Raw genomic sequence first — 72,089 nt, forward strand, 5'->3', positions numbered from 1 at the left:
TATGGGAGAATCCGAGGGAGGCGTTCAGGCCTCAGGTTATGGCTATCCAGAGTATCCGATGGGAGGTATGTCGGAGTACTCGAGTTTTGTGCCATATCCTCCTTATATGCCTTATATGCCTTATCCTTACTATCCACCATATCCGATGTATCCATCTTCCCCTACCCATCCAAGTGCAGCACACCTAGAGCCAAATGACCCAGTACCACCACCAGAACCAGTAGCTCCTATTGTTGACAGACATGAACCTAGCTCATCTGGAGGTAAAGTCCAAATGACGGAATACTTGAAATTGGATGCTCCTAAATACAACACGGGAGATGATCCATTTGATTACCTCAGAGCAGTTAGGATGATCACCGGTGAATTGGGAGCAGATGATAAGAGAGCCATTGAGATGGCAGGTTTCACAATAAAATGCAAGAAGGCCAGAGAATGGTTTAAGAATTATGTGGAGCCGAGAATGGACAGTATGTCATGGGGAGAGTTCGCCAATGAGTTTGCAGGGTGGGCTTTTCCTGACAGTTCGAGGGAGATGAAAGTAATTGAATTTGAACAATTGAGACAGACAGATGAGATGAGTGTTGATGAATTCACAGATAAGTTCCTGGATTTGCTTCAGTATGTGGGTCAAGCCTATGATACTGATCAGAAGAAGGCAAGGAGATATACTATGAGATTGCATCCCAGGTATGCTTCCTTGATTCTTCCAGCCGAAAAGGAGAGTTTCCATACGATAGTAGACGCAGCCAGGAAAATGGAAGCTAGTGCCAATATTCAGAAACAGTCACAGGCACAGGCTTCGGGTGCTAAGGCCCCCAGTTCAGGTTCTACAGGCAGTAAGAGATGGGATAGAGCGAGAGGAACAAAGAGTAAGTTCTGGAATAAAGTCAAGTCAGGTCTGGGAATAGGTAGTGGCTCAAGCTCTGGCACAGCTCCAGTCTGCAGACGATGCGAAAAACCACATGGAGGAGTTTGTCGGTTGGGATCTACAGCTTGTTTTCGATGTGGACAGGAAGGGCATATTGCTCGGGATTGTCCGCAGATGACTTTTGCACCATCCCAGCAGATGAGTTCAGGCAGTGTGGTACAGCCAGTTGTACGGCCAGTAGCTCCAGTCATGCCTCAGACTAGTGGCAGAGGTAGAGGGAGAGGGGTAGCCTCTACTTCAGCAGCAGGTTCCCGAGGTGGAAATCCGGTAGCCCCAGCACGGATTTTCACAGTGACACAGGAGGAGGCTAACACGTCGAACACAGTGGTGTCAGGTAATCTCATCATTGGGTGTTCAGATGTGTATGCTTTGATGGACCCTGGTGCTTCTCATTCCTTTATTGCTTCGAGAGCCATAGAGAGGTTGGGTTTGATCAGTTCTGAGTTAGAGTATCCTCTCTGGGTCAGTGGACCTAGATGTGACCCATCAGTGGCAGTGTCAGTCTGTCGTTTCAGTCCAGTGTTTATCGAGGGTAGATGCCTTCCAGCTGACCTTGTGGTTCTAGATTTGACAGATTTTGATGTCATTCTAGGGATGGATTGGCTATCTGCATATAGTGCTACGTTGGACTGTCGAGAGAAGTTAATGAGTCTCAGAGACCAGGATGGGTCAGAGTGTGTCTTCAGAGGAGACAGGAGAGGTACACCCAGAGGTATAATTTCAGCCCTTCAGGCTCGTCGTTTGCTTAGGAGGGGTTGTCAGGGGTTTCTAGCTCATGTGAGAGAGCTAGACAGTCAGGTTAGGGAACCAGCCACAGTACCAGTAGTCCGAGAGTTTCTCGATGTGTTCCCAGACGATTTGCCAGGACTACCACCTGATAGGGAGATAGGGTTTGAAATTGAATTACTGCCAGGTACTAGACCTATTTCTATTCCTCCCCACAGGATGGCACCAGCTGAGTTAACAGAGTTGAAAGAACAGTTGCAGGACTTGGTAGATAAGGGTTTCATCCGCCCTAGTACCTCACCTTGGGGTGCTCCAGTACTCTTTGTCAGAAATAAGGATGGATCCCTTAGACTTTGTATCGACTACAGACAGTTGAACAAGGTCACTATCAAGAATAGGTATCCCTTACCTCGGATTGATGATCTATTTGACCAGCTAGCTGGAGCAGGTTGTTTCTCGAAAATAGATCTGAGATCTGGGTATCATCAGTTGAGAGTCAGAGAGGCAGAAGTGCCTAAGACAGCTTTTCGGACCAGATTTGGGCATTATGAGTTCTTAGTGATGCCGTTCGGGTTGACTAACGCCCCTGCAGCATTTATGGATCTCATGAACAGGGTATTCAGTGAGTTTCTGGATCACTTTGTCATTGTGTTTATCGATGATATCTTAGTGTATTCCAGAGATGCAGAGAAGCATGCCCAGCATCTGAGGATCGTTTTGCAGACACTGAGAGAGCATGGTTTATATGCCAAGTTCTCGAAGTGTGAGTTTTGGTTACGGAGCATTGCCTTCTTGGGACATGTAGTATCAACAGAGGGTATTGAGGTAGACCCCAAGAAGATAGAGGCTGTAGCTAACTGGCCCAGACCCATGACAGTGACTGAGATTAAAAGCTTTCTGGGACTGGCAGGTTACTACAGGAGGTTCGTTCAGAACTTCTCAAAGATAGCAGCTCCTATGACCAAATTGACTCAGAAGAACCAGAAGTTTATCTGGTCAGACCAGTGTGAAGAGAGCTTTGAGGAGCTCAAGAGGAGATTGACAACAGCACCAGTGTTAGCTCTGCCTGTCAGTAATGAAAAGTTCACAGTGTTCTGTGATGCATCTCGAGTGGGATTGGGTTGTGTATTGATGCAGAGTGATAGAGTAATAGCTTATGCTTCTAGACAGTTGAAGAAGCACGAGTTGAATTACCCTACCCATGACCTAGAGATGGCAGCAGTTATCTTTGCACTTAAGATGTGGCGGCATTACCTCTACGGGGTTAAATGCGAGATCTTCACTGATCACAAGAGTTTACAGTACATCTTAAGTCAGAGAGAGCTGAATTTGCGGCAGAGAAGATGGGTCGAATTGCTCAGTGATTATGATTGTAAGATCCAGTATCATCCGGGTAAGGCGAATGTTGTCGCAGACGCCCTAAGCCGGAAGTCACTAGGCAGTTTATCCCATATAGCAGCAGAGCGGAGACCGGTTGTGATGGAGCTTTATAAGCTCTTTGACGAGGGATTACAGCTAGAGTTGTCTGGTACAGGTGCGTTGATAGCACAGATGAGAGTGACACCTGTGTTTCTGGAGCAGATAGCTCAGAGACAGCACGAGGACCCTGAATTGATGAAAATTGCCAGAACTGTTCAGTCAGGCAACAATGCAGAGTTTAGATTTGACAGCAAAGGGATCCTTCGCTATGGGAGTCGACTTTGTGTACCAGATAGGGGCAGTGTAAAGGAAGACATTATGAGGGAAGCTCATAATGCGAAGTATAGTGTTCACCCAGGAGCCACCAAGATGTATCAGGATTTGAAAAGGGTTTATTGGTGGCCAGCCATAAAGAAAGAAGTGGCGCAGTTCGTGACAGCCTGTGAGGTTTGTCAGAGGGTGAAATTAGAGCATCAGAAACCAGCCGGAATGCTTAACCCATTACCGATTCCAGAGTGGAAATGGGAGAACATAGCCATGGATTTTGTAGTGGGTTTACCAGTAGTGTCCAACAGGATAGACTCGATATGGGTGATTGTGGACAGACTCACGAAATCTGCTCATTTTCTTCCAGTACGGAGTAACTATTCTGTGGATAAGTTAGCACAGGTCTATCTGGATGAGATAGTGAGATTACATGGAGTTCCAGTGTCTATAGTTTCAGACAGAGGACCTCAGTTTACCTCCCGTTTTTGGCGGAGTCTGCAAAGTGCTATGGGCACAAGATTGGATTTTAGTACTGCTTTCCACCCACAGACTGATGGACAGTCAGAAAGGACCATCCAGACCATAGAGGATATGCTTCGCCTATGTGTGTTAGACTTTGGCGGTTCTTGGAGGCAGCATCTACCTTTGGTGGAGTTTGCCTACAATAACAGTCATCATGCTAGCATTGGGATGGCTCCTTATGAAGCTTTGTATGGGAGGAAGTGCAGATCCCCTGTTTGCTGGGAAGAGGTAGGAGAGAAGGCTCTTGCAGGGCCAGAGTTAGTAGACATTACCAGTAGAATGGTGCCCATGATTAGAGAAAGAATTAGAATAGCTCAGAGTAGACAGAAAAGTTATGCAGACGTTCGCAGAAAGCAGTTAGAGTTTCAGGAGGGTAATTGGGTATTGCTGAAAGTGTCTCCAATGAAAGGAGTGGTTCGGTTTGGAAAGAAAGGTAAATTGGCTCCACGGTACATTGGACCCTTTGAGGTGTTGCAGAGGATCGAAAATGTGTCGTATAAGCTGGATTTACCTGCTTCTATGGAGAGAATTCACCCGGTATTTCATGTTTCTATGCTACGACAGTTTGTGTCAGATCCGAATCAGGTTCTGAGTGAGCCTGAGGTGGAGGTTCATACGGATCTCACCTATATAGAGCAGCCAGTGCGGATTCTGGACACGCAGATCAGACAGCTAAGGAACAAGGAGATTCCGATGGTGAAAGTGTTGTGGAACCACCATAACCTAGAAGAGTGCACGTGGGAGACGCGGGAGTCTATGCTCCAGCAGTATCCATATTTGTTTTGAGGTTAGTTTTCTCCATTTCATGTGTTCATTGTGTGTTTTAGGAACATCCGAGGACGAATGTTCTTAAGGAGGGGAGAATGTAATACCCGGCTAGAATCCGGCACCGGAATTCCTATTGTCTGGTGGAATCCGGGGTGTTGGGATTCTATATAAGGGTAGGAGTTATGTTTTCTCAGTATTATGAGGTGTTTTCTGGTTTTACAGTTCTTTAGTTTTGAGTTTTGAGTTGAAATGAACCAAGGCAGAGGAGCCAAGTTCGGCCGCCGAAGATAAGTTCGGCCGCCGAAAGTGCCCAATGTTCGGCTTCCGAAGGTAAAGTTCGGCCCCCGAACGATTGCATGGTCTTGCATGTGATTGGGCAGCCGACGATGAGTTGGCCAGCTAGCTGAGTCATGGCTTGTGACAGATGTTGGCCTCAGATTCTTGCCATGGAATGGCCACGTCTCTTATGACTCATCTGTACATGTTTTTGGTTGTTCTTACAGCAGTTTGAGGTGCTTGCAAAGGTGTTGAGAGTTGAGAGAAACAAAAGTTACACTTTTGAGATGTTGAGAGTTTGAAGAGAGGTTGATCTGTTTTTCCTTTGTTCAGTGTGCGTATCTTCCTGTTTCCAGAGGTAAGGGCAGTTTTAGACCCTGTTTATATGTTTTTCTGAAGGGTTAAAGGAAGGAGAAGCATGCTTAGGTTATTCATGGTAGTTTTTGATGATTTATGTATGGATACATGTTTATGTGTTATGTTTGATTTGTTGTTTGGGGTTATTAGATAGTTTTGGACCCCTGTGATCATATACTTATGTATATGTGTGTTGAGGAATTGGTATATGCATGTTTGGAGTTATTGAAGGGAAGGAGGAGATGGTTTGCCGTTGAAACTGAGTTCTGGATGAACTCAGGTTCGGCAGCCGAAGGTTCATTCGGCCGCCGAACCTCTTGCATGGTGGCTCAGGCTGCCATAGCTTGCCCCCGCGAGTTGTGCATGTTCGGCTCTGTTTGGGGGATTCGGCCGCCGAAGGTTAGAGACTTTCGTCTCTGGAGTGCCTTGTGGCCTCCGAAACTTGCCCCCAAAAGGGTTCGGCCGCCGAACATAGAGATTCGGCCGCCGAAGGTGCTTGAGTTTCGTCTCTGGAAAGGACTTTCGGCCGCCGAACCTGCCGCCGAAAGTGTTCTGTCCAGCTTTCCTTTTCTTGCTTTGCATGACTATTAGAGAGAGTTTTAGGGGATTCTTGGGGAGTTTAAATAGAGTTATTTCTACGCTTGATTGGTCCCTCATATGAGTCCATCTGTATAGGTACAGACCAGAGGAACCAGAGAGAGCAGCAGTGAGTACTGCTCCAGAAATTCAGAACCTGCAGAGTCAGTCAGTCCAGTTAGCCAGAGGTGAGTGGAACTAAACGTATGACTTTTAATTGAACTACAAACTGCTTTTAGCATATCTCATGCATCATGATTATGCCATAGGTTGATTGCATTAGTATACACGAATATGTTGCATTGCATTGTTATTTGGTGATGTGAGTGAATGCTGAATGATCCAATAGTCTCAAACAGGAAGTCCAGGAGCCTTTGACTACGCCCTGGCAGGTATAGTGAAGTCCAAGAGCCTTTGACTACGCCCTGGCAATGGTAAGTACAATGGTGTTATATACACATATACATATATGACAGGAAGTCCAGGAGCCTTTGACTACGCCCTGGCACAGAGTTACTGGGACTATGTGGTGACAGGTTTACTCTTGATGTGGCTTGTTTGTGATATGGTGCATTCCATGAGATCATATTTTACTGAGATGTTTTACTGTTCTACTCACTGGGCTATAGAGCTCATCCCACTCCCTTAACCCCAGTTTTGCAGGTTCAGTGTACAGTGTACAGGGACAGTCCAGCAGAGTACAGGAAGAGTAAAGAGATCTGTAATAGCTTAGAGTGGACATGTAATATTACAGAGATGTAATAGTTGTTGCTAGACCTAGTGATGTATGTTTTGTACATGATCTGTATATGTATATATGTTTTCCTGTATGTGAAAACCAGGCTTAACAGGTATGAATTAACCCATCTAGAGCAAGCTCTAGTCAGGGATACAGAGTACAGAGTACATGAGTACAGAGTACAGAGATAGTGCATGCACAGGTTGAGCCTTGGTTCAGAAAAGAGTTTTATTTTCACATAAAATGTATGATCATGTATGAGGTTTACAGGTACACAGAGAGTATAGCAGGCTTGCTACGGGTTCTGGCGGCCTTAAGCCGACCTGAATCCTAGCGCCGGTGACGGTCCTTTTTGGGGTCGTTACAGTATCAATTTTTGCTACTGGAGAGAACGTTTCAGAATAGTCAACTCCATAAGTCTGAGTATATCCTTTTGCTACAAGTCTAGCTTTATATCTGTCCACCGTTCCGTCTGACTTATACTTTATGGTAAACACCCATTTGCATCCCACTGGTCGTTTTCCCTTGGGTAGCCAGCATTTTTCCCAGGTCTTGTTTTTCTCCAGGGCATCCATCTCGGTCTCCATCGCCTCAACCCATCTTTTGTCCTTTTGGGCCTCTGTGGCATCATTTGGTATCCATTCTGAGCAAATGTTTTTCTGTAGGTTGACCAACTGAGGTGATAGTCTTTCTCCTCTGGTAACATTTGCCACAGGGTATCTGGACCTGGCTGCCTCGAATTCTGGATCATATCTCCTGGGTGGAATTCCTCTATTATTCCGAGGGGGTAGGACATATTGGCCTGTTTCAGAAACCTCAAGGGAAATGGGTTCAGTAGTAAGGTTATTAGAACCAGGGGAAAGTTCAGATTCACATACCTCAGTTGTGTGTTCCTCAGGATATTCTACGGTGTCAGGTTCTGGTTGTGACGTTGAGACCGAGGACTGTACTAGATGGTCAGTGTCTCCCAGTTCTGGTGTAGACTCAGGAAGAGAAGAATGATCAAGTTATGGCCCCTCCTGACTAAGCCAATTTGGCAGTGGTGGTGATTGTGCCGTTGTCTCCCCCTCACTGCTAGTTGGCGAAGGAAAAAAATATTCCTCTTCCAGAAAAGTGCAGTCCATGGTAGTGAAGAGTCGTTTAGAGATTGGGTCAAAACACCGATAGCCCTTTTTATGGACACCATAACCAAAGAAAACACACTTAAGAGCACATGGATCAAGTTTAGTGCGGTGTGTTTTAGGAATGTGAACATAAACTGTACAGCCAAAGATTTTAGGTGGAAGGTTGAGAAGGGAAGGGATGGTGTGATGAGAGGACAAGGTATGCAAGGGAGATTGGAAATTAAGGACGCGAGACGGAAGTCGATTGATGAGGTAAATAGATGTGGCAACTGCTTCAGACCAAAACTTAGGAGGAACTTGGGCTTCAAACATTAGGGCTCGGGCAGTCTCAAGGATATGTCGATTTTTCCTTTCAGCAACCCCATTTTGCTGTGGTGTATAAGGACAAGCAGTTTGGTGAAAGATCCCATTATCCCGGAAAAAGGTTTGAAGATGGTTATTGACAAATTCCCCCCATTGTCAGATCGGAGGACTTGAATGGTCTTGTGAAATTGGGTTTTAATCATGCGGAAAAAATCACAGAATTTCTCAGCCACTTCACTTTTTTGTCTTAACAGGTAAACCCAAGTAACACGATTGCAATCATCAATAAAAGTCACAAAGTATCTATAATCAGGGGAGACAGTTTCCGGGGCAGGCCCCCATACATCAGAGTGTATTATTGAGAAGGGAGTATCAGATTTATTTGTGGATATATGATAAGTACTCTTATGACTCTTAGCAAGCACGCATGAAGAACAAACTGGAATGTCAATGGATTTAAACTCAGGAAACAAAGTACGAAGATAATCACTTGAGGGATGGCCGTAGCGCCGGTGCCATAGCCATAACTGTCGGGTTGAGGACCCTTGAGCTAAATGAGCTGACCCAGTACTTGAGATCTCCTCCATATAGTACAGTCCATCTTTCTCAGTACCACGGCCCAGTACCGTGCCCGTATGAATATCCTGCAAAACACAAAAATGAGGATACATGAGTACTCTGCAATTTAACTGTTTGGTGATCTGACTGACAGAGAGTAATTTGCAAGATAAGGAAGGTACATAGAGGCTGTTGGAGACATTTAAAGTGGGGGTTATAGAAACGGTACCACCACCGATGACCGGAAAAGAGCCACCGGTAGCGTTTAGAATATTGGATTTTGAGGGTGGGGCTGACACAACAAAATCTGAAGAATCATTAGTCATAGTGTCTGTGGCTCCTGAATCAAATATCCACCCACTAGTATTTTGTACCTTGTTAAAATTAAAACAAGCAGAGGCACATTTAGATTTATTTAAAGAGACAGGGGTAGAAAGGTCATTTGCCCTCCTTTCTAACCCTAAAATACCTCCTTTCCGATCATAAGGGACACCCGTGCCTCCTCCTTTCGCGGCTCCTTGTAGTGCCGTGATAAACATCTCCATCATCTTTGCTGAATTAAGAGTGAATTGGTTCACTGATTTCTGATTTCCATCTTGGCTATTCTGAATTAACTGGAATAGTTTTTGTGACAGGTCTGCTATTGGATCAATTATTGCCTGGGATTGGTCAACCGGGCTGGGGAGGTCGGCCATTGTTGTTTCGGTGAGAGAAAGAAGTTGGGAAGGGTATCTGGTAAAGGATTATTGCAGGATGGCTATATTTTTAGACCGAAACCTGCTCTGATACCATCTTGAGATTATAGGAAGAAAACTGTTTTTATTTTCTTATCTCTTGTGTAGTAAGTTACAGAGTTTATATAGTACATGATATGAACAATTAGACCTTTGATTGAGCCCTCAATTATGTCCTAGAATCGTGCTATGCTAAATATGGTAAGATTTGATCACTGACTGATTTACAATCATGACAGGGGATTCTTTCCAACAACTGATTGATTTACAATCATGGCAGAGAATTCTTTCCAACAAGAATAACATTTTAGCAAAAAAAAATTCACGACACTTGTACTAGAAATGCCGATCTTTTTAGAATTATAGTTGGCAATTGACAAGAGATTAACCTTACAATTGTCTCTCATTAACATAGAGTATCTCTCAAGGTATTTGATTGTCAATTTGTCTCAATCAGTTAAGTTCCATAAGGGTTGTAAAACTTGAACCACATATATCTGATGATTTATTTCTTTTCTGTAATGGTGATGTGGTTCTATGAGTTTTCTTGCCGAAGCATTACATCACTTTGAAGTCTAAGTTGCAGGTCAATGAGAGGAAAAGTATAGTTTTCTTTACAAATGTCAGTGCTGTCGCAAAGGGTCAAATTCTATTGCCAGAAATTCATTGATAGAATCACAGCTAACATTAGTTGCTAGGCAATTAGGCACTCGGCTTATAAACCTAAAAATGAGAGAGGATTAGGGGTTAAAGATTTGGAAGCTTGGAATAAGGTTGTTGTAGAGAAGTTGATTTGGGAGCTTGTCTCTTCTAAGACTTCGTTATAGGCTACATTGGGTTAGTAGAAATAAATTCAAACGGCTGAGTTTTTTACTAAACCCCTAGACTCTGGTTGGGCTTGAAGATGTATTGTTAAGCTGAGGAATACCTTTTGGCAATATTTTACCTATAGATTGGGTAGAAGTGATTGTTTTTTTTGGTTTGATCCTCAGGTGGAGGTGTTAGCGTGCATGATAAGTACACTTCTCTTAATTTATGGACTCTAAAAATGCTAGTTGGAAGAAAGGAACCTGGAGACTATCTGATCCCAGTGATTCACTTACTGAAGCTACTTGAGAAGAGGTGAAGTATTATTTGGTTAGAGAGAAACGAGATTGTTTTTGCTATTAAGCTTTAGACTTATGGGTTTTTATTTTGGTATGGACTGGGATAGGTGGTCTAGTTGCCGATTTCCTGCTTGCTTACTAGGTTGGCCATTGGCTAACTGCTGGCTGTTGTTGTATTTGATGTTTTTAGCAAGTGGTATGCTTGAAGCTGCTTGTTTGCTGCTGGTTCTTTCCTGGTTGATTCCTCTTGGTTTGTTGGTTCTTTTGTGAGTCTGAAAAGTTGCTTGGGTGTGACTGAGTATGCAACTGATGTTCTCTTCTAATTGTGTCTGGGAGGTTGTGAGGGTGGTGCTGGGTTGGGTTGCTTGCTGCTGTAGTGAAGGTGCTTGTTGGCTGCTATTGATCTGCAGCTTCTGCAGTTCGCTAGTTGCTTTTAAAGTGCGGCTTTGTGGCTGCTAGAATGCAGCAGTATTTAGGTTATGTTCTATTTTTTTGTGGAATGTTGGTTTAATTAATTCTTATTTGCCTAGACGTAAATAACAAATATCGCAATCCCTGTATTTCCGAAAATGTTTTCCACATTCATCGACATTTAAAAAGCTTAGAAAAATTAATCAACATAAAAATTAAAAAAAAAAAAAAAAAAACTCTTTAGGTCAATGAGAGGTCATTTTTTTGAAAAATGACTTTTTCAAAAGAAGAGTTTATTTTCTGGATTTTGAAAATCTTATTAACACAATTACATATGAAAAATAAGTTATTTTCTTAAAGAATATTACATTTATAATTTATTTTTTGAAAATAAATTGCGCCTAAAAGAAACCAGAGAATTGAGTAAAATCAAGCACGTTTGCTGACTTTCCAATTCTCAAATTCTGCAAAACTTATGATGAAAGAGCTGGCACTACGGTGACCACCACCACCAAATTCCTGCAAATATGCCACACAACACATTTTAGCAGTTTCAACAACTACTGCTAAATTAGCTTATCAGAGGAAGAAGCAGGAAAAAAAGAAAGCGAAAAAAGCATTTAGTAAACCAAACTAAATCAAACCAAATTTTCAGTGACCTAATAGAACTAAACTATAAATTATCAAAAATAATTTTATTTATATATATATATAATTGAGTAGAATTTTGGTTGGTTTAATTAATCTTCAAAAGGAACTGAACTGAGAACTGAATTTGGAGAGTGGGTTTAGTTCGGTTCTCAAGTATAACTCAGTAATGCACATCCCATACCTGTGAGATGGGTATTGTGTCTTCACTAGGCAAGCTCCTTAAGCTGACTTTCAACAGCTGGTCATTTTCAAGCTCTGGAACTCTATACACAACAGCTCCAATTGCCCTATGATCATACAAATAAAATAAAATGCATTGTCTTTGAATGCAGAAAATTCAAAAATGACATTGAAATAACAACGAAATCAATAGCAAGAATAACTCAAAAGAGACCAAAGACAAGAAAAGCCAAGTAACAGAATTCCATATTTACACTAAATTAAATTTGTTGTGCTCTGTGAAGGGATCAGAAAGAGCTAAGCACAATAGAACAGAGACAAACAATCTGCAGGCTAATTCATGTGCCATAAATTAATTTTTAATTAGCTTTGGGCTAAATTTTGATTTTTTTTTTTTTTCGTTAATCCTATTTTATCAATTAAAGTTGAGCAAACAAAGAAGAGCTGAGACTGAATTATGAATGCGCAAATGTGAGAAAATGGAGAATTAAAGTTGAGCAAACAAAGAAGAGCTGAGACTGAATTATGAACGCGCAAATGTGAGAAAATGGAGATCTAATATAAAAACGCTCACAATTTTCAGCACAGCAACCAATAGGAATATCTCAGCAAGCCAATTCAAGCACAGGTTTTGTCATTTCTAGTTACTTTCCAATTTCAATTTCAGCATTTGTTTTTCCATTTCCAACAGTGCCTTTGAATTTCCTAGCCTTCTAAGTGCTCAATTTAATTTTAGTTCATCCATTTACTTTCCAGTACATAGAAGTTTTATTTTTCAATTCACATGATATCAATTCAATGAAGCTCTAAATGGCGAAACTGCATCCATTTAGCGAGTTCCATCGTTGTTTAATATAGAAGTTGGTGTAGACTGCACACCCAATTAAGTACGCCAAGCATTTGGCACACATGTTAATTTTCACGCTAACCAGCCTAATTGTTTTTAAAGCAAACACAAACCAAACCAAATTTATAAGAAACAAACCAAACTGAACTGAATTGCATCAGTTCGGTTCAATTTTTTTGTTCCAGCAGAAACAGAAAACATCAATTTGATAAATACCGTTGACTTATTTGCTGATTCTAATTGATTCTAGGGATATGATTTGATTTGATAATGATCCTTAATTATCTCTATAATTATTATTTGATTATTTGTTTCCTGTATAAATATAACTCTTTGTGTATAAATAGTCATATAGGCCAACTGTAAATATTAAGAGTGAAATACAAAAATTCTCTAAATTTTTCCAAAATTATTTATGATATCAGAATTTTTTCCTGATTTTAGGGTTCCAATTCAATTTTTTCCTTTTTAGAGTTTCAAAACCCTAGATCTACCTTTTTTTGGTATTAACCCATCTAGGAGTCTTTCCTCCTCTCATCGCCGGCACCAGAACTGTCGTCGGCCGATTGCTCAGCTCTGACGCCAGAAAAGCCCGCGCATGAGGCTCACATGCCTCCCCTTCCTGGTGCGTGACCCATCGCGTCCTAGCGCATGACCAATTGCCTGACGTTGCTTCGCCGCTCCGATCACTCCAGCGACGATTCCGACCATCTTTCCGGCCTTCCCGTGCCACTACCCGGTTTTTTTGTGAATCGATTGGCTCTCTTGTATGTACAACCTTGGTACCTCTTATTCTTTCACCGTTCATAAATCTTTACCATGGCAAAAGGTACAAGGGTTTCAATTCCTAATTCTGATTACTCATCCTCCGGTGCCACATCTAACTTTGTAAAGTCAGGTAATGCTTCCTCTTTTAATAATGTTCAATGGATTATCGATTCAGGTGCGAATAGACACATGACAAGCTCTTTTAAAGGCTTTCTCAATTATTTTCCTTCTCTAACCAAATATAGTATCAGAATTGATGATGGCTCTTTTACTCCCATATCCGGAACAGATTCTGTTATTTGTACATCCAACTTTTTATTTGTCAATGCTATCACCAATACCCTTAATTGTAAAATTGAATTTTTTTTTCTGATCATTGTGTTATTCAGGATGTGCGGGAAAGAGGATTAGCAATGGTAGGCTATATGATGGCTTTTATATATTAGAGGGTGATCCAGGTTCTTCAATATCTCAAGCCTGTTTTGAAAAAAATAAGGATGTCAATCAAGAAATAATACGGTTAGAGCATCCATCATTTTTTGCTTTAGAAAAATTTTATCCTAATTTGTTTGTTAGAACTCAGTTTGACTCTCTATTTTGTCATGCTTGTGAGTATACTAAACACGCTAGAACATCCTATCTTTTGAGTCATAATAAAAGTCAAATTTCTTTTGCGACTATTCATTCTGATATTTGGGAGCTTACTCAAACTGTTTCCTTATCTGGTAATCGATGGTTTATCACCTTTATTGATTGTTGCACTTGAATGATTTGGGTTTATTTGATTAAAGCTAAAATGTTTATATGACTAGAAGTCAAAAGGCAACAGCTTAATAGAGGTCTAGGGGTTTTAGCATATCTTTCCAAAATGTTTCAGGGCTTTTATATGCGTACAAACATTTCTTTATTCCTAAAGTTTCATCAATTAATGGCAGCAAACTTTTTACTGGAGGCACAGCTTGAAATCTCTTGACTGTTAAATAATCAAAAGAGGAAAACATTCAAGAGAACAGGAAAAGGAAACAGAGATAGAGCACATATATAGGAAAAATTTCAATAATAAATATCGCTAACCTCAGGTTTTGATCACTGCTTTTGGTAGCCAACTGGTGTCCCAATTCACTCCTCAACTCTGATATGGAATCTGCATTAACAGCCTAAAATAAAGAAAACAAGGAAATTTCTTTTCATGTTCTTTTCCATTTTAAGCACTATCGAAATGAAAGTTACAGTAAAAAATAGCAAACATGAGATATTACTAAGAAACTCAAAAACCAGACAACATGCTTATGGTTATCATTTCAAATACAAGAACATGTAAATCTCAAACAAGACAGAACTGAACAGGGCTTAACAAATGCTGGACAGATCATGAAAGTCAACTTCATGATACCATGTTCTTCAAAGATACTTGTACAGATAATTAATATAAAGATTCACTGAAAAAGAAAAACAAAGGGACAAGAAAAGAAAGAATACATGTACAGTACCAAGCAATGTCCAAAAGCTCCACCCCCGAGTGCAATTTCATATGACTGATCAAGGGTGTCATTTATTAACTTTTGCTTGATGGATAAGCTCATCATCCCTTGAGTAATGATATGCTCCAGATCCAAAGAAAGTAACTGCAAAAGTTAATTAAATTATGTACTGATTTACATTTCAGGAACAATCCATATAGATAATGGCATGAGCATACAACACCTACCCACCGACACACATACAACACCATTATGTTCACTGAGAAACAGAATAATAAGACCTTTTTCCACCTCAGCTGAAACAAAGTTTAGTGAGTATGTGGAACAGAAATGATTGAGACATGTAACAAATGATTTTGTTTATGTACATCCACACATCTTTCCACATCCCATAATAAAGAGAATATTCAATTACTTTTAGTCTAAATGATAATCATAATAGCATATTTTAGAGAGATGTTTCATAATTGTTAAAATTCTTTTTAACAAAAAGAGGGGGAAAAAATGAAGGTAACCCATTACCCACTAACCCAAAGTCAAACTCCAATATGTTATAATATAGGAAAAAGAAGGAATTTGAGGTGAATTTGATTTTTATTTTCCTCAAAATAGAAAGAATGGTCCTATCTAGTTGATTTTTGGCCATAATTATAATACTATTCAAACTTCAATGCTTGTTTTAATAAAAATTAAAAATTGAAGTGAATAAATGGTAGCAGCACTGGATTTCTAAGTAATTGGCCCAAAATTTGGAAGAACAAGCAAGCGTTAAAACGGCAGAGCTTAGAGATAAGGTGAGTTTGAAATTGGATAAAGGAAATGAAATGCAAAGTGAGAGGTTGTTGATTTAGAAGTGAGAGGTTGTTGATTTAGTTGTGAGAGAACCATAATTTGAAACTCCAACAACTGGACCAAATAAGCATTTGTTTACATATTTCAAATAGGCAACCAGTAGCGGTCAGGAGACAAGACAGTTATCAGGAACTATTTAAATATTTCAACTTCATCCTTCATAAACTTAGTTAGTTACAAACTAAACCTTTCTTCATAGCCAAATTGCTTAATAATTTGACAATAGTAAGAAACAAAGATTGAATTAAAACATGGTTACAATCACATGTAACAGAAATAAAGCCGTCATGGCAGTAATGTAATACTTGCTATCCAATTTATTTTGTAAAAATTAGAAGTGCATTAAATGACTTAAATAAATAAAACTAAGAAATGCAACTAACTATTATGCATATATACATCAGAAAAACTCATTGGCTTTGTGATTTGTATTCATCCTTATCAGTCAATTTCAGTAACTAATTACAAGATGGAGATTAAAGATCTCACCTCATTAAAAAGCCATAAAGGTAGCATAAACAGAATTTTTTAGTAAAAAAATTGCAAAAGCAACAGCGGCAAATACCAACTTGACTCATCTCTTTAAAAGTGCAAAAAGAGTTGAACAAGCCTAATTCCAGAAGAAATGCTAGCAAAAATTTCTCATACAATTTCTATTTAAACACTTCCTTTACTATTGGTTTAAACTTTACTTCATGCAATTGGAAACTCATTCTATAGGTTGAGTAGAGCTTACTATCAACATTTACTCTTTCTATTCTTTTTTTTATTTTAATTAGGTAGTGTGAGAATTGATGAAACAAAAATAATTTGACAAACAAAAATTTTATTCAATGAAAAACCTTAAAAGAGTTAAAAATAAAAAAATATACTTAGAATTAGCAATTTAAAAATGGATACTTTCCTTAACATGTAGGATCGGTCTTCGGTAATATAGGATAAGATTTGAACCAATAATAAAGAAAGTGTTTAAATGGTGCATAAAAAAGTGTTAGTAACATTTTGTTGGGATTTAGGTTGAAGAAAGCCAAAAAGCACATAAATTCATGAGTTAAGGACTGTGTTTTCAAAATTGCAGATATCCTTATGAGGATCAGATATGTTTCCAGAAAATCTGGAAGGTGGTCCTTCTTATGACAATCACCTTCAACTTAAGCAAAAAGTAAAGTTGTGCAAGTAGTAAATTTATCATTATTTATTTATATCAACAATTCAAATTTATCATTTTTCATAAAAAAAGTGATGGGCATATGCATAGGCCCACATGAAAAGCAATTCCTGGCTTGCTACTATTTCACATCCATATTGAATATATTTGTTTGGGTACTTTTACAAAATGGCAGTAAGCACATGCCAATGACCTCTGATCAACTTGGTTTGTCCAAACACTAACATATAGAGCTTGATTTCTATGTGGTCCATGACAATGCCAAGCAAGAATGAACAAATAAATATTTTATTGAGGTTCAATCTTGTGCAGGTATTTTCAAGTTATAGTCACATCCTGCTTAGAGCTGGTTTCTGCTTTCATCCATGAAATCCTTGAGAGTTAAATGTGAAATCCAAGTCAGATTTGCAGAACAGAAGTTGAAGACCATGCAGCTTATAAAATGAGCATGTGCAACAACAAGAAAGAAAATTGAGAGAGAAAATGTAGGAATATTACCTGCTTAAACAAGGAGGGGTTTAACTGAACATTGAATTCAATGTTCAAATCTTTCAACCCATTGCTAAAAGCTTTGCTATTTTCAAGTCTCCATCTCCAAATATCTGCATCTTCTATGTATTCAAAAATCCGCCTTAGACGATTGAACTCAGAGATGAGATTCTGATTAGGAATCCCAACAAGCTTCTCCTTGAAATAATCATAAGCAATCATAGCACCACTCCTTTCCATATCTAAAACTGCATTCACATTCTTACCCAACAAAGTTTCGCCTTCGCTGCCTCCGCCTAGCATCTTCAGTGCAGTTTCATGGTGATCCAATATGACCACTCTGAAGATAACAAAAAAAAATGAGCAACTACTTGAGGAAAAACAAAACCAGGGAGAATTGAAAGGAAGCTAATCTGGAGAAAACCTGCTAATTTTGGACGAGATTTGTTGCACAAAACCAGAAGGTCCAACAAAATCAAGGAGATAAAGATCATCGATTTCATGAAGAGGAAGCTGTTGGATACTGATGGGGTTATAGACAGTGTTGGGAAAGAACAGAGCAGGAAGAGAAGTAGCTGAGAAGTAAAGATGAGCTGCCAAAGCAGCGAATGCACCATCTGGGCATGGATAGTGATATAGCACCGCTGATTTCTTCATCAGAAACGCTAAGCTCTTCTGGTCTACTTCTTCAACCTCCGTACAAGGGGGTTGGGTTACGGTTCTGAGTCCGGTTTTATTTAGGAGTCCGAATTGAACCGATTCTAGAAAAATTTTAAAAAAAATATTAGAAATTATAATGTGAATTAAATTTTTTAGTTTTAATTAATTTCAAAAAATTTTGACATGATTTTATTTAATTTTATTTTATTTTTATTTTTAAATCTCAAATTTTACACTAATTATTTTATAATTTCAAATATTAAACATAATAAAAAAATAATATTAATATATTTTAATTTTTAAAATATGTAGTATTATTTTTTCTATTTTTAATTTAAAATATTACCAAAATATACATATAAATTTATATTACTAATATGCAATTTAATTATATAACCAAAGATTATAATGTAATTTAATATCGTTTATTATTAGAATTATTTAACATAAAACATAAAAAATTGATAATATATTAATATACATAAAAAAATTGGTTACTTATTTTCTTGTCAGTTTAGCACAGTAAAATATTATTTAAATTTGCTCTTCCTTACAACATTTTTCTTAAAATGTCAATAATAAAATTAATCTCTTTGAAAGAAATTAAGTTAGTTGATTATAAAATTTGTGTGTTTTTTACATAATATATTTAAATATTATTGTGAGTATATAAAATGATAGAATTATATTTCGAAAAAAATATTAAATCTTATATATATATATATATATATATATATAATTATATGTAAATAAGAATAATATTATAATATAAATAATATCTTAGTATGTTTAAAATTTTATAATTTTATTTAAAAAGTTATAAGATATTTAATAATTAATGTTGAAATTTAAATTTAATATATTTTTGTATGTAAGTTATTTTTATTTATATATAATTTTTTTTATTAAAGAAAATATAAGGTTATTGATACGGAAAGATTTAGTCCATAATAATAATAAAAAAAAAATTAATAAAGGGTCTAAGCTCAAAAAAGGAAAAAAAAAATAGAAATCACAGAGAAACTCTAAGAGAACCGATTACTTAGAACCTTCAAACTCAACTAATATCTAAACACTAAATTTCTTTTTCATTATCGACTACCAATAACCATTGAGGTTTGAGGGAACACTGCGAGAAACAAGCCAAACTCCAATGACAAAGAAGACACTTTAGAAGGCATAGAAGGCGGGAAGAGACAAAACTTCAATGACAAAGAAGATACCTTAGAAGGCATAGGAGGTAGGGAGGGGTGGAGGGAAGGTACGGTAAGAGGCACGTGCCGTACCGGCGACCGGAAAATGCTTTGAAGGGGATGAAGGTGTCGCAGCTGCACAGCCGGTGGTGCCGCAGCAGTGCCCTACCAAAGGGAAGCTAAGGGAAACTCCTGGGCCCTACCAAAGGGAAGCTCCTGACTCCGCCACTGGAGGTAGGGAAGGGACAAAAACTTCCAACAAGCACCAACCGATCTATGCAGATTTGGGAGACAACTTTGCCATGTTAGCTAGAAGGGGATGGCAACAAAGCATCATGGTCAGCTTTCACCCAACATTAGCAGCTTAAGGATGCTAAGGATAACTCTATCCCAACAGAAGAAGAGCCTTCTAGGCAAACTAATGAAAACTACATAATTTAAGGCAATTTAGGAGAGCAAGTTTAAGTCGTAGCACCCATCTAAGACAAACTCAAAGATCGATTTCTTCAAATCACCACCGAAAGCAACCGTCCAGCATGCAACTATAAAAAACACTCGAGCAATAGCAGACAACAAAAAAGAACTCTCACCATTTACATAGATCAGCAAACAAACAAAATACAAAATAATATTTTCAACCCGCTTGAAAATGGAAGGAAGGAGAAACCCATATTTTAAATAGAAGGAGAGTCATTGCCTCCTACCCAAAAGAATAGGGGCAATCGAGGATTTACAGCAATGAAGAAAATGAGCCTTTAGAGAAAATAAAAAAATATAAAAAAAAATCTCTCTAGAATGTAAAGAGAGAATTGGTGCGCTGCTTAAAATAATTTTTTTTTATTCAAATTAGCAATTTAGAAATCATACATAACTCTACCTTTACATGTTATTTTTTGATTTATTACTTTAGCACTCTTTAAAAATGAAACTTTAAATTACCTTTTTGCCTTTCATGTCAATAATCTTTCTAAGTACTTTTAGCAATTTTTTATTCAACTTTCAAAATTTAAAATTTACCATGAATTTAATAAAATGATAAATAAATTTAATTGAATACTAAGAATTTCTAGGTTTAGCATCCGATTTTTTACTCTTATAAAAAACGCATGGACTCAAATTTATCAAAATATTTTAAAATCTGTTTATATCTATTGATAATTTGTTACTAATTAAATTTTGTAAATAAATTTAACTAAAAAATTTGGTACTCAAGTTTAAGAAAAAATATTGAAATTCTGCAAATATATGTTAGTTAATTACAAACTTATTTTAAAATCTATTGGCAATTTAAAATAATAAAATTTAGCATTGAAATTTACTAACTAAATTACCATCATAATTTAAGATGAAAATTTAAACTTTTCCCGTTTATCAAATAATATCTAAATTCATCGATAATTTATAGTTAGACAGTTGCGAAGCCATATGGCAAATTGCCCACTCTTTTTTATTTTAGTAATTCTTTTACTTTTTAAAATTTTATAATTTAAAATTAAATATTTGTCTTTTTTAAAAAAATAATTTAAAAAGATTTTTTTCTTTAAAAAAAATAAAGGACTTTTATTAATATAAATTGAATTAAAATTTATACGTAAACAGAATCATGATATTATCAAAAATTAATAAAAAAATAATAAATATTGATATGGCAATAATATTCGCTCAAAATATGCCATGACCTGCCACCATATAATTGAATCACGTGACAAGAGCCAACTAAATTATGATACTCGGTTATGGAAGTCTCACCTGAAAGAAAGGAGACTCGAACATCAAAAAAGTCTATAATCAAAACAACATAAGACTCGCCATCTTATGAATCGATTGAGTTTTTCATGATACAAAATTATTGTTAAGAGGATAGAGTCCAACAGATTTTCATTACGCCTATAATCGCGGGATCTCTTATCCACTAGCCGATACCAGTCGGATTTTCAAGAGATTCACTAACTAATTTCATCTTCTTACAGTATAAAGATAAAAATATATACAGAGTTCAATATACACATTCTTAACACTCATTCTTAAGCCTAAGTTACTTTCTTACACTCACCCTCTGTGATAAATTATTAACTTGAGTGTCGGAGTGGTTGCCCATATGCACTAACCATCTCACTCTCTCTCTCTTTTGCAGATTGATCAATCAATCATTCTTCAACTCATTTTCGGGCACATCATTTGGTTCCATTGTCAGGATCTCCATTGAGCTTTTCTTGATTCATTTGGGATAAATCCGGCCTAATTTTCTATTCATCTTCTCACTAAAAATACTTTTTTTATTTCCTTTTACTCTCAAAATGACTGAAAACTCACAAGTTGTTGCTAAGTCTACTGCTAACAAGGGAGCTATTATCTCCTCCACCCCTGGTACTGGACAAAACACTCCTTCTATGGTCAATGAGGTAGACCTCAACAACCTAAACAATAGGCAGATGGTACAATATATCAAAAAGCTGTAGGCAACACTCAAGCAATATAAAGCTTAGGAGGAGGCCTCATTCATGACTCTCAGAATAAGGGAGAAAGCTTCCTTCAAGACCCCGAAGACTCAGATAGAGCCAATTCAAACTCAATTCAAAGAAAAAGCCAAACTAGAGGATGAGGAATCATCAGATGAGGCCCTGAAAGATATTAACTGGAAGCTAGTTCGTGCAGTATAAAGGTACTAGAAGGAGCAAGAAGAAGATTACGACTTGGACGATGCTTCACCCCTGTTGGAGGAAATTCTTGCAGAGACGTTACATAAGAAGTTCAAGCTACCTAGTTTGGAAAAATACGATGGGATGATAGACCCCAGGAGCCACCTAGCTATCTTCCGAACAATGATGCAGCTTCAGGATGTCAACGAATTTGTACTGTGCTGAGTCTTCCCATTCACACTCACAGGTTTAGCCCAGAAGTGGTACCAACATCTAAGTCTAGATTCTATCCACAATTTTACACACCTTGCTATGTTATTTAAATCTAAGTTTGTTACATGTATACCTTCTAAAAAAACTCTCCTCAAACTTGCAGAAAATTCAACAAGAAGAGGGCGAGTATTTAAGGAGTTTCATCTCACGTTTCAATGCTAAAGTGATATAGTTTGAGGAACAAAACCACGAGATAGCCCGCGAGGCATTGAAGAAAAGGACTCATAATATTAAGTTCATGGATTCTTCGATTAAGAACCTAGCCGCCACGTATTAGCAGCTGATGGATAGGGTCCAGAAGTACATACGATCGGATAATGAAGTCCAGGCACTAAGGGAGGATAAGAGAAAAAGTCAAAGCAAAACCTAAAAGCTATAAAGGCTAGGCTATGAGGGAGATCAAAAGAATTATCCCAAATCCCGAGGAAGGGACGATTGAGGGAAGTATAAGAACTATACTCCGTTAAATGGCTCGCGAACGCATATTTTGATGTGGATCAGGAAAAATGACAAAGAGGTCAGATGGCTCTCCAAGCTCAACCTTAATAAAGCCAGCAGGCAAGACAGAACCAAATACTATCGATTCCACAAAGATCACGGGCATACAACAGAGGAATGTCAGCAGTTAAAATATGAAATCAAGAGACTGATAAGGGACGGCACACTCTAAAATTTTGCTAAGAAAGACAAAAAGGAAAAGAGACTCGAGCCTGAGATAAGAACTCATGAAAACGCTGTTGATAGTGAACCCGTTGGGGTTATACATGTGATTGTAGATGGTCTATATGATGGTAAGGGTAAGAACAAACTCGCCGCTGAGGATTTCTTGTCTGTAGAGTAATAGCCATGGACAAAGAAAGAGATAAAGTCCAGGCTAGTAGATAAGGTGACAAAGTCTTTTCACAATGACCTGTTAGTCATAAGCATTCGGTTGAACAGATATGATGTGAGGCAAGTCTTGGTTGACATAGGTAGTTCTATCAACCTTATTACTTTGGAAGTATTTAACAAGTTAAGTTTAGATAAAAATAATCTCACTAAAGTCTCCTACCCGTTAGTGGGACTAGGGGATAAAACTGTGGCAGTTATGGGCACCGTTAATCTCCCCCTTGTATTGGGGGATGAAAAGCATAAGCAGGAGTTGTATACAAAATTTACGATGGTAGACATTCCACTTATAATGTAATACTCGGTCACTTGGTCTTAAGCTGCTATTGGATAGTTATTAATATGGGTGCTCTGTGTTTAAAGTTGTTAACTCTAGGGGGATTGGCTATTGTTCAAGGCAGCCAAAAGTCAACGCATGAATGCTACAGGCATTCTACAAAAAGCCCTGAGAAGGCAACGATGTCGATCGATCTGCTAGAAAAATCAAATTCTCATTCGAAGCCACAACCAGCAGACCCAATAGAAGAGGTCCTATTAGAAGCTAATAAAAAGGTGCACTTTGGAGCTGCATTAAGTAATGTAGTAAAAGATAATCTAGTAAAATTACTAAAATGCTGAATGACCACTTTTGTTTGATTTTCAGAAGATATAATAGGTGTAGATCCAACCCTAATCACCCATAAGTTGTCCATTGATGAGCCAATAAAACTGGTACAATAAAAGAAAAGAAAATTTACCCCGGAGAGACAACAGGTGATTAAGGAAGAGGTTAACAAGCTCTTAAGTGTAGGTCTAATAAAAGATGTCCAGTATCCTACATGGCTTGCCAATATAGTACTGGTCAAAAAGGCAAATGAAAAGTAGAAATGTGTGTGGATTTTACTGATATGAATAAAGCATGTTCAAAAGATCACTATCCATTCTCATCCATCGACAAGTTAGTAGATTCTACCTCAGACCACGCTGTGGTCTCTTTTTTAGATGTCATTTCAGGGTACCACCAAATCTTAATGGATCCCAAGGAAGCTGAAAAAACTGATTTCATCACAGATGTAGGGGTTTTCTATTATAAGATGATGTCGTTCAGGTTGAAGAATGTAGGGGTGACCTACCAAATGTTGGTGTCTAGTATCTTTAAAGATTTGGTGGGAAATGCACGTGGACGATATGGTGCTAAAAAGTCGAATCTTAAAAGTTCACCCAGGTGACATCCAAATAGTTTTCGCCATATTGGATAAGGCAGGTATGAAACTCAATCCTAAAAAATATACTTTTGGGGCAAGGGCTAAAAAATTTCTAGATTACATTATCTCTGAAAGAGGTATAGAATCAAACCCAGATAAAATTAAGGTCATATAAGATATGAAAGCTCCCAAATGTATAAATGATATACAAAAGCTAAATAGGTGAGTTACAACTCTTGGCCGATTTATATCATGCTAAGCCAAGAGGTTTCTCCCGTTCTTTAAAGCATTAAAAGGCAAAAACAAGTTTTTATGGGGGAGAATAATGCGTTGAAGCATTCTTGAATTTGAAAATTTTTTTATTATCTCTACCTTTACTTAGCTCGTCGTCGAAGGTGAGTTTTTATTTCTGTACTTAGCTGTTACACAGTAAACAATAAGCTCTGTGCTTGTACGAGAAGACAAGAGAGAGCAAGGCCCTGTTTACTATGCCAGCTAGGGGAGTGCATATTTCGGTCTAAATCGAAAAATCGAACCGAACCGGTTGATTTCGGTTTTTCGATTCGGTTTTTCGAAATAATCGGTTTGGTTCGGTTATTATATTTAAAATTAGTCGGTTTTCAGCTCGGTTCGGTTTAAATATGTTAAATAACCGATCAAATCGAAAAACCGATTTAGTGGCTAGGCCCGAGCCCAAGCCCTCCTCGTACCCAACCCAGCACCACAACCTCTCCATCCCTTTCGGCCCCAAGCCCAACCCAGCAGATTTCGGTTTGAACCGAACCGAACCGAACCGATTTTTATCGGTTCAATTCGGTTCGGTTATATATTCATAATCGATTTTTTTGATTTTTAAAATTTTAACATTTCGGTTTTCGGTTTTATCGGTTCGGTTCGGAACCGAACCGACCGATTGCACAGCCCTAATGCCAGCCATGTCTTGAAGGGTGAAAAATTGAACTATCCCCCTCTCCAGAAGTTGACCTTTGCAGTTTTGATGTCTGCCACAAAGTTGCGTCCTTACTTCGAGTCTCATACCATAGAGGTAAGGACAAACTATCCTCTGCGAAAGGTGCTTCATAGTCTAGAGCTTTCAGGGTAATTGTCCATCTGGGTTGTGATGCTATCAGCATATGACCTCAGGTATATTCCTAGAAATGCGATGAAAGCCTAAGATTTAGCTGACTTTATTGTAGAAATGACTCCACCCCTAGAGACCTCCTAACCGGCGGTTGAAGAATGGAAGGTATGGGCGAATGGGTCCTATGGAGCCGGGGGTCCTGGAATTTGAATTTTTCTACAAAGTCAGATGGGAATAAAATTTTGGTACGCAACAAAGCTCGCCTTCAGTACCACCACAATATGGCCAAGTACGAGAACGTGATCATGGCACTAAGGATTATTGTGAAAATAAGTATATAAAAGTCTATTATTTTTAGTGACTCACAACTAGTTGTTAATCAGTGTCTGGGATAGTTTAAAGTCTGAGATCTCAATCTCCTCAAATATAAAGAGAAAGTCCAATCCTTAATGACGAGGATCAAGGATAGACAAGGCAGCTGTGAATATCGCCAAGTGGCCAGAAGCGACAATGAAGAAGCTGATTAGTTGGCGAAAATGACGGTCGTAGGATAGTAGCACTTGAGTCAACTGTTCCAGTTTCAAGTACTACATACTCAGGCAACGATGAAAAGGAGTCTTTACCAATTAAGGAGGAGGAATCATGGATGACTCCAGTATATAGATTCTTGATAGAGGATGAGCAACCGACAGATTAATTATCGGCCAAATAGAGGATGACGATCAGAGTATACTTAGAGATATCCATGAAGAAGATTGTAGAAGCCATGCAGGAGCTTGGATGATTGCCTAGAAAGCATTCAAATAAGGATATTAATGGCCAACGGTAATGCAAGATGCAAAGGAGCTAGTCCAAAAGTGCCAACGGTGTCAAGTGCATGCAAGCATCCTTAAACACCAGGTAAAATGCAAGCAGCAATCGACAGCTCCTAGCCCTTTTTTCAATGGGGGCTAGATATCCTTAGCCCATTTTTAAAAGAAATCAGGTCAAGAAAATTTGTGATTATGGCGGTTGATCATTTCAGCAAGTGGGCAGAGGTAGAAGCAATTCAGTCCATCACTATGCAGCAAGCGATCTCCTTCATTAGCAAAAACATATTCACCCACTTTAGAATCCCCAATGTAGTTATCACTAACAATGGAACCCATTTGCGAGTTTCAAGTTTAAAGACTTTTATAGAAAATGGGACATTGATGTGCGATTCAACTTAGCATACCATCCTCAAACCAACGGAATGACCGAGGGTACCAACAGAACAATCCTTCAAAGTTTGAAGAAAAAGGCTTGACAAAGCTAAAGGCAGTTAGCCTGAGGAGTTACCTCATATCCCTTGGGCATACAGAAGAACCCCAAGAGCAGCCACAGTGGAGACTCCATTCTCACTGGTATATGGAGCCAAAGTAGTAATTCCTGTGGAGGTCCAAGTAAGCAGTTTCAGGACTCAACACTCCGAGTCCTTAGAGAACCCAAAAGAGATGCAATTCAACCTTGACAAAGATGAGATTTTATGAGAGCAAGCCTCAATTAGAATGGATATACTGGAACAAAATGTCTCAAATATTCAACAGTTGGGTTAAACCCTGAGTCTTTAATATAGGAGACTTAGTTCCTAAAAGTACTAATATAATAGGCAGTAATGTTGGGTGTGGTAAGTTGGGTGAAAACTGGAAAGGACTGTTTAAGGTCTTGAAGGTTATTCACTTATAAGTTGGCTAAGTTAGATGGTCGGCTCATTCTCTATTCTTGAAATATCTATAATTTATGCAAGTTTTATCAATAATATTAACAAGGTATTTTTTCATGTGTTGTGCGTTATTCAGTTATGAGAAATAATAGTTTGCCAAAATTAGCAAGGACTGACAATTAAGTATTTTTCATGGATAAGCCACAAAGCGAATAACCGCCAGGCTCATGACCTCATATTAGTCTCCTTAACAATTCTAAAGCATTTTATGCCAAAGTTATAAGGCGAGTAATCGCCAGGCTTATGACTGGGTGTTAGTCCCGCTAATAAATTTTTCAAAGCATTTTATGCCAAAACCACAAGGCAGATAACCTCTAGGCACTTGATCGGGTGTTAGTCCCGTTAACAATTCTTCTAAGGCATTTTATGCCAAAGCCACGAGGCGGATAACCACCTGGCACTTGATCGGGTGTTAGTCCCGTTAACAATTATTCCAAGGCATTTTATGCCAAAGCCACGAGGTGGGTAACCGCCAGACTCATGATCAGGTATTAGTCCTATTAACAATTCTTCTAAGGCATTTTATGCCAAAGTCAAAAGACAGGTAACCGCCTGGCACTTGACCAATTGTTTGTCCCGTTAACAATTCTTCTCAACTATTTTATTCCAAAACCACGAGACGGCTAATTGCTAAGCTCATGATCGAGTGTTAGTTCCGTTGACAATTCTTCTAGCGTTTTATGCCAAATCCACGAGACAAATAACCGTCAGGCTCATGACTGGATGTTAGTCCCACTAATAAATTTTTCAAGGCATTTTATGTCAAAACCACGAGGCGGATATTTGCCAAGCACTTCACCGGGTGTTGGTCCCGTTAACAATTTTTTCTAAGCATTTTATGCCAAAGCCACGAGGCGGGTAACCGCCTGGCATTTGACTAGGTGTTAATCCCATTAATAATTCTACTAAGGAATTTTCTGTCAAAGGCATAAGGCGAATAACCACCAGGCACTTGATCAGGTTTTAGTCTCGTTAAAAATTCTTCTAAGGCATTTTACGCCAAAGCCACGAGGCAGATAACCGCCACGCACTTAACCAGGTATTAGTCTCGTTAATAAAATTTTCCATGTTGTTTAAGATTTATCTATCAATTAGGCGATCGATATGCGAGATAATTAAATGAGAGTTTTGGTTATTTTGTGATTGAGTCGAGTACCGATCCTATAATACTTGGCAAAAATAAAGACAAGAAGATAAAAAAATATATTTTTTTGTTACATAAAGAAAATTACATAGAAGGAAGGACATCTTCAATCTCCTCCTCTCGAGTCTCTATTACAGTTGTATTGTCTACATCTATTACATTTTCAGTAGAGACCCGATTAGCGGGTTGTCTCCAATTTGCCCCTTCTCCTCCTCCAGGAAGATGTCGTCGATCCAGGAGAAGTCTTCTGCAGGAAATCACTTGATAAGCTCTTTCTTTACAGAGTTCTGACCTTGGACAAACATCTCCTTGCCCCAGGCTACCGTCTCTTGAAGCTCAGCTTCCGATTCAGCCACCTTTTCTATAGCGGTCCGGTTCTTCTAAGTCCGAGACTATAGCTACTGGACTTACTATTGAAGATCAGCCACTTGATCCTTGGTAGCCTTGGCTCGATCCTCAACAATGGCTTTTGCAGCATTGGTCTCATCCAGGTCTTCCTAGAGCTTGTCTACAGACTCTAGGGTCTTCTTCATCGTGTGTTCTACCTCGATGACCCAGGCCTTCGGCCCCGAGCACTCCTCTTGTAGGAGGTTTTTCTCTATCTCTTATGCTTCATACTCTCTCCTCAGAGCCTTTTTCTGCTCCTTGTCTAGGTATGCACACAAGGAACGCTCCCTCGTAGAATGGATGATATTGTCGTATAAGTCATCTGTCTCCACCGGGTTCAACCGATGATGGTGCTCAAGCCTCAAGGAATTCTTGGCAATGAGGATGGATAACAGGGATTCCTCGAGAAGTGAGTTGGCTCATGTCAGTGCCAGTGTTAGGTGTTGAATGCCCCACGACCATGGAGCTCTGGTGCATGCCTCTTCATAAGTTTGAGAAGCAAGGAGGCTGGGAGGTGGAGGTGCACCCCTGGCAGAAGACTCGACTAGAGTGTTTAAAAGCCCGAAGGTTGCAACAGGCGGAGGAGATGGAGGAGGAAGCACAACAGGTTCTCCCGCCCGTCGTACCCATTTTGAAGGAGGGCCAATTGTTCTAGCAGCAGCCTTGCCTTTACAGGCAACATGTGCCGCTTTAGCAAAGTTGTTCTTTCCTATGTTGTCCATACCTACACAGAGCAAAAAGTGAGTAAGTAAGGTATTTTAAAGGAAAACAAATTTTGGAAAGAAAAAAATACCATGCTCTAGGGTATAAGGTACGATTTCCCAAGGGTGTTGAAGATGCGGTGGTGAGGGGCCTGAGCCTGTTCTTCCTGGTACTTACTTTTCCAAGACAAGATGGAGTTTCTCACTGGTACGTTAATGTCCACCCACTAGGTTGAAGCCATCCTCTGGAGGATTTCTAAAGTCTCTTGCTTGTCCTTCCACAGTGGGACCCCATCCTTTCTAAGCTCCACATATATGTTTCAGCCAATACGGAGATACCCAAAATCCCCGGATATACTATGGCGAAGGATGAAAACTTATTTTTTTAAACACTTCAAGAAGGAGGGTATTTGGTAGAAAAGTGTCTAGCGCTTTTTCCTGTTAAAGAAATAGAACTCTTCGCACTTTTGTATACCCAGCTGATACAATTGAGAAAAGAGTGCAACACTCGGCTTAATATTGTTGTTAAAACAGATGAACAGGAATGCCACCAAAATCCTCCAGTTGTTAGCGGGCAGTTGGGCGACTAATAACTTGTGAAATCAAAGGACTTCAACAAATAACTGGTCCATTAGGAAGCGAAGACCCGCCTTCATTGGTTCTGATGGCAAGTTTAAATGCGGCTCGAGAAGCGAAGCAATTATCATTTATATTCAGAACAAGCAAAGAGATGTGGGTATGGAGAGCCAATTCGTGCATGCTATATGTCCAAGACCGTAAAAATAGCTATAATCTTCGAATCTAAATATTTGAAGACCGATGGGGTGACCTCTAATACTCGGTCACAGAAGTCTCACCTGAAAGAAAGGAGACTTGGACATCATAATGGTGGATACTCAGAATGACAGAAGAATCGTCCTCTCCTGAGCCGGTCGAGTCTTTCATAATGCAAAGTTATCGTTAAGAGGATAGAATCCAGCAGATCCCCATTATGTCTATAATCGCGAAATTTTTTATCCACTATTCAGTATCAGTCGGATTTACAGGAGATTTACAAACTATCTACATCTTCTTACAGTATAAAGGCAAAGTATACACAGATTTCAAGATACGCATTCTTGCACACTAATTCTCAAATTCAAACTATTTTCTTACACTCGCCCTTTGTGATAAATTACTAACTTAAAATCGGAGTCACTATCTATAAGTACCAACCACCTCACTCTCTCTTTTTTGCATATTGACCAATCATTTTTTTAACTCATTTTTATATAATTTATACTTTTTAATTTATAAATTTATAGTTTTGGCATTTGATATTATCTATTACAATTTTATCTATTAGAAAAATTTTTTCTAGCACAAAAATTGTAAATAATTGTTTTTATAATAGAATTGAATATTAATAGTTCATTTAATATCATTTGGCCACATATATTATAAAAAATATTTTTAATAAGATTAACAATTCAAATATTATGTTAAGTTGTCTATAGAAATTCATAGGGATACAATTTTTTTTTAGTTTCATTAATTTTTTTATTCTATAATTTTTTATTCTTATAAAAATGATTTTTTTCAAAAAAATTGATTAATTCTATTTTTTATTTATTAGAAAAACATAGTTAATATACTTAAAAAAAATAGATATTTTTTGGCTTTTCACAATATATTATTATAAGCTTACATCAATGTATTAGAATTAAAAAATTCTACTTATTAAATTATTTTAAAAATTAATGATTTTATTTTTTAATACATTTTAAATATAAATATATTAATAAATCAATAAACAAACTATATATTTAAAAAAAAAGACTTATAATAAATTCAAAATTAAAGTAAATTTACAATTATAAATTAGAGGGATTATAAGATTTGCCCCTTAAATTGAAATTCTAACTTTGCTACTACCGGTAGACTTGAAATCTTTGAAGGAAAAAACTCGTGTTTATTTTTTAAAAATTAAACAATATATTAGTATTTTTCATTTTATTATTTCATACATTCTATTATTTACTTTAAAATTTTCCCTTTCTTTCGTCATTTTATTTATTTTATTATTTTCTTCTCTTTTTCTCATAATTTTCTCTTTTTTTCATATTCTCTTTACTTTTTATTTCATTTTCTTTTATTTTCTGACATTTTTATTATTTTCTTTTCTTCACCCGTAATTTTTTTTTTATTTTTCTCTCATTTTACTTTTTATCTCATCATTTTTTTTATTCTATCATTTTATTTTTCTTTTCATATTTCGTTATTTTTCTCTTACTTTTTACTTTTTTATTTTTTTCCTCTCCTTATTTTTTATTTTTTTCTTAATTTATTATCTCTTTTTTTTTCATCATGTAGAACTGATGCTCGAATTTTTTAAAAGAGCTCAGGACTTCTGAATAAAAATAGAGAGAGATCAGAAGACCTATAGATTTCTTGGCAGATGACTAAACCTATAACGAGGTGCAACGACCTGTTGATGGGGCGTTTTGCTGAAGGACCGACCTACCTAATGAAAGAAGGATTGAAGTGCTCGGAATGCTCGCAGGGCTAGGGGAGCCTGGATAATCGTCAAGGCAGGCCAGTTATCTAGGAGAGCTGGAGACTCGGAAGCTTGCAAGGCAAGAAGAACAGGCCGGAGGCTCGAAAATTCACTAAAGCATGAGAGCTCGGAGGCCCAAAGACTTGTTAAGGCAAGAGTAGTCCAAATGCAGAAGTTTAGAATGCACAAAAGTTTAAAATGCCTAGAAGCTCAGAATGCATGGATTCCTCAAAGTGCTCGGAAGGTCTGACACACAGATCCTTTAAAGAAGTCGGAAAGTTTAAAAGGATTAAAAGGAACAATGATGTTTTACTTTTTTTGCCTTCATTTAAAAGATTTGAGGGGTATTTCAGTCTTTTACTTTGGGGGCCAAGGTCATTGAATCTGCTATTTAAGGAGAAGACATCCCTCTATTTTTTAGTGTGAAAAGTGCGTAAAGTGAAAACCGTTATAATTGTTATTTTCTTGCCATTGTTGATTTATAATCGAGCTTGTGCTCATATGTGGTTGTTCTCTCTCTGTAATTCATTGTGAATAAAGAATTTCCTCTTTCGAGACGTAGGACAATTCTCAAAGATTGATCCAAACTCGTAAAAATCTCTGTGTTTTCTTCTTCTCTATTTTTCTTTCTTTTTTTTATTTTCTTATTTTTTGTTACGTCGCTCACCGAAGATTTGAGTTAAAGCCTCCAGCAACAACAAGTGGTATCAGAGCTCAGTTTGTGAGCAGAGAGGTTCATCGCCGATCAGTTTTCTTGAAGTCTGATTGAGAAAGGAATGGTTTCGATGATACAGAAACTTGATGTTTGAGAAGTTTAATGGGAGAGGAGATTTCATGCTTTGGAAAGAAAAGAATGAGATAAGTCTCGAGATCATAGGGCTGCAAGATTGTAATACTCGGCTAGACTCCGGTATCGGAATTCCTACCGTCTGGTGGAATCTCGAATGTCGGAGATCTCTAGAAGGGTAAAATCATGTTTTTATAAAATATTTTAATGTATCTTATGGTCTTAAGCAAAAAGGAAATTGAGTTTTAAATGAAAAAGACCAAGGAGACATTTCCAGGTTCGGCCGCCGAACGTGGGATGGCTTAGGGGGGCAAGTTAGGCTTCCGAAAGTTTCAAAGGTTCGGCCGCCGAACCTCATGTTCGGCCGCCGAACTTGCATGAGTTTTGGAGGCACTTTAGGCTGCCGAAAGGTGGTCTGCCAGCCCCTATATAAGAGCTCCATGGCTGAAACGGGCGAGTTTTCTCCCCATTTTCGGCCACGGTGAGTTCTTGCCCTCCCATGGTTCGTTTTCAAAGTTTTTTCTTCGATCTTTCATGTTTTAACAAGCTTTATGTTGATTTGAAGATATTTGAACAAAAAGAGCGAGTTTTGGAAGTTTGGAGACCAAAGAGTTGAGATCTCTCCCATCTCCAAGTTGGATCGTCTCTCCTCTCGTTCTTCAAGAGGTAAGAGTAGATCCATAGTTCCTTTAATATTTTAAGTAAGTTTTATGGAGTTTTATAGGGTAGAAATGCATGTGTAGGTTTATGTTGAGTTTTTGGTTAAATGTGTGTTTATGAGCAATGTATGTTGGTTATGCATGTTTGATGTGTTGTAGATGGGGTTTAGGATAGTTTGAAGCCCCTAGGAGCTTGTATGGTTGAGTATGTGTAATACCCGGCTAGACTCCGGTATCGGGATTCCTACCGTCCGGTGGAATCTCGGGTGTCGGAGACCTCTAGAAGGGTAAAACTATGTTTTCATAAAATGTTTTAATGTGTTTTATGTTTTAAGCATGAAAGAAAACGAGTTTTTGCATGAAAACAACCTTGGAGGAAAACTCAGGTTCGACCGCCGAACCTCAAGTTCGGCCACCGAACATGCATGCACTTCGGGGAGTGCTTTAGGCCCCCGAAAGCATAAGTGAGGGAAATCCAGGTTCGGCTGCCGAAGCTCAAGTTCGGCCGCCGAACATGGCATGCATGCGGAGGCACTTTCGGCTCCCGAACGTGGCCTGGCCAGCCACCTATAAAGGGGTCCCTTAGCCGAAAACGGGCGAACTTTTCTCCCCATTTTCGGTCAAGGTGAGCTCTCTGCCATCCCTCGCCAATCTTGAGTTTCTTCCTTCCATTCTTCATGATTTTTATGAGTTTGGAACCTTGTTTTGAAGGTTTTGAGCATTTGAGCAAGTTTTGGAGCTTGGAGGTTCAAGGAACTCTCTCTCTCCCATTTTCCGAGCTAGGGTCGTTCTCCTCTCGATCTTCAAGAGGTAAGGGCCGATCTTGAACTTATGGCATGTTTTAAGTAAGTTTTAAGTAGATCTATGGGGTAAAATGCATGTTTAGCTTATGGTTAGGTTTATGGGTTCATGTTATATTTTTGGACAATGTGAGTTGTTTGATGTGTTGTAGTTGGGGTTTTTGATGGTTTGAAGCCCCTAGGAGCTTGTATGCTTGTTTGTGTATGATTGGGAGTGTTGTAGAATAGGTTTATGCATGTTTGAAAAGTTTGGGAGGCGTTTGTGCATGTTGGAGCTGAGTTTCTGCCACTTCGAGAAACTCAGGTTCGGCCGCCGAAAGGACTTTCGGCCGCTAAACCCGCTTGTGGAGGCAGCCTTCGGCTGCCGAAGCCTGCCCCCGAAAGAGGACTTTCGTCTCTGGAGGGCAGTTTCGGCCGCCGAAAGTGCCACCGAACATGCATGAGTTTCGTCTCTGTCTGGGAGTTTCGGCAGCCGAAGGTGCCGCCGAACCTGCCTGACTTTCGGCCGCCGAACCTGCCGCCAAAAGTGCCCTGTCCAGCCTTCCTTTACATGTTTTCCTATGATTGTTTCATGTTGTTATAGGGGGTTTATAGTTGTGCTTGACCCTAGTATGTTGTTAATCCCGTAGAGTACATGATTTTAATAATGCTTATGTAACCAAACTCAATACATGTTATGTTACCCCATTGGGGCATTGATGAGACTCCAAAGAGGGGTTAACGTTTATGATTATGTTTATATATAGTGCATGCACAGGTTGAGTTTGGTGAATGAATGAAAGAAAAGTTCAAAATTTTTATGTATGTTGTTGATCATGTATAGGATTAAACATGTTTACAGGATGAATGTTTGGCTTGCTACGGGTCCCGGCGGCCTTAAGCCGACCTGGATCCTAGCGCCGGTAGCGGTCCGATTTTCGGGTCATTATAGATTGGTATCAGAGCCCTAGGTTCATATGGTCAGACCTAGAGTGTCGGGCTCATAGATGTTCTAGAAGGTCAAGCACAATAGGAAAAAAAAATCATGTCCACTAGGATAGGATGAAGAGTCCTGTCTTGAATGATGATGTGAAATGCCATGATTTTATGCATGTGCATTAATATTATGCTTTGATATGTGATGTATGTGATGCGGGTTCATGTGTTTGCACATGAACCATTTGATGCTAATATTTATGTGATGTGTGCTGTTTTTCAGAAAACAGGATGAGAGGAACTCGTCGATCTACACGATTGACTGGAGTACCACCCCAGGACGAGGGCACTGATGCCCGTCCTCCTGCATTGCCTAGGGCAATATCAAGTAGGTCCAGCAGAGAAAGAGCAGTAAGAGACCCTAGAAGGTCTTTGGATCTGGGTAGAAGCAGATCAGTGAGGGGAACAGTGCAAGGGGAAATGTCAGAGGATGTGGGGGATCAGATGGATGTGGATCAGAGGAGGGATGGCAGTCTCGGAGTAAGTATGTCGGAAGAGGGAATGGGAGAGTCCCAAGGAGGCACTCAGGCATCGGGATTTGTTCAGCCACCTTTCTACCCACCCTTTTCACATAATCCCGGGTATTCGATGGGAGGTACATCGGATTACCCCAGTTTTAACCCTTATCACTCTCAGATGCCATACCCACCTTTTTACCCACCATACCCACAGTACCCTATGTATCCACCCCCACCCTACCATCCAGGTACAGTAAACCCTACCCCAGGGGATGCTGCACCTCCTCCACCACCACCAGCACCTACTGTCCCAGAAACCCAAATGCCTAAACCTAGCTCATCTGGGGGGAGCAAGGTCAAGATGACCGATTATATGAAGCTGAGTGCTCCCCAGTTTGAAACTGGTGATGACCCATTTGTGTACCTTGAGAGGGTCAAGACAATTATAGATGAGATAGGAGCTGATGACAATAGAGCCATTCAGATGGCTAGGTTCACACTGAAATGCAAAAAGGCCCAAGAGTGGTTTAAGAACTATGTGAACCCGAGGTTGGACAGCCTATCATGGGAGGAGTTTGCCAATGAGTTTGCAAGATGGGCTTTCCCTGACAGTTCAAGAGAATTGAAGATGATTGAGTTCGAGCAGCTGAGGCAGACGGATGAGATGAGTGTGGATGAGTTCACAGACAGATTCTTGGAGCTGTTTCCGTTTGCCGGGCACAATCTGGACACAGATCCGAAGAAGTCAAGGAGGTATATCATGAAGCTCCATTCCAGGTATTCCTCCTTGATTCAGTCAGCAGAGAGGGAGAGTTTTCATGCCATTGTGGATATGGCTCGGAGGATGGAGGCTAGTGCTATCATCGAGGGGAAAGTCAAACAGTCAGTGGCACAGCCTTCTGGTTCCAAGACCCCAGGTGGGGGAAGGACGGACCCTTCTTCTCTGAGTTCAGCTAGTAAGAGGTGGAGCAGTACCACCAAGAAGCCAAAGAAGAACAAGTTCTGGAATAAGATCAAGTCTGGTCTGGGATTAAGAAGTGGTTCGAGCTCAGGTGCAGATAATGCAGTGTGCAAGAAGTGTGGGAAGCCGCACAAAGGAGTATGTCTGGTTGGGACGACAGCCTGCTTCAGATGTGGGCAGAAGGGACACATGGCACGGGAGTGTCCTAGAGCAGCTTTTGTGGCGCAGTCTCAGCAGACAGCTTCTGATAGTGTGGCTCAGCCAGTAGCTCCAGCCGCGACTCAGGCTAGTGGTAGAGGCAAAGGAAGAGGAGCAGCCTCTTCTTCAGCGGGTTTCAGGGGTGAGGGCCCGTCAGCTCCAGCACGGATCTTCACCATGACTCAGCAGGAGGCAAACACATCCAACACCGTGGTGTCAGGTAATCTCATCATTGGTTGTTCTGATGTGTATGCATTAATGGTGTAACGACCCCAAAATGGACCGTCACCGGCGCTAGGATTCAAATCGGCTTAAGGCCGCCAGAACCCGTAGCAAGCCTGCTATACTCTCTGAGTACCTATAAAATCTCATACATGGTCATACATTTTCTGTGAAAATAAAAACTTTTCTCTGGACCAAGGCTTAACCTGTATCTGCACTATCTCTGTACTCTGTACCCCTGACTAGAGCTTGCTCTAGATGGGTTATTTCATACCTGTTAAGCCTGGTTCTTCACATACTCTGTAAAACAGTTATATAAGCAGACCATGTCTATAAAGATTTACAACACAATAATAACTAAGTCAAGCACAATTCTAACTTTATATCCAACTATTACATCACTTTAATTTTACATGTCCACAAAATTCTATTACAAAACTCTTCTCTCTTCCTGTACTCTGCTGGACATCTCCCTGTACACTATACATTGAACCTGCAAGACTGGGGTTAAGGGAGTGGGATGAGCTCTATAGCCCAGTGAGTAGAATAATAAAACAAGTCACTAACACATGATCTTATGGAATGCATCATATCACAGACAATTCACCTCAAGGGTAAACCTGTCACCACATAGTCCCGGTAACTCTGTCGTGCCAGGGCGTAGAATCGAGCATCTGGTCTTCCTGTCATATATGTATATGTGTATATAACACCTCTGTACTTACCATTGCCAGGGCGTAGTCAAAGGCTCCTGGACTTTACTATACCTGCCAGGGCGTAGTCAAAGGCTCCTGGACTTCTCTATACCTGCCAGGGTGTAGTCAAAGGCTCCTGGACTTCTCTAAGAGACTATTGGATCATTCAGCATTCACCCACATCAACAAATAACTATGCAATGCAACATATTCGTGAATTTTAATGCAATCAACCTACTGTATACTCATGATGCATGAAGTATGCTAAAAGCATTTTATTTCTCAATTAAAAGCATTAAGTTTAGTTCCACTCACCTCTGGCTATCTGGACTGACTCTGCAGGCGCTGACAACTCTGGAGCAGTACTCACTGCTGCTCTCTCTGGTTCCTCTGGTCTGTGTAAGCACAGATAAACGCAAATGAGGCACCAAACTAACTCAAGAACAACTCTATTAAACTCCCCAAGAATCCCCTTAAACTCACTCTAACATCCATGCAAAGCATGCAAAGGAAAGCTGGACAGGACACTTTCGGCGGCAGGTTCGGCGACCGAAAGTCCTCTCCAGAGACAAAACGCCTGCCCCTTCGGCGGCCGAAGCTCTACTTTCGGCAGCCGAACCCTTTCGGGGGCAAGTTTCGGAGGCTGAAAGGCACTCCAGAGACGAAAGTCTCTAACCTTCGGCGGCACCTTCGGCGGCCGAACTCCCCTCCAGAGCCGAAAGTCCAAAAGCTCGGAGGCAAGCTTGGGCAGCCGAAGCCACCTCCTCATGGGTTCGGCGGCCGAATGTACCTTCGGCGGCCGAGCTTGAGTTCATCCGCAAGGCAGAAACTTGCTCTGCCTCTCACTAAAAGCACAAAACTCTCTCAAACTCAAACACCTCAATTCCTCAACTTGCATACACCCAAGTATATGCTCAAAGGGGTCAAAAACTACCTACACACCCCAACAACACAATCACATAATACATAAACAAGCTTTTCTCACAAAAATATCAAAAAACTCTCTTTTAACCCTATTCATGCAACTCTCCCCCAAAACCTAAAAAATCTTTCATAAATCATGAAAACAAGCTCAGGATCTTCACTTACCTCTTGAAACCAAGAAGATGAACGATCCTAATGTGGAGTTTTGGAGCAACTCTCCTTCAAACTCTCCAAACTTCAAAATTCAAGTTTCTAACTCAAAACCTTCAAATAAACATAAAAATCAATCAAATCTTTGCATGATTTAATGAAAACATGAAGAAAACTCGAAAAAGGACAGGGTCTCACCTCAGCAAGTCAAAGAAACGGTGATCTTATCGTTTCAACCGACTGAGGGCCTTTTATAGGTGGCTGGCCAGACCACCTTCGGCGGCCACACGTGAAACCGAAAGCCATTCATGTTCGGCAGCCGAACCTCAACTTCGGCGGCCGAACCTGGCTTTTCTGCCTTGGTTCATTTCACTCAAAAACTCATTTTCTTATGCTTTAAAACTATGAAACATACCAAAACATTTTAGAAAAACATACCTCTACCCCTTCTAGAGTCTTCCGGCATTCGAAACTCCATCGGAAAGTAGAATTCCGATGCCGGACTCTAGCCGGGTATTACAAATGGACCCTGGTGCATCTCATTCTTTCATTGCTCCGAGGGCCGTCGAGAGGTTGGGATTGATGGTCTCTGGGTTAGAGTGTCCCCTATGGGTCAGTGGACCCAAGTGTGACCCGTCAGTGGCAGAGTCAGTCTGCCAGTGTAGTCCAGTTTTTGTGGAGGGAAGATGCTTGTCCGCCGACCTTGTAATTCTAGATTTGACAGATTTTGACGTCATTCTAGGGATGGATTGGCTATCTACCCATGGTGCTACCTTGGATTGTAGAGACAAGGTAGTCAGGTTCAGATGTCAGGATGGGTCAGAGGTTGTCTTCAAAGGAGACAGGGGGAGTACACCTAGAGGTTTGATATCAGCCCTTCAGGCTCATAGGCTGCTCATGAGAGGTTTTCAGGGTTTTCTAGCTCATGTGAGAGAGCTGGATAGTCATGTCAGAGAGCCCGCCTCAGTGCCCGTGGTCAGTGATGTAATACCCGGCTAGACTCCGGTATCGAAATTCCTACCGTCCGGTGGAATTTCGGATGTCGGAGACCTCTAGAAGGGTAAAACCATGTTTTCATGAAATGTTTTAATGTTTTTGATGATTTTAAGTAGAGAGGAAATGAGTTTTTGAATAAAAACAACCTTGGAGGAAAGCTCAGGTAACATGCATGCATTTCGGGTGAGCCTTAGCCCCCGAAGGCATAAGTGATGGGAGCCCAGGTTCGGCCGCCAAACATGGCATGCATGCGGAGGCATATTCGGCCCCCGAACGTGGCCTGGCCAGCCACTATAAAAGGGTCCCTTAGCCGAAAACGGGCGAGTTTTTCCCCATTTTCGGCCAAGGTGAGCTCTCTGCCGTCCCTCACCGATCTTTGATGTTTTTCCTCTAGATCTTTCAAGTTTTTCATTTGTTTTAACTTTGCTTTGAAGATTTGAGCTTTTGAGCAAAGTTTTGGAGCTTGGAGGTTCAAGAACCCAATCTCTCCCACCTCCGAGTTTTAGGTCGTCTCTCTCTCGATCTTCAAGAGGTAAGAGCCGATCTTAAGCTCATTGTATGTTTTAAGTAAGTTTTATGAAGTTCATGGGGTAGAAAATGCATGAGTAAGCTTATGTTGAATTTATGAGTTTTTGATGAGTTTTTGAGCAATGTGGCTTGTAATGTGCGTTTGATGTGTTGTAGTTGGGGTTTAAGGTAGTTTGAGACCCCTAGGAGCTTGTATGCATGTTTTGGTTGAGCTAAATGCATGATGGTTTGAGTTTGGAGGCATTTGTGCATGTTTGAACCAAGTTTCTGCCCTTTGGGAGAAACCAGGTTCGGCAGCCGAAGGGACTTTCGGCCGCCGAACCCTCTTGTGGAGGCAGCCTTCGGCTGCCGAAGCTTGCCCCCGAAAGGAGACTTTCGTCTCTGTCTGGGAGTTTCGGCCGCCGAAAGTGCCGCCGAACATGCATGAGTTTCGCCTCTGTCCGGGAGTTTCGGCCGCCGAAGGTGCCGCCGAACCTGCCTGACTTTCGGCTCTGGAGGGACTTTCGGCCGCTGAAAGTGCCCTGTCCAGCCTTCCTTTGCATGTTTTGCATGAATGTTTTGAGGAGTTTTAGAGGGTTTTTGGGGGATGTTTTAGAGTTATGTTATAGTATGCTGGTCCCTCATTTGAGTCCACCTGTGTAGGTTCAGACCCGAGGAACCGAGGACCTCAGCAGTGAGTTAGCTGCTTCAGTCAGTGTCAGAGCTAGCCAGAGGTGAGTGGAATAAATCTTATGCTTTTAAATAAATAAATCAGTTTTGAGCATGTTCATGCATCACGGATGCCATGTGATATTTTAGGTTGTTTGCATTAGAAATCACGAATATGTTGCATTGCATAATATGTTGTTGATGTGGATGAATGTTGAATGATCCATTAGCCCTCATATGTTATGACATGATGATATGATATGGAAGTCCAGACGTGGCCTGCACTACGCCCCTGGCACTATGTAAGAGAAAGACCGGACGTGGCCTGCACTACGCCCCCAGCACCATGGATTATGTATGTTATGTTATGTTATGTATAAGGGAAAGACCAGGTGTGGCCTGCACTACGCCCCTGGCATGATTGGAATATGTAGAGGGCTAAATGGTGACAAGTTCATCCTTGATATGATTAGTTGTGATGTGATGCATTCCATGATAGCATGTGTTTTAAATGCTTTATGATTCTGCTCACTGGGCTCTAGTAGCTCACCCCTCTCCCAAATTCCCCAGGTTTGCAGGTACGGGCTAGACAGAGAAGTTAAGAAGAGTAATGAAGTCTTATGCATGTAATAGTTAGAATGTGGACATGACAGATTGTATAATGATGTATGGATATGTAATGTAACGATATTAAGGTTAGAAGTGTGCTTGACCATAGTATATTATAATCCCTTTTGATACATGATCTTAATGTTTATTGATGACTATATTTAACCAACTCAACACATGTTATGCCACCCATTGGGGGCATTGATGAGGTCCCACTGAGGGGCCAATGTCTATGATTATGTTTAGTGCATGCACAGGTTGAGTTTGGTGTATGACAGAATGTATGAAAGAAAAATTTTAAAATTTTTTTTATGTATGATTGTTGATCATGTATGGGATTAAATAGGTTTTCAGGTTGCATGTTAGGCTTGCTACGGGTCCCGGCGGCCTTAAGCCGACCTGGATCCTAGCGCCGGTAGCGGTCCGATTTTCGGGTCGTTACAGAATGGTATCAGAGCCCTAGGTTCATATGGTCGGACCTAGAGTGTCGGGCTCATAGTTGTGTTAGAAGGTCAAGAACAATAGGAAGATCATGTCCACTAGGATAGGATGTGGAGTCCTGTCTTACATGATGATGTGAAATGCCATGATTATATGCATGTGCATTAATGATATGCTATGATGTGTGATGCGAGTTCATGTGTGCCCACATGAACCATGTGATGCTAATGTTTATGTGATGTGTACTGTTTTTCAGAAAACAGGATGAGAGGAACTCGTCGATCAGCAAGATTGACTGGAGTACCACCTGAGGATGAGGGCACAAGCGCCCGTCCTCCAGCATTGCCTAGGGCAATGTCTAGTAGGTCTAACAGAGAAAGAGCAGTAAGAGACCTTAGAAGGTCTTTGGATCTGGGTAGAAGCAGATTAGTCAGAGGAACAGTTCAGGGAGGAGCGTCAGAGGACATGGGGGATGATATGGATGTAGAGCAGAGGAGGGATGGCAGTTTGGGAGTTAGCATGTCAGAAGAGGGAATGGGAGAATCCCAAGGAGGCACTCAGGCCTCGGGATTTGTTCAGCCACCTTACTACCCACCCTTCTCACAAAACCCTGGGTATTCGATGGGAGGCACATCGGATTACCATAGCTTTAGCCCTTATCCCACACAGATGCCATACCCACCTTATTACCCACCATACCCACAGTACCCAATGTATCCACCTCCACCTTACTATCCAAATCCAGCAAACCCTACCCCAGGGGATGCTGCACCTCCTCCTCCTCCAGCTGGGCCAGCAGCCCCAGTTACTCAACCTTCTAGACCTAGCTCAGCCAGTGGGAGCAAGGTCAAGATGACCGACTACATGAAGTTGGGTGCTCCCCAGTATGAAAAAGGGGATGACCCGTTTGTGTATCTTGAGAGGGTCAAGGTGATCACAGATGAGATTGGGGCTGATGATAGTAGAGCCATTCAGATGGCTGGGTTCACACTTAAGTGCAAGAAGGCACGAGAGTGGTTCAAGAATTATGTGAACCCGAAAGTGGATAGCATGTCTTGGGAGGAGTTTGCAAACGAGTTTGCAGGATGGGCTTTCCCAGATAGTTCAAGGGAGCTGAAGATGATAGAGTTTGAGCAGTTGAGGCAGACTGATGAGATGGGTGTAGAGGAGTTCACAGATAGATTTTTGGAGTTGTTGCCATTTGCAGGGCAAAACCTTGATTCAGACCAGAAAAGGTCAAGGAGGTATATCATGAAACTCCACTCCAGATATTCCTCCTTGATCCAGTCAGCAGATAGGGAGAGCTTCCATGCCATAGTGAATATGGCCCGGAAAATGGAGGCCAGTGCCATCGTTCAGGGGACAGTTAAACAGTCAGTGGCACAGCCTTCTGGTTCTAAGACCCCAGGCACTTCTTTAATGAGTGCAGCAGCTTCAGGTAGCAAGAAGTGGGACAGAGGTCCCAGGAAGTCTAAGAAGAACAAGTTCTGGAACAAGGTTAAGTCCAGTCTGGGACTAGGGAGTGGCTCAAGCTCTGGTGCGGATAATGCAGTTTGTGCAAGGTGTGGTAAGCCACACAAGGGAGTATGTCGGTTCGGGACGACAGCCTGTTACAGATGTGGTCAGGAGGGGCATATGGCTCGAGAACGTCCAAGAGCAGTCCCGATGGCTCAGTCCCAGTAGACAGCTTCAGGTAGTGTAGCGCAGCCAGCAGATCCAGCCATGACTCAGGCCAGTGGCAGAGGCAAGGGGAGAGGGACAGCCTCTTCTTCAGCGGGTTTCAGAGGTGAAGGTCCATCAGCTCCAGCACTGATCTTCACGATGACTCAGCAGGAGGCAGACGCATCTAACACCGTGGTGGCAGGTAACTTAGTCATTGGTTGTTCAGATGTGTATGCCTTGATGGACCCGGGCGCATCTCACTCTTTTATTGCACCGAGAGCCGTCCAGAGGTTAGGGTTGATGATCTCTGAGTTAGAGTGTCCTCTCTGGGTCAGTGGACCCAAGTGTGATCCATCAGTGGCAGAGTCAGTCTGCCAGTGTAGTCCTGTGTTTGTTGAGGGAAGATGCTTGTCCGCCGACCTTGTGGTTCTAGACTTGACAGATTTTGACGTCATTCTAGGGATGGACTGGTTATCTACCCATGGTGCTACCTTGGACTGCAGGGACAAGGTAGTCAGGTTTTGAGGTCAGGATGGGTCAGAGGTAGTCTTCAGAGGAGACAGGAGGGGTACACCTAGAGGTCTGATATCAGCTCTTCAGGCTCGTAGGTTGCTTAGGAAGGGATGTCAGGGGTATTTGGCTCATGTGAGAGAGCTTAGCAGTCAGGTTAGAGATCCCGCCTCGATGCCAGTGGTTAGAGAGTTTCTAGACGTCTTCCCAGACGAGTTGCCAGGTTTACCACCTGCTAGGGAGATAGAGTTCGAGATAGAATTGATGCCTGGAACCCGACCGATCTCTATCCCTCCCTACAGGATGGCTCCAGCGGAGTTGAAGGAATTGAAAGAACAGTTGCAAGAGCTGGTAGACAAGGGCTTCATCCGACCGAGTACCTCACCCTGGGGTGCTCCAGTCTTGTTTGTCAGAAAGAAGGATGGATCCCTTAGACTTTGTATCGACTACAGACAGTTGAATCAAGTCACTACCAAGAACAAGTACCCTTTTCCAAGGATCGACGATCTATTCGACCAGCTAGCAGGAGCGGGTTGCTTCTCCAAAATAGATCTGAGATCTGGGTACCATCAGCTGAGGATCAGAGATGAGGATGTGCCAAAGACGGCTTTCAGGACCAGATATGGGCATTTTGAGTTCCTTGTAATGCCGTTCGGGTTAACCAACGCCCCTGCAGCATTCACGGATCTCATGAATAGAGTGTTTAGCCAATACCTGGATCACTTCGTTATTGTCTTCATAGATGATATCTTAGTGTATTCCAGGAATGCAGAGGAGCATGCCCATCATTTGCGGTTGGTTTTGTAGACCTTGAGGGAACATGGCTTATATGCCAAGTTCTCTAAGTGTGAGTTCTGGCTGAGGAGCATTTCATTCTTGGGGCATGTCGTGTCAGAAAATGGAATAGAGGTGGACCCCAAGAAGATAGAAACTGTGGCTAACTGGCCTAGACCCACTTCAGTGACGGAGATCAGGAGTTTCTTGGGTTTGGCAGGTTACTACAGGAGGTTCGTTCAGGACTTCTCGAAAATAGCAGCTCCTCTGACCAGACTAACCAGGAAGAATCAGAAGTTTCTGTGGACCGACCAGTGCGAAGAGAGTTTTGAAGAGCTTAAGAAGAGGTTGACTTCAGCACCAGTTTTAGCTCTGCCATCTAGTGATGAGGACTTTACAGTCTTTTGTGATGCGTCCTGTAATACCCGGCTAGACTCCGATATCGGGATTCCTACCGTCCGGTGGAATCTTGGATGTCGGAGGCCTCTAGAAGGGTAAGAACCATATTTTTATAAAATATTTTAATGTATTTTATGTTTTAAACATGAAAGAAAATGAGTTTTTGCATGAAAATAGCATTGGAGGAAAACTCAGGTTCGGCCGCCGAACCTCAAGTTCGGCCGCCGAACATGCATACGTTGCGGGTGTGCTTTAGGCCCTTGAAAGCATAAGTGAGGGAAGTCCAGGTTCGGCCGCCGAACCTCAAGTTCGGCCGCCGAACATGGCATGCATGCGGAGGCACATTCGGCCCCCGAACGTGGTCTGGCCAGCCACTATAAAAGGGTCCCTTAGCCGAAAACGGGCGAGCTTTTTCCCCATTTTCGGCCAAGGTGAGTCTCCGCCGCCCCTCACCCATCTTTGGCGTCTTTCCTCTAGATCTTTCAAGTTTTTCACTTGTTTTAACTTTGTTTTGAAGATTTGAGCATTTGAGCAAAGTTTTGGAGCTTGGAAGTTCAAGAACCCACTCTCTCCCACCTCCGAGTTTTAGGTCGTCTCTCTCTCGATCTACAAGAGGTAAGAGCCGATCTTAAGCTCATTGCATGTTTTAAGTAAGTTTTAAGTAGATCTATGGGGGTAGAATGCATGTTTAGGTTATGGTTATATTTATGGGTATAAATGTATGTTCTTGAGCAATGTGGATGCTTGATGTGTTGTAGATGGGGTTTATGATGGTTTGAGACCCCTAGGAACATGTATGCTTGTGTATGTGTGTTGTAGAATAGGTTTCATGCATGTTTGTAAGGTTTGGAGGCGAAATGTGCAAAGGGAGCCAAGTTTCTGCCCTTTGGCAGAAACCAGGTTTGGCAGCCGAAGGACTTTCGGCCGCCGAACATGGCTGGGGAGGCAGCCTTTCGGCTGCCGAAGCTTGCCCCCGAAAGGAGACTTTCATCTCTGTCTGGCAGTTTCGGCCGCCGAAGGTGCCGCCGAACATGCATTAGTTTCGTCTCTGTCTGGGAGTTTCGGCCGCCGAAGGTGCCGCCGAACCTGCCTGACTTTCGGCTCTGGAGGGGCTTTCGGCCGCCGAACCTGCCGCCGAAAGTGCCCTGTCCAGGCCTCCTTTGCATGTTTTTCTATGGTTGTTTCATGATGTTTTAGGGGGTTTTTGGGGAGTAGTTTAGAGATATGTTCTAGTATGTTTGGTCCCTCATTTGAGTCCACCTGTGTAGGTTCGGACCCGAGGAACCGAGGACCCTAGCAGTGAGTTCAACTGCTTCGGTGTTGTCAGAGTCAGCCAGAGGTGAGTGGAACTAAACTTAATCTTTTAAATTGAGAAATTGAATGTTTTATCATGTTTCATGCATCATGATTATGCAATAGGATGATTGCATTAGTTTTCACGAATATGCTGCATTGCATCGATTGTTGTTGATGTGGGTGAATGTTGGATGACCCAATTAGTCCATGACAGGAAGACCAGGACCCCATTCTACGGCCTGGCACAGAGTAAGGAAAGACCAGGACCCCATTCTACGGCCTGGCACGGTTATGGGACTCAAAGACCAGGAACCCAGAGGAGGCCCTGGGGCAATGGTAAGTAATGTATGTTGTGACAGGAAGACCAGGACCCCATGCTACGGCCTGGCACAGAGTTAGCTTGGACTAATTGGTGACAAGTTCACCCAACCCTTATGTCAATTGTTTGTGTTATGATGCATTTCATAGAGCATAGTGTTAATATGTTTTATAGTCCTACTCACTGGGCTTTTAGCTCACCCCTCTCCCTTTACCCCCAGGCTTGCAGGTACAGGATAGAGCAGGAGTCCGGATAGAGTAATGAAGTTTTGTTTATGTAATAGCTAGCAATGGACATGATCAAATTGTAATGTAAAGTCTTAATCAGTATAGTTATGTAATGAGATGATGTTTATGGATGTTAGAGGTGTGCTTGACCATAGAGTGTTGTTATCCCTTTTAATACATGATCTTAGAGATTTTTTTATGATGTTTATGTAAACCAACTCAACATATGGTATGTCACCCTTTGGGGGGGCCACTGATGAGATCCCACAGAGGGATCAATGTTATGTTAATGTATATGCACAGGTTGAGTTTGGTTGATGTATATGGAAAGAAAAGTTTTAATTTTTTTATGTATGTTGTTGATCATGTATGGGATTAAGCAGGTTCACAGGATGCATGTTAGGCTTGCTACGGGTCCCGGCGGCCTTAAGTCGACCCGGATCCTAGCGCCGGTAGCGGTCCGATTCTCGGGTCGTTACAGAATGGTATCAGAGCCCTAGGTTCATATGGTCGGACCTAGAGTGTCGGGCTCATAGATGTTATAGAAGGTCAAGCACAATAGGAAAGATCATGTCCACTAGGATAGGATGTGGAGTCCTGTCTTACATAATGATGTGAAATGCCATGATTATATGCATGTGCATTAATGATATGTGATGTATGTGATGCGGGTTCATGTGTGCCCACATGAACCATATGATGCTAATGTTTATGTGTTGTACTGCCTTTCAGAAAACAGGATGAGGGGAACTCGTCGATCAGCAAGATTGACTGGAGTGCCACCTGAGGATGAGGGCATAAGCGCCCATCCTCCTACATTGCCTAGGGCAATGTCTAGTAGGTCTAACAGAGAAAGAGCAGTAAGAGACCCTAGAAGGTCTCTGGATCTAGGTAGGAGCAGATCAGTCAGAGGAACAGTTCAGGGAGGAGCGTCAGAGGACATGGGGGATGATATGGACGTAGAGCAGAGGAGGGATGCCAGTTTGGGAGTTAGCATGTCAGAGGAGGGAATGGGAGAGTCCCAAGGAGGCACTTAGGCCTCGGGATTTGTTCAGCCACCCCACTACCCACACTTCTCACAACATCCCGGGTATTCGATGGGAGGCACATCGGATTACCCTAGCTTCACCCCTTATCCCACACAGATGCCATACCCACCATACTACCCACCATATTCACAATACCCAATGTATCCACCCCCACCTTACTATCCAAATCCAGCAAACCCTACCTCAGAAAATGTTGCACCACCTCCACCACCTACAGAACCAGCAGCCCCAGTTACTCAACCTTCTAGACCTAGCTCAGCCAGTGGGAGCAAGGTCAGGATGACTGATTACATGAAACTGGGTGCTCCTCAGTATGAAAAAGGGGATGACCCATTTGTATATCTTAAAAGGGTTAAAGTGATCACAGAGGAGATTGGGGCTGATGACAGCAGAGCCATTCAGATGGTCGGGTTCACGCTTAAGTGCAAAAAGGCACGAGAGTGGTTCAAGAATTATGTGAACCCGAGAGTGGACAGCATGACTTGGGAAGAGTTTGCGAACGAGTTTGCAGGATGGGCTTTTCCCGATAGTTCAAGAGAGCTGAAGATGATAGAGTTCGAACAGTTGAGGCAGACAGAGGATATGAGTGTAGAGGAGTACACCGACAGGTTCTTGGAGCTGTTGCCTTTTGCTGGCCAGAGTCTGGATACAGATTCGAAGAGGTCAAGGAGGTATGTCATGAAACTTCATTCCAGGTATTCCTCCTTGATTCAGTCCGTGGACAGGGAGAGCTTCCATGCCATAGTAGATATGGCCAGGAAAATGGAGGCTAGTGCCATCATTCAGGGGACAGTTAAGCAAACAGTGGCACAATCTTCTGGTTCAAAAACTCCGGGTGGGGGAAGGTTAGATCCCTCTACCTTGAGTGCAGCAGCTTCAGGCAGTAAGAGATGGGGTAAGCCCAAGGGTAAGAAGAATAAGTTTTGGAACAAGGTTAAGTCTAGTCTGGGATTTGGGAGTGGCTCAAGCTCTGGTGCGGATAATGCAGTTTGTGCGAAGTGTGGTAGGCCACACAAGGGAGTATGTCGGTTTGGGACGAACGCCTGCTTCAGATGTGGTCAGGAGGGGCATATGGCTCGAGAATGTCCAAGAGCAGTCCCGATGGCTCAGTCCCAGCAGACAGCCTCAGGCAGTGTAGCGCAGCCAGCAGCTCCAGCCATGACTCAGGCCAGTGGCAGAGGCAGAGGGAGAGGGGCAGCCTCTTCTTCAGCGGGTTTCAGAGGTGAAGGTCCATCAGCTCCAGCTCGGATCTTCACAATGACACAGCAGGAGGCAGATGCATCTAACACCGTAGTGGCAGGTAACTTAATCATTGGTTGTTCAGATGTGTATGCCTTGATGGACCCTGGTGCATCTCATTCTTTTATTGCTCCGAGAGCCGTGGGGAGGTTAGGTCTGATGACTTCTGGGTTAGAGTGTCCTCTCTGGGTCAGTGGACCCAAGTGTGATCCATCAGTGGCAGAGTCAGTCTGCCAGTGTAGTCCTGTGTTTGTTGAGGGAAGATGCTTGTCCGCCGACCTAGTGGTTCTAGATTTGACAGATTTTGACGTCATTCTAGGGATGGACTGGTTATCTACCCATGGTGCTACCTTGGACTGCAGGGACAAGGTAGTCAGGTTCAGAGGTCAGGATGGGTCTGAGGTTGTCTTCAGAGGAGACAGGAGGGGTACACCTAGAGGTCTAATATCAGCTCTTCAGGCTCGAAGGTTGCTCAAGAAGGGATGTCAGGGGTATTTGGCTCATGTGAGAGAGCTTAGCAGTCAGGTCAGAGAGCCCGCCTCAGTGCCAGTGGTTAGAGAGTTCCTAGATGTATTCCCAGACGAGCTGCCAGGTTTACCACCTGCTAGGGAGATAGAGTTCGAGATAGAACTGATGCCTGGAACCCGACCGATCTCTATCCCTCCCTACAGGATGGCGCCAGCAGAATTGAAAGAGTTGAAGGAGCAGTTACAGGAGCTGGTAGACAAGGGCTTCATCCGACCGAGTACCTCACCCTGGGGTGCTCCAGTTTTGTTTGTGAGAAAGAAGGATGGATCCCTTAGACTTTGTATTGACTACAGGCAGTTGAACAAAGTCACTACCAAGAACAAGTACCCATTGCCAAGGATCGACGATCTATTCGACCAGCTAGCAGGAGCGGGTTGTTTCTCCAAAATAGATCTGAGATCTGGGTATCATCAGCTGAGGATCAGAGAAGAAGATGTGCCAGAGACAGCTTTCAGGACCAGATATGGGCATTTTGAGTTCCTTGTGATGCCGTTCGGGTTAACCAACGCCCCTGCAGCATTCATGGACCTTATGAACAGAGTGTTTAGCCAATACCTGGATCACTTTGTTATCGTCTTCATAGATGATATCCTAGTGTATTCCAGGAATACAGAGGAGCATGCCCATCATCTGAGGTTGGTTCTACAGACCTTGAGGGAACATGGCTTGTATGCCAAGTTCTCCAAGTGTGAGTTCTGGCTGAGGAGCATTTCATTCTTGGGGCATGTAGTGTCAGAGAACGGGATAGAGGTGGACCCCAAGAAGGTAGAAGCTGTGGCTAACTGGCCTAGACCCACTTCAGTGACGGAGATCAGGAGTTTCTTGGGTTTGGCAGGTTACTACAGGAGGTTCGTTCAGGACTTCTCGAAAATAGCAGCTCCTCTAACCAGACTGACTAGGAAGAATCAGAAGTTCATGTGGACTGACCAGTGCGAAGAGAGTTTTGAAGAGCTTAAGAAGAGGTTGACTTCAGCACCAGTGTTAGCTCTGCCATCTAGTGATGCAGACTTTACAGTCTTTTGTGATGCGTCCCGTGTGGGACTGGGTTGTGTACTAATGCAGAATGAGAGGGTGATTGCTTATGCTTCTAGGAAGCTAAAGAAGCATGAGTTGAATTACCCCACACATGACCTTTAGATGGCAGCAGTAATCTTTGCACTCAAGATGTGGAGGCACTACCTCTATTGTAATACCCGGCTCGAGTCCGGCATCGGAATTCCTGTAGTCCGGTGGAATCTCGGGTGTCGGAATCCTCGAGAAGGGTAATGCATATGTTTTCCAAGGTATTTTCACTTGTTTTCATGTTTTGAAGTGTAAAAAGCCTTGAGTTTTGAAAGAAAAGCAACAAGGGAGAAATGCAAAGGTTCGGCCGCCGAAGGTCACTTTCGGCCGCCGAACATTGCATGGTTGCGGCTTCACGTTCGGCTGCCGAAGGTGATCTGGCCAGCCACCTATAAAAGGGCCAAGGGTCGGTGGAAGGAGGTTATTTCTCCTCCACTTGCAGCCAGAGGTGAGTTTCAGCCTCTCCTACGTTGACTTTCATGTTTTCCATGATTTTCATCAAATCTTTCAAGAGTTTTAAGAGTTTTGGTGACTTATGAAGGTTTTGAGCAAAAGAAGCAAGTTTTGAAGCTTGGAGCTTTGGAAGAGCTTTTCTTCATATCTCCACGTTAGGATCCTTCATCCTCAAGTTGTGTAAGAGGTAAGTGAAGATCCTGAGCTTCTTTGATGGTTTTGAAAGGTTTTATGAAGTTTGTATGGGTAGTTTGCATGTTTAGGTTTAGGTGAGGTTTTTGGTGATTTGTGGTGTTCCAGCATGTTTAAGTGTTATGTGCTATGTTTGTTTGGGGTTTTAGGGTAGTTTTAGACCCCTTTGTGCATATATATGTGTATATGCTAGTTGGGAGTAGTTGATATGCATGTTGGTAGGTTTTTGGGCAAAGTTTGCATGAAACAGAGCAGGGTTCTGCCCTTCGGGCAAAACCAGGTTCGGCCGCCGAAGAAAGGTTCGGCCGCCGAACCCTTTGTGGAGGCAGTTCGGCTGCCAAAGGTTGCCCCCGAAAGCTAGGCTTTCGGTTTAGACAGAGACTTTCGGCCGCCGAAAGAGGGAGTTCGGCCGCCGAAAGTGTGTGAGTTTCGTCTCTGGACGAGACCTTCGGCCGCCGAAGGTGCCGCCGAACATGTATGAGTTTCGTCTCTGGAGTGGGGTTTCGGCCGCCGAACCTGCCGCCGAAAGTGCCCTGTCCAGCTTTCTTTTGCATGGTTTATTTGATGGTTTGAGGATTGTTTAGAGGGTTTTTGGGGAGTTTCGTAGAGTTGTTCTTGAGTGAGTTTAGTCCCTCATTTGAGTCCACCTGTGTAGGTACGGACCAGAGGAATCAGGGAGGTCAGCAGTGAGTCCAGTGTCAGAACCTGCAGAGTCAGTGCAGAGAGAACCAGGTGAGTGGAACTTAACTTAATGTTTTAATCTGACAACTGAATATTTTAGCATGCTTCATGCATCATGAATATGCTCTAGGGTGAGTGCATTAGTGTACACAAAGATGATGCATTGCATTTATCCTTGTACTTGGCATGGCTCCTTGTACATTGCTTATGTGAGACGGCACGGACTTCGTGAGGATTCATTAGCCCTCAGAGGAAAGACCTGGAACAGCCCTACGGGGACCAGGCACATATACAAAGACCTGGAACAGCCCTACGGGGACCAGGCACATGGTACTTAGGTACCCCAGATGAGATAGAGGGAGTTTTGATCCGTCCGGCCGAGGTTATGTGATTATGTGTTGCATTCCATGAGAGCATGTTTTATCACCTGTATTTGCCTATTCTACTCACTGGGCTATCGTAGCTCATCCCTCTCCCCTAACTTCAGTGGTGCAGGTTCAGAGATCAGAGAGAACTCAGCAGGGTACAGGAAGAGTACAGAGTATTGTAATAGCTAGTGTGGACATGTAAATGTAAAGAGATAAGGTTTATGTATAGTGTATAGAATGGTGCTTGACTATAAGAGTTGTAATCCCTTGTTCTTCTCACATGATCCGTTTATGTTTACATTTATTGTTGTATGTTTATGAGCAAAACCAGGCTTAACATTCTGCGTGTGATCCGCCTAGAGCCATGAGGAGCTCTAGTAGGGATTAGTAGAGCACAGAGAGAGTGCATGCATAGGTTAAGCCTTGGAATGAAGAAAAGTTTTATGTTTTTACAGCAAATGTATAATCATGTGTGGGATTTCACAGGTATACAGACAGGATAGCAGGCTTACTACGGGTCCCGGCGACCTTAAGTCGATCTGGATCCTAGTGCCGGTGGCAGTTCGGTTTCCGGGCTGTTACAGATTGGTATCAGAGCCCTAGGTTCACATGGTCGGACCTATAGAGAGAGAGTTGGGCTCATAGAGAGGTTTAGCAGGTCAAGCATCATAGGAAAAAACATGTCCACGAGGATAGGATGTTATGCTGATGTGCAATGCCATGAGTTATGCATGTGCATTTGTTTGATGTGTTGCTTATGTGTTATGTGATTTGTTGTTTTCCAGAGAGTAAAGATGCGAGGAACTCGTCGATCCGCGAGATTGACTGGAGTCCCACCTGTAAGTGAGGGTACAGCTGCTCGTCCACCTGCCTTGCCAAGGGCAAGATCTCACAGGTCAAGCAGGGAAGGAACGTCACGAGACCCTAGAAGGTCTTCTGACGAGAGCAGGAGAGGAGTAAGCAGAGGGGGAAGGTCAGTAGAAGAAAGAGGTGTGAGGGAAGAGGATCAGAGTAGAGATGTAAGCATGGGTGTAGAAAGGTCAGAAGAAGGTATGGGGGAGTCCCAGGGAGGCATGCAGGCCTCGGGGTTTGGCTATCCACCCTTTCCACAGGGCCCAGAGTATCCGATGGGAGGCACGTCGGATTACTCCAGTTTTGCCCCATATCCACCCTACATGCCCTATATGCCCTATCCTTCCTTTTATCCACCATATCACATGTATCCACCCCCACCTGTTCATCCAAGTCCAGTACAGCCTGAAGTGCGGGAACCAGTTCCTCCACCACCACCTCCTGAACCAGTAGCCCCTGTTGTGGAAGCACAGCAACCCAGTTCTTCAGGGGGAAGTAAGGTGAAGATGACCGAGTACTTAAAGTTGGATGCTCCGAAATTCAATACAGGAGATGATCCCTTTGAGTATCTCAGTGCAGTTAGAATGATAACAAGTGAGTTAGGAGCAGATGATAGTAGAGCCATTGAGATGGCAGGGTTCACGTTAAAGTGTAAGAAAGCTAGAGAATGGTTCAAGAACTATGTGGACCCGAGACTTGAGAGTATGACATGGGAAGAGTTCGCCAACGAATTTGCTGGATGGGCTTTTCCTGACAGTTCCAGGGAACTAAAAGTTGTGGAGTTTGAGCAATTGAGACAGACGGAGGAGATGAGTGTTGATGAATATACAGATAAGTTCCTGGAATTGTTGCCATATGTCGGTCAGGCATATGATACAGATCAGAAGAAGGCAAAGAGATATGCCACAAGGCTTCATCCCAGGTATTTCTCTTGGATTCTTCATGCGGAGAAGGAAAGTTTCCACTCTATTGTGGATGCTGCTAGAAAGATGGAGGCCAGTGCCATAAGTCAAGGTGTAGTTAAGGCACAGTCTTCTGGTGTTAAACCAGGTTCCTCCTCATAGAGTACAGCAAGTGCAAGTAAGAAGAGATGGGAGAAATTCAGAGGAAAGAGAGGCAAGTTCTGGAACAGGCTTAAGTCGGGTCTGGGAATGAGTAGTGGCTCCAGTTCTGGTGCAGATTTTCCAGTGTGCAAGAGGTGTGGCAAACAGCATAGAGGAGCTTGTCAGTTGGGATCCACAGCCTGCTATAGATGTGGGCAGGAGGGACATTATGCACGGGAATGTCCTCAGGCGACTTTAGTTGCACCATCCCAGCAGATGAGTACGGGCAGTGTAGTACAGCCAGTAGTTTCAGCCATACCACCAAGCAGTGGCAGAGGAAGAGGAAGAGGGGCAGCCTCTTCATCAGGGATGGGTTCCCGAGGTGCAGGTCCGTCAGCCCCAGCACGGATTTTCACCCTGACTCAGCAGGAGGCAGACACGTCGAACACGGTGGTGTCAGGTAATCTCATCATTGGGTGTTCAGAGGTGTATGCTTTAATGGACCCCGGTGCTTCTCACTCTTTCATTTCTTCTAGAGCTGCAGAGAGGTTGGGTCTGATAGTGTCTGAGTTAGAGTGTCCTCTATGGGTCAGTGGACCCAAATGTGATCCATCTTTGGCAGAGTCAGTCTGTCGGTTCAGTCCAGTGTGCATAGAGGGTAGATACCTTCCAGCTGACCTGGTGGTTCTAGAGTTGACAGATTTTGATGTCATTCTAGGGATGGACTGGTTATCTACGTATGATGCTACCCTGAACTGTAGAGACAAGGTAGTCAGTGTCAGAGACCAGGATGGGTCAGAGTGTGTCTTTAGAGGAGACAGGAGAGGGACACCTAGGGGTTTGATATCAGCCCTCCAGGCTCGTAGGATGTTAAGGAAGGGGTGTCAGGGGTTCCTAGCTTATGTGAGAGAGCTAGACAGTCAGGTTAGGGAACCATCCTCAGTACCAGTTGTTAGAGACTTCCCAGATTTGTTTCCTGAAGAGCTTCCAGGATTGCCACCGGATAGGGAAATAGAGTTCGAGATTGAGTTGATGCCCAATGCCAGACCGATCTCTATTCCTCCCTACAGGATGGCACCAGCAGAGTTGCGAGAGTTGAAAGAGCAGTTACAGGATTTGGTAGCTAAGGGTTTCATCCGCCCGAGTACCTCACCCTGGGGTGCTCCAGTATTATTTGTCAGAAAGAAGGATGGACCTCTTAGACTTTGTGTCGACTACAGACAGTTGAACAAAGTCACTATAAAAAACAAGTATCCTTTACCTAGGATCGATGATCTATTCGACCAGCTGGCAGGAGCAGGTTGTTTTTCTAAAATAGATCTGAGATCTGGATACCATCAGTTGAAGATCAGGGAAAGAGATGTATCCAAGACTGCTTTCAGAACCAGATATGGGCATTATGAGTTTCTTGTGATGCCGTTCGGGTTAACTAACGCCCCTGCAGCATTCATGGATCTCATGAACAGGGTTTTCAGGGAGTACTTGGATCGTTTTGTGATCGTCTTTATTGATGATATCTTGGTGTACTCCAGGAATGCAGAGGACCATGCCCAGCATCTGCGGATAGTGCTGCAAACCTTGAGAGAGCATGGCTTATATGCCAAGTTCTCCAAGTGTGAGTTCTGGTTAAGGAGCATTTCCTTTTTGGGACATGTTGTATCAGAGGACGGTATAGCAGTAGATCCCAAAAAGGTAGAGGCAGTAGCCAACTGGCCTACACCCACTACAGTGACCGAGATCAAGAGTTTTCTGGGTTTGGCAGGCTACTATCGGAGGTTTGTTCAGGACTTTTCGAAGATAGCTGCTCCTATGACCAGACTGACCAGAAAGAATCAGAAGTTTGTGTGGTCAGAGGAATGTGAGGAGAGTTTTGCAGAGTTGAAGAGACGGTTAACTTCAGCACCGGTGTTAGCTCTGCCGATTAGTGATGAAGAGTTCACAGTGTTCTATGATGCATCCCGAGTGGGATTAGGTTGTGTGTTGATGCAGAATGACAGAGTGATAGCTTATGCTTCTAGACAGCTGAAGAAGCACGAGCTAAATTACCCGACACACGATCTGGAGATGGCAGCTGTTATCTTTGCACTTAAGATGTGGAGGCATTACCTCTATGGGGTAAAATGTGAGATCTATACGGATCATAAGAGCCTGCAGCACATCTTAAGTCAGAGAGAGTTAAACTTGAGGCAGAGACGGTGGGTAGAATTGCTCAGTGATTACGATTGCAAGATCCAGTATCATCCGGGCAAGGTGAATGTTGTAGCTGATGCCTTAAGCCGAAAGTCACTTGGCAGTTTATCCCACATTGCAGTAGAGAGAAGACCGGTGGTGAAGGATTTCTACAAGCTCGTGGAAGACGGGTTACAGTTGCAGTTATCTGGTACAGGTGTTTTGCTCGCACAGATGAGAGTGACACCAGTGTTTCTAGAGCAAGTGGCTCTGAAACAGCACGAAGACCCCGAGTTAGTGAAGATTGCCAAGACTGTTCAGTCGGGCAACAGTGCAGAGTTCAGATTTGACGGTGAGGGGATTCTTCGGCACGGTAAGAGGTTATGTGTACCAAATGATAGCAGTTTGAAGGCAGACATTATGAGGGAAGCTCATAATGCGAGGTATAGCATTCACCCGGGAGCCACCAAGATGTATCAAGATCTGAGAAGGGTGTATTGGTGGCCAGCAATGAAGAGAGAAGTGGCACAGTTCGTGTCAGCCTGCGAGACATGTCAAAGGGTGAAGCTAGAGCACCAGAAGCCGGCTGGAATGCTTAACCCACTGCCGATTCCAGAATGGAAATGGGAGAACATAGCTATGGATTTTGTAGTGGGGTTACCGGCGACGTCTAACAAACTAGACTCCATCTGGGTGATTGTGGATAGACTCACTAAATCTGCTCACTTCATTCCAGTCAGGAGTAACTACTCTGTGGACAAGTTGGCACAGGTGTATGTCGACGAGATAGTAAGGTTGCATGGAGTTCCAGTGTCGATAGTATCAGATCGAGGACCTCAGTTCACCTCCAGGTTTTGGCGGAGTCTGCAAAATGAAATGGGCACAAGGTTGGATTTCAGCACTGCTTTCCATCCACAGACAGACGGTCAGTCAGAGAGGACCATCCAGACCATTGAAGATATGCTGAGAATGTGTGTGTTAGACTTTGGCGGTTCTTGGAGGCAGCATCTACCTCTGGTGGAGTTTGCCTACAACAACAGCCATCATGCTAGCATAGGGATGACCCCTTATGAAGCTTTGTATGGGAGGAAGTGCCGAACACCTGTTTGCTGGGAAGAGGTAGGAGAGAAAACTCTTGCAGGGCCAGAGTTAGTTGAGATAACCAGCAAGTTAGTGCCTATCATCAGAGAGAGGATCAGAACAGTTGTAAGCAGACAGAAAAGTTATGCAGACATCCGTAGGAAGCAGATAGAGTTCCAGGAGGGGGATATGGTATTGCTTAAGGTGTCTCCGATGAAGGGAGTGGTTCGGTTTGGAAAGAAGGGTAAACTGGCCCCACGGTACATTGGTCCCTTTGAGATCTTGCAGAAGATCGGGCCTGTATCGTATAAGCTAGATTTACCGGCTTCTATGGAACGAATTCACCCGGTATTCCATGTTTGTATGTTGAGAAAATTTGTGTCAGATCCAGAGAAGGTTCTTAGTGAACCTGAGGTGGAAATCTTAAGTGATCTCACCTATGTAGAACAGCCAGTGCGGATCCTTGACACCCAGATCAGAAAGCTGAGAAACAAGGAGATACCAATGGTGAAAGTTTTGTGGAACCACCACAACCTAGAAGAGTGCACGTGGGAGACTCGAGAGTCCATGCTCCAGCAATACCCATATCTGTTTTAAGGTTAGTTTTCCCCTTTTCTATGTGTTTATATTGTGTTAGGGACATTCGGGGACGAATGTTCTTAAGGGGGGGAGAATGTAATACCCGGCTCGAGTCCGGCATCGGAATTCCTGTAGTCCGGTGGAATCTCGGGTGTCGGAATCCTCGAGAAGGGTAATGCATATGTTTTCCAAGGTATTTTCACTTGTTTTCATGTTTTGAAGTGTAAAAAGCCTTGAGTTTTGAAAGAAAAGCAACAAGGGAGAAATGCAAATGTTCGGCCGCCGAAGGTCACTTTCGGCCGCCGAACATTGCATGGTTGCGGCTTCACGTTCGGCTGCCGAAGGTGGTCTGGCCAGCCACCTATAAAAGGGCCAAGGGTCGGTGGAAGGAGGTTATTTCTCCTCCACTTGCAGCCAGAGGTGAGTTTCAGCCTCTCCTACGTTGACTTTCATGTTTTCCATGATTTTCATCAAATCTTTCAAGAGTTTTAAGAGTTTTGGTGACTTATGAAGGTTTTGAGCAAAAGAAGCAAGTTTTGAAGCTTGGAGCTTTGGAAGAGCTTTTCTTCATATCTCCACGTTAGGATCCTTCATCCTCAAGTTGTGTAAGAGGTAAGTGAAGATCCTGAGCTTCTTTGATGGTTTTGAAAGGTTTTATGAAGTTTGTATGGGTAGTTTGCATGTTTAGGTTTAGATGAGGTTTTTGGTGATTTGTGGTGTTCCAGCATGTTTAAGTGTTATGTGCTATGTTTGTTTGGGGTTTTAGGGTAGTTTTAGACCCCTTTGTGCATATATATGTGTATATGCTAGTTGGGAGTAGTTGATATGCATGTTGGTAGGTTTTTGGGCAAAGTTTGCATGAAACAGAGCAGGGTTCTACCCTTCGGGCAAAACCAGGTTCGGCCGCCGAAGGAAGGTTCGGCCGCCGAACCCTTTGTGGAGGCAGTTCGGCTGCCAAAGGTTGCCCCCGAAAGCTAGGCTTTCGGTTTAGACAGAGACTTTCGGCCGCCGAAAGAGGGAGTTCGGCCGCCGAAAGTGTGTGAGTTTCGTCTCTGGACGAGACCTTCGGCCGCCGAAGGTGCCGCCGAACATGTATGAGTTTCGTCTCTGGAGTGAGGTTTCGGCCGCCGAACCTGCCGCCGAAAGTGCCCTGTCCAGCTTTCTTTTGCATGGTTTATTTGATGGTTTGAGGATTGTTTAGAGGGTTTTTGGGGAGTTTCGTAGAGTTGTTCTTGAGTGAGTTTAGTCCCTCATTTGAGTCCACCTGTGTAGGTAAGGACCAGAGGAATCAGGGAGGTCAGCAGTGAGTCCAGTGTCAGAACCTGCAGAGTCAGTGCAGAGAGAACCAGGTGAGTGGAACTTAACTTAATGTTTTAATCTGACAACTGAATATTTTAGCATGCTTCATGCATCATGAATATGCTCTAGGGTGAGTGCATTAGTGTACACAAAGATGATGCATTGCATTTATCCTTGTACTTGGCATGGCTCCTTGTACATTGCTTATGTGAGACGGCACGGACTTCGTGAGGATTCATTAGCCCTCAGAGTAAAGACCTGGAACAGCCCTACGGGGACCAGGCACATATACAAAGACCTGGAACAGCCCTATGGGGACCAGGCACATGGTACTTAGGTACCCCAGATGAGATAGAGGGAGTTTTGATCCGTCCGGCCGAGGTTATGTGATTATGTGTTGCATTCCATGAGAGCATGTTTTATCACCTGTATTTGCCTATTCTACTCACTGGGCTATCGTAGCTCATCCCTCTCCCCTAACTTCAGTGGTGCAGGTTCAGAGATCAGAGAGAACTCAGCAGGGTACAGGAAGAGTACAGAGTATTGTAATAGCTAGTGTGGACATGTAAATGTAAAGAGATAAGGTTTATGTATAGTGTATAGAATGGTGCTTGACTATAAGAGTTGTAATCCCTTGTTCTTCTCACATGATCCGTTTATGTTTACATTTATTGTTGTATGTTTATGAGCAAAACCAGGCTTAACATTCTGCGTGTGATCCGCCTAGAGCCATGAGGAGCTCTAGTAGGGATTAGTAGAGCACAGAGAGAGTGCATGCACAGGTTAAGCCTTGGAATGAAGAAAAGTTTTATGTTTTTACAGCAAATGTATGATCATGTGTGGGATTTCACAGGTATACAGACAGGATAGCAGGCTTACTACGGGTCCCGGCGACCTTAAGTCGATCTGGATCCTAGTGCCGGTGGCAGTTCGGTTTCCGGGCTGTTACATCTATGGGGTAAAATGTGAGGTCTTCACAGATCATAAAAGCCTGCAGTATATCCTGAGTCAAAGAGATTTGAACTTGAGACAGAGGAGATGGGTAGAACTGCTGAGTGACTATGATTGCAAGATTCAGTATCATCCGGGTAAGGCGAATGTCGTGGCAGACGCCCTAAGCCGGAAGTCACTAGGCAGTCTATCCCACATCACGGCAGAGAGGAGACCAATGGTGAAGGAGTTTTACAAGCTCATTGATGAAGGTCTACAGTTGGAGTTGTCTGGTAAAGGTGCTTTAGTGGCCCAGATGAGGGTGACACCTGTGTTTCTGGAGCAAGTGGCTCAGAAACAGCATGAGGACCCAGAGTTAGTGAAGATTGCCAGGACTGTTCAGTCAGGCAAAGACAGCGAGTTCAGATTCGACAACAAGGGGATCCTCCGCTATGGGAGTCGTTTATGTGTACCAGATGACATAGGGCTAAAAGGAGACATTATGAGAGAGGCTCATAATGCAAGATATAGCATTCACCCCGGAGCCACCAAGATGTATCAAGATCTGAAGAAAGTTTATTGGTGGCCAGCGATGAAGAGAGAAGTGGCACAGTTTGTGTCAGCCTGCGAAGTGTGTCAGAGGGTGAAGCTGGAATATCAGAAGCCGGCTGGAATGCTTAACCCGCTACCTATTCCAGAGTGGAAATGGGAGAATATAGCTATGGACTTCGTAGTGGGGTTACCGGCGACGTCCAACAGATTGGACTCCATATGGGTGATTGTGGACAGACTCACCAACTCTGCTCACTTCATCCCTGTTAGGAGTGGCTATTCTGTGGACAAGTTGGCGCAGGTGTATGTTGATGAGATAGTCAGACTGCATGGGGTTCCTGTTTCTATAGTGTCAAATAGAGGGCCCCAGTTCACCTCCAGGTTTTGGCGGAGTCTGCAGAATGCCATGGGTACTAGATTGGATTTCAGTACTGCCTTCCATCCACAGACAGACGGACAGTCAGAGAGGACTATCCAGACCATAGAAGATATGCTAAGAATGTGTGTGCTGGACTTTGGCGGTTCTTGGAGGCAGCATCTACCTTTGGTAGAGTTTGCCTACAATAACAACCATCATGCTAGCATCGGGATGGCTCCATATGAAGCTTTATATGGAAGGAAGTGCAGGTCACCTGTTTGCTGGGAGGAAGTTGGAGAAAAGGCCTTGGCAGGGCCTGAGTTAGTAGAGATCACCAGCAGGGTGGTACAATTAATCAGAGAAAGAATCAAGACGGCTGCAAGCAAACAGAAGAGTTATGCAGACATCCGCATAAGGCAAGTAGAGTTTCAGGAGGGGGATCTGGTATTGCTCAAGGTGTCTCCAATGAAATGAGTGGTTCGGTTTGGGAAGAAAGGTAAGCTGGCTCCGCGGTACATCGGACCCTTTGAAGTCTTGCAAAAGATTGGGAATGTATCGTACAAGCTGGATTTACCTGCTTCAATGGAGATAATCCATCCGGTTTTCCATGTTTCTATATTGAGAAAGTTCGTGTCAGATCCGGGCAAGGTTCTTAGTGAGCCTGATGTGGAGATCCAAGAGGATCTCACCTATGTTGAGCAGCCGGTACGGATTCTGGACACTCAAATCAGGAAGCTGAGAAACAAGGAAATCCCGATGGTGAAAGTCCTGTGGAACCACCACAATATGGAAGAATGCACCTGGGAGACACGGGAGTCCATGCTCCAGCAGTACCCTTATCTTTTCTAAGGTTAGTTCCTTATGAGTTTTATGTGTATGTTATGTTGTATGCCTTGCATGTGCTAGTTGAGGAACATTCGGGGACGAATGTTCTTAAGGGGGGAGAATGTAATACTCGGCTAGACTCCCACTACAAAAAAACTGTGAAATTGCGACAAAAATTAGCGACCAAGTTTTTTGGTTGCTATATAACTACCAATCAGCGACCATTCTGCGACTGAATGAATGAAATAATATTTTTATTTAACAAAAAGCTTAACGACCAATTTTTGGTTGTTAATTGGTTGCTATTTAGCGACCAAATATAAAATGGTCGCTAATTTAGCGGGAATTAATGGCGCGAGTTATTAGCGACCATATTTGCGACGAAATTGCGACAACTTTTTGGGCGGGGATATTTAGCGACCATATTTAGCGACTAAAATAATTAGTCGCTAAATAGCGACCAATTAGAGACCAATCAGCGACCATTTTATTTTTAAAATTTTAATTTAATTTTTAATTAAATTTTATTTTATTTAAAATTTATTTAAAATTTTAATTTAATTTTGAATTAAATTTTATTTTATTTAAAATTTTAAATTTTAAATTTTAAATTAAGTGATTTTAATTCGGTATACAAAATAACGTCGATTTGACAATTTAAGGATACTCTAACCTAATTCCTAATTTTAATCCCTAATCCTTAATTAATTCCTAATCCCTAATAAAATTAACCCTAATTTCTAATTTCTAATCCCTAATTAATTTTTAACCCTAATTCCTAATTAATCTCTAATTCCTAACAAAACTAACTCTAATCTCTAATCCCTAATCTCTAACTCTAATCCCTAATCCTAATCCCTAATCTCTAATTCCTAATCTTTAATCTCTAATTCCTAACAAAATTATCTCTAACCCCTAGAGGTGAGCAGAAATCGGTTCAAACCGAAAAAATTGATCTTATCGAACCGATTTGAAAATTTGGTTCAATTTTTTATATATTTCAGTTCGGTTCAGTTTTTAATTTTAAAATTTTTAATTATTTCGATTCGGTTCGGTTTTGATCTGAAAAAATGAAAAAATCAAACCGAACCGATTAATGATAATAATATATTTTTTCAATAATATAAAGAAATTAAATCATATTAAGATTAAAATATTTTAATTAAATTTTAAAATACTAAAAATGAAGTTTAAAAAATTAAAAAATTATTTAAAATCGAAACCGATCGAACCGAATCAGACCGGTTCGGTTCGATTCTATTTCTAACCCAAATCGGTTCGATTTGATTTTCATAAACACTAAAATTTTGATTTTCGATTTATTTGATTCGATTTGATTTTAAACCGAACCGACCGAATGCTCACCCCTACTAATCCCTAATTTCTAATCTCTAATTAGGGATTATAATCCCTAATCCCCCTAATTAGCTACACTAACAAACCAAACCCTAAATCCCTCATTTGTTTTTCCATTTTACTCTCACTGAGAGTAGAGACGCTAATCTCTCAATTCCACGCCGCCTCACCCTCCCGTCACACATGCCTGTGCCTCTTCTCCTCTGAGCACTGAGCTCCACCACTGTCCACCGTCCAACCTCCACTCTCCTCCCGACATCATCGACCGATTAACCATTGCAGCTAACTCGGGTCATCGATCTTCGCTTGCAACACTGAGTCGCCGACTGTACCTCTCTGTGGCTCTCTAGTCTCTCTCTCCAGTCTCCACACAATCGTCGGTCGTCGCTCTTCACGCACTCTTGGGCCGTCGCTCTCCAGTCCATCGGCTCTCAACGCTGTGAACAACTTGGTTGTCCTCAATCCTCTGTCTTCCTCAGTCCTCAGGCTTTCTCAGTTCTCAGTCTTCGCCTCCTCGGTCCTCATCAGCAACTGTAAAAGTTAAGTAAATTTTTTTTACACTATTGAGAAAAGTGTTGGTAATTATAGATTCTGCAAATTGTGAACAAGAAAATAACTTCCTGATATTTGTCATTGAAAATTGGTAATTATTTTAGCCATTTAGACAACCTGCTAGTTCATTGTTCTTGCGATTCATGTTCTGTAGTTCAAGTTCTTTCCTTATGACAAAATTTATTATTTAGCAATGTTGATAATTCAACTTAAATATGTTATGCTTTTTATTTTGCAAGTTTTCATGGAGTTCTTTTTTTTTTTTTTTTTCCAGAGATGATATTAATATTTAAAGTAATATTAACCATTCTTGTGAGGTACTTCTGCACAAATTTGTTTAGAGTTATTTGTATTAATTTGATCAAGTCCCTTGCTCAGGTGTCGTGGATCATTGAATTAGGATGTGTTCTGGGTTTCCATTTCTGGTAAGTACAGTAGTTGATTATTTCTCACATTGAATTTTCAGGATTACCTGTATATTTTCTTACCTTGTGCTCATATTCTTGTAGGCCATTCTTTATTGATTTGTTCCCCACTTATTAATCAATTGACGTCAAGAGGTTTGTGATTGCATTCCTACTTCAATACTGTGTTTATTATCGATTTTGGTTATACCTGTTAATTATAGTTTGACATTGTTTCATGTATCATTTTCAGTTCTACCTGTTAATTATAGTTTATGGCATTTTTTATGTTTACATTTAATGGGATGCTGTAGATATCCAAGGGCGTATAGAATTTTTCTTCTTATTTCTTGTTGTGTTAAATCCACAAAAGTGTTCTTGCTGAATGTACAGTGATGGAAAAGTTTTTAATCATTTTTAAGTGCTACTACTTCTGGTGAAGTGATACTGACCTATGACCAATTCAACTTACAACGCATTTTTATAGATAGTTTGGCAGGCTTATCAATGGGATAGCCTCATATTGAGAATTGAGAATTATAAGGTTAATTAAGACCCTTTCTTTTAAAATTCTGCATGTGTTGGTTGATAGGCCTAACTGGCTGATTCAGCCCTTGAGAAAATGGTGTTGACCATTAGAACTGCAATATGAGAGAGTGAGCTAAGGAGTACCACATTCTACATTATATATGAAGCACATTGTCAGCAAAGAAAAAGGAACTACAGTTGAGTCGAGTGTTTAAATATCAAGTGAAATGTACACTTTTGTGGGAGCTCCAGAGAAAAAGAAAACCAACACACCAAAAATTCATAAAATCAATATGATTAGGTTCTGTTTTTTACTTTAAATATTAATTTTCTATTTATGTTTTGCAGCCAGATATTTTGTCATAATTGTATGAATTATTGTTGTCCATATTTTGTGTGTCACATTTAATCCTCCATCTCTTCAAATATAGAAAACAGAGATGGGTTGAATGGGCCTAACCCTAACCCTTCACCAAGTACTGTAATATTAACCTGTTAGAGAACTTGGTTTGCTGGATCAGATGTGCCTCTTAACCAACCTCACCTGTCTGAGGCCTATATTCTTGTTCAATCCTTCTCTGACCTGATTAATTTTCCTATTTTAATCTGATGGAGATTATTGTTTGTAAGTGCTAAACTTTAGGAACTGCAAGTCTTATAGTTTACCCTAAGTGTTGCTATGTAACTGATAGATTATCTATCAACAGTATTTTTTATCTGCTCTAATTATAGAGTTGCTTAGTGCTTCCATGGGCTGATAGCTTATTTGATTTTATTTTTTATCTAGATTATATTATTTTTTTTAAAAAAATTAATTATAAAAAATTTTTAAATTATTTTTTTATATTAGTAAATTATTTAAAAATATAAAAACATATTAAGTTAATCATAATCGTATACAATATTCAAATTCATTCAAAAATATGTTTTTAAAATTATATTTTAATTATTATATATAATATAATGAACAAACAATTTCATATATGTTACTAAAAAGAGTTGACGGCAAAAAAAATGGATTTTTAATTTTATTATAATTATATTTTATATTTTTTTATTAATTAAAATATTATTTTTTTAAAATTATTTTAATTATACTATATTATTATTTATAATATTAAAAATTAACAGAATTATCATGTTATTCATTAATATTATGTGAGTATTACCACATCAGTAAGTTTTAGAAAAGAATAAAATTTAAAAATTTTAAAAAATTAGTTTATTATTTTTAATATTTTTAAATTAAATAATATTAAATATTATTTTTAATTATTTTTTAATATTTTACAATTAATATATTTAATAATATTATTTTTTTAATAATAGTTTTAAAAATAATGATAAATTATAAACGTATTAGATAGATTACAAAAAATATTGATATTAATTTTAGTTAAAATAAAATTAAAATAAATTATTATTCTCATAAAACTATTGATAAAAATTTTTAAATAATAATAATAATAATAATAGTAATTTTTAAATATATTTAATAATAAAAAATAACTTAATAATTTTAAAATTTCTAATTATATAAATAAGGTAGAGTGTATTTAATCAAATATTAAAATAATAGAATTTAATTAATAAAAAATAAAAAAATAAAATAAAATTATAATAAAAATAAAATATATTATTTTTTTATAATTAATTTTAAATTTTGCTCATGTAAAATGAGTTTGACAAAATAACATGATAATTTTATTAATTTTTTAATGGTATAATTAATATTACTGTATAATTGAAATAATTTTAAAAAATTAAATTTTAATTAATAAAAAATATAAAATATAATTATAATAAAATTAAAAATACATATTTTTTTAACTATTAACTTCATTAAAAATATAAATTAATATATATTTTTATTAATTATTTTTTATTTAATATATATTAAGCAAAATCAACTATAAATAATCACTGTAATATTCACCTATATGCAAATGTCACTGTAATTAAAATCATAATCAAAATTATCTCAATTTACTTTAATTCCTCCTCCGATTTTTATGAATTTAATTTATATATTTTTACTATACATATCTTGTGTAGGAAAATGAATGCCAATCGACAGTGGATGTATAATAGGCTCAAGGACGGGTTGTTGAATACTGAATTTTTAAATGGTTTAGAGGAGTTCATACAATTTGCTTCAACCCATCCTGAATGTATGGATGGTATGAATATAAGATGTCCTTGTAGTATGAAAAGGTGTTCGAATCGGAGGTTCCTCTGTGTGGACGATGTACGATATCATCTGATGAAAAATGGTTTCGTCCCTAATTACTACAGGTGGACAGCACATGGTGAATGTTGGGATGATCAAGGTACCTCTAGTGTGCTATTGTCTGAAACTATCATGGAAAATGATTTTCAAACTGGGACTAGTGGCCGATACCATGAAATGGTACTTGAAGGGTTTGGTTTACCGCCTCAAATTGAATTCATGGAGGAGGAACCTAATGCCGATGCACAAAGGTTGTATGAAATGTTACAAGCAGCAAGTGAAGAGTTATGGCCAGGATGCAATAAGCACACAAAACTGTCTGCTGTGGCACGTTTGATGAACATGAAATCGGAGCATCATTTCTCTGTAAAATGTTTTGATCAGATTGTCGAGTTTTTGAAAGAAGTTCTACCTGAAGATAATGTGCTTCCTGATAATTTTTATAAAACGAAAAAGTTAATTGAGGGTTTGGGTCTACCAGTGGAAAAGATTGATTGTTGCAGAAATAATTGCATGATATATTGGTCTGGTGACGCTGAGTTACAAGAATGCAAGTTTTGCCAGCTTCCTAGATATAAACGCACGGTAAACAGCTTGACAAAGCAAGTTGTTCATAAGCCATATAAGAAGATGTATTACTTTCCTCTCACTCCAAGGTTACAACGGCTTTATGCATCAGACGCAACAGCACCTCATATGAGATGGCATGCTGAACATGAATATGAGGAAGGGGTCATGCATCATCCATCTGATTCTCCTGCATGGAAACACTTCAATGCATGTTATCCATCATTTGGATCAGAGATAAGGAATGTGATGCTTGGATTGTCTACTGACGGATTCCAACCATTTGGACAATCTGGCCAACAGTACTCATCTTGGCCCATCATTCTGACACCGTATGATTCTGATATCTAGGTGATTCTCACAAGGAAATTGTTTATGATTCTCAGTTGTGTGATTGATTTTTCTATTATGATATCTTGCAAGTATTGTAAATGTGATATCTTGCAGGTATTATAATTGTCATATCTTGTAGGTATTACCATTATTTCTTACTTTAGTATTCAAATTGAACTGTTATTCTGTGATTTTCTAGGAAAATTATTTGAAGCTAAAAGAACAACATTCAAGCCAGAATGTGGGATCAGATCATGTGGAAGGAGATGGAGGAACTATTAATGAGGATCAATTGTTCATTACTGCAGCAGGAGGATGGCAAGGAAGTCGAGTTTATGGTTTAGGTAGTGCTGCATCTTCTGCCTTCTCTCAAACAGGAACTGTGGGAAAAACAACAAATGTTCCATCATCACAATCACCAGAATGGAAGAAGGAAATTGAAGCAAAGTTTGAAGAGAAGTATAATAGTTTGCAGAAACTTGTAGAAGACCAAAATCAGATAATAGCTCGAATGCGTGATGAACTACAGGCAACGAGGATGGGACAGCAGTCTTCCTCATTGATGCCATCAACATCTGATATGCCTCCAGCTCAAAGATCCCCTGGTGATTCACATATAGATTAGCATGATATCATTTCTCACTGACTTTAATAATATATTTTATGATATGAATTTGATACTATTTGGATTAATTATGTATTTTGAGATATTTTAAGTTTTATAGTCTTGAACTATAGTAATGTTTTGGATTTTTAGATTGCACAATTATGAAATGAAGTTGATGTTTATATATTATCTTTGATGTTTTATGTATTGGAATGTGTGTACATATTGATATTTTAGCAGATTTATGAATTTATTGAAAAAATGATATGAATCAGATTTAAAAGTATTTATTAGTGATTAATTAGCCACAAAAGTAAATTAAATAATAAATATATATTTAATTTTACTATTAATTTGCGACGAAATAGCGACCAAAACAGCGACCATTTTGCGACTAAAAATTAATGACCGAGTGACTAAATTCTCAAAAAATAGCGACCAAAATAGCGACCACTTCGCGACCAAAAATTAACGACCAATTTACTTCCACACAGCGACTAAATGTTCTTCCTTGAGGCGATCAAATAACAACGAAATAGCGACCAAATTAGCGACCAAAATAGCGACCATTTCGCGACAAAAAATTAACGACCAATTTACTTCCACACAGCGACTAAATACTCTTCCTTGAGGCGATCAAATAACAACAAAATAGCGATCAAATTAGCGACCGAAACAGCGACCATTTAGCGACCAAATTATAGCGACCAAATCAGCGACCATTTAGCGACCAAATTTTAATGACTAATTTTCAACCATGACACCAAATTAGCGATCAAAAAATGGTCGCTGATTGGTCGCTATTTTAGCGACCAATTTCCAGATTGTCACCAAAAATTTAGCGATTGGCCAAATACCGACCATTTCATTTTGGTCGCTAAATGGTCGCTATTTCATAATAGTGACCAAATTCTGCCTTTTAGCGACCAAAATTTTGGTCGCTAAATCACTGTTTTTTTGTTGTGTCCGGTATCGGGATTCCTACCGTCCGGTGGAATCTTGGATGTCGGAGGCCTCTAGAAGGGTAAGAACTATATTTTTATAAAATGTTTTAATGTATTTTATGTTTTAAACATGAAAGAAAATGAGTTTTTGCATGAAAATAGCATTGGAGGAAAACTCAGGTTCCGCTGCCGAACCTCAAGTTCGGCCGCCGAACATGCATGCGTTGCGGGTGTGCTTTAGACCCCCGAAAGCATAAGTGAGGGAAGTCCAGGTTCGGCCGCCGAACCTCAAGTTCGGCCGCCGAACATGGCATGCATGCGGAGGCACATTCGGCCCTCGAACGTGGTCTGGCCAGCCACTATAAAAGGGTCCCTTAGCCGAAAACGGGCGAGCTTTTTCCCCATTTTCGGCCAAGGTGAGTCTCCGCCGCCCCTCACCCATCTTTGGCGTCTTTTCTCTAGATCTTTCAAGTTTTTCACTTGTTTTAACTTTGTTTTGAAGATTTGAGCATTTGAGCAAAGTTTTGGAGCTTGGAAGTTCAAGAACCCACTCTCTCCCACCTCCGAGTTTTAGGTCATCTCTCTCTCGATCTACAAGAGGTAAGAGCCGATCTTAAGCTCATTGCATGTTTTAAGTAAGTTTTAAGTAGATCTATGGGGGTAGAATGCATGTTTAGGTTATGGTTATGTTTATGGGTATAAATGTATGTTCTTGAGCAATGTGGATGCTTGATGTGTTGTAGATGGGGTTTATGATGGTTTGAGACCCCTAGGAACATGTATGCTTGTGTATGTGTGTTGTAGAATAGGTTTGATGCATGTTTGTAAGGTTTGGAGGCGAAATGTGCAAAGGGAGCCAAGTTTCTGCCCTTTGGCAGAAACCAGGTTCGGCAGCCGAAGGACTTTCGGCCGCCGAACATGGCTGGGGAGGCAGCCTTTCGGCTGCCGAAGCTTGCCCCCGAAAGGAGACTTTCGTCTCTGTCTGGCAGTTTCGGCCGCCGAAGGTGCCGCCGAACCTGCCTGACTTTCGGCTCTAGAGGGACTTTCGGCCGCCGAACCTGCCGCCGAAAGTGCCCTGTCCAGGCCTCCTTTGTATGTTTTTCTATGGTTGTTTCATGATGTTTTAGGGGGTTTTTGGGGAGTAGTTTAGAGATATGTTCTAGTATGTTTGGTCCCTCATTTGAGTCCACCTGTGTAGGTTCGGACCCGAGGAACTGAGGACCCCAGCAGTGAGTTCAACTGCTTTGGTGTTGTCAGAGTCAGCCAGAGGTGAGTGGAACTAAACTTAATCTTTTAAATTGAGAAATTGAATGTTTTATCATGTTTCATGCATCATGATTATGCAATAGGATGATTGCATTAGTTTTCACGAATATGCTGCATTGCATCGATTGTTGTTGATGTGGGTGAATGTTGGATGACCCAATTAGTCCATGACAGGAAGACCAGGACCCCATTCTACGGCCTGGCACGGTTATGGGACTCGAAGACCAGGAGCCCAGAGGAGGTCCTGGGGCAATGGTAAGTAATGTATGTTGTGACAAGAAGACCAGGACCCCATGCTACGACCTGGCACAGAGTTAGCTTGGACTAATTGGTGACAAGTTCACCCAACCCTTATGTGAATTGTTTGTGTTATGATGCATTTCATAGAGCATAGTGTTAATATGTTTTATAGTCCTACTCACTGGGCTTTTAGCTCACCCCTCTCCCTTTACCCCCAGGCTTGCAGGTACAGGATAGAGCAGGAGTCCGGATAGAGTAATGAAGTTTTGTTTATGTAATAGCTAGCAATGGACATGATCAAATTGTAATGTAAAGTCTTAATCAGTATAGTTATGTAATGAGATGATGTTTATGGATGTTAGAGGTGTGCTTGACCATAGAGTGTTGTTATCCCTTTTAATACATGATCTTAGAGATTTTTTTATGATGTTTATGTAAACCAACTCAACATATGGTATGTCACCCTTTGGGGGGGCCACTGATGAGATCCCACAGAGGGATCAATGTTATGTTAATGTATATGCACAGGTTGAGTTTAGTTGATGTATATGGAAAGAAAAGTTTTAATTTTTTTATGTATGTTGTTGATCATGTATGGGATTAAGCAGGTTCACAGGATGCATGTTAGGCTTGCTACGGGTCCCGGCGGCCTTAAGTCGACCCGGATCCTAGCGCCGGTAGCGGTCCGATTCTCGGGTCGTTACACGTCCCGTGTGGGACTGGGTTGTGTACTGATGCAGAGTGAGAGGGTGATTGCTTATGCTTCTAGGCAGCTAAAGAAGCATGAGTTGAATTACCCCACACATGACCTTGAGATGGCAGCAGTAATCTTTGCGCTCAAGATGTGGAGGCACTACCTCTATGGGGTAAAATGTGAGATCT

The 72,089-nt window shown here is 41.3% G+C and overlaps 2 protein-coding genes across 4 annotated transcripts; one reads left to right on the forward strand and one right to left on the reverse strand.

Annotated features, from left to right (window-relative positions):
* Positions 1-11,093: 11,093 nt before the first annotated feature.
* On the reverse strand, positions 11,094-17,972 carry LOC110607866. The gene is made up of 6 exons (XM_021747032.2): positions 17,678-17,972; positions 17,263-17,593; positions 14,754-14,888; positions 14,338-14,420; positions 11,650-11,755; positions 11,094-11,336 (listed from the first exon to the last, which is right to left on the reverse strand). Exons 1-6 carry the CDS (start codon positions 17,908-17,910, stop codon positions 11,247-11,249), a joined length of 978 nt encoding a protein of 325 aa, XP_021602724.1. The 5' UTR covers positions 17,911-17,972; the 3' UTR covers positions 11,094-11,246.
* Positions 17,973-63,669: 45,697 nt separating this feature from the next.
* LOC122722609 lies at positions 63,670-68,946 on the forward strand. 3 transcript variants are annotated; one of them, XM_043953724.1, is made up of 5 exons: positions 63,670-64,075; positions 64,467-64,513; positions 64,598-64,648; positions 67,076-67,835; positions 68,350-68,946. In XM_043953724.1, exons 4-5 carry the CDS (start codon positions 67,080-67,082, stop codon positions 68,773-68,775), a joined length of 1,182 nt encoding a protein of 393 aa, XP_043809659.1. In that variant the 5' UTR covers positions 63,670-64,075; positions 64,467-64,513; positions 64,598-64,648; positions 67,076-67,079; the 3' UTR covers positions 68,776-68,946. The 3 variants fall into 3 exon arrangements, 1 of the variants encoding a protein (XP_043809659.1); XR_006349527.1 differs by lacking the exon at positions 67,076-67,835; XR_006349525.1 differs by lacking the exon at positions 67,076-67,835 and having other exon boundaries at positions 63,670-64,513.
* The last annotated feature ends 3,143 nt before the right edge of the window (positions 68,947-72,089 follow it).

Source organism: Manihot esculenta, chromosome 2, assembly GCF_001659605.2.
Source record: "Manihot esculenta cultivar AM560-2 chromosome 2, M.esculenta_v8, whole genome shotgun sequence".
Lineage (NCBI taxonomy): Eukaryota > Viridiplantae > Streptophyta > Magnoliopsida > Malpighiales > Euphorbiaceae > Manihot > Manihot esculenta.

Bases quoted from the DNA above. Each gene is read 5' to 3' on its own strand.
- LOC110607866 (XM_021747032.2), bottom strand. From the start codon at position 17,910: ATGAAGAAATCAGCGGTGCTATATCACTATCCATGCCCAGATGGTGCA. The intron at 17,594-17,677 runs GTTTTCTCCAGA...TGTTATCTTCAG, and splicing joins ATCTCGTCCAAAATTAGCAG to AGTGGTCATATTGGATCACC. The intron at 11,337-11,649 runs GTATGGGATGTG...GCATATTTGCAG, and splicing joins ACACAATACCCATCTCACAG to GAATTTGGTGGTGGTGGTCA.
- LOC122722609 (XM_043953724.1), top strand. From the start codon at position 67,080: ATGAATGCCAATCGACAGTGGATGTATAATAGGCTCAAGGACGGGTTG. The intron at 67,836-68,349 runs GTAAACAGCTTG...GTGATTTTCTAG, and splicing joins TTCCTAGATATAAACGCACG to GAAAATTATTTGAAGCTAAA.